The 72,089-nt window shown below is 42.0% G+C and overlaps 1 protein-coding gene across 1 annotated transcript; it reads right to left on the bottom strand.

Annotated features, from left to right (window-relative positions):
• Positions 1-30,391: 30,391 nt before the first annotated feature.
• On the bottom strand, positions 30,392-35,331 carry btbd3b (BTB (POZ) domain containing 3b). Its single transcript, XM_072436597.1, has 4 exons — positions 34,471-35,331; positions 33,563-33,653; positions 31,671-31,789; positions 30,392-31,597 (listed from the first exon to the last, which is right to left on the bottom strand). The coding sequence occupies exons 1-4, from the start codon at positions 34,776-34,778 to the stop codon at positions 30,565-30,567; spliced, it is 1,551 nt and encodes a 516-aa protein (XP_072292698.1). The 5' UTR covers positions 34,779-35,331; the 3' UTR covers positions 30,392-30,564.
• Between the last annotated feature and the right edge of the window lie 36,758 nt (positions 35,332-72,089).

Below are 72,089 nucleotides of genomic sequence, written 5' to 3'. Positions count from 1 at the left end.
AATGTATCTTTGAGCAATTATTAATAACACTCATGTAGTTTACCTGCCGCACTGTTCATGCGTATGTAGGTAAAATGATACGCAAATTAAAACAAGATCCTGATTCTCCGGCATTTAAATCAACTTAAGCATGACGTGTCAGGTCAACGAGTACATTCTCCACTTAGAGGGGATGACCACAACTGTGCACTAAAAAGACGCAACGCCTTCTGGAGTTCCACGTTACAAACTCTCAGCACGAGTGGCTTCAATAATGAACTGTTATTTAATAGAGTGTTGTGATTTCTGAAAAGTGTGGTAAAATAATTGTGAATATGATTCTCCTTCCTCTGAGGCAGGAGGAGGTTTAACACAAACCTTTATGCACCAAAAAGAGTTTTTATATGCTCCTAATAACCTAAACAATATTGTCATCATTATGCATGTATTTCTACACATATAATGATGATGTGACATAGTTTGTATAAATAATTGTGGTTAATTTGGAGGCTAATTGTGAATGTGTCTTGTCCATGTACATGATTTGTCTAATGACTCTCTGGGGCAGTTCCTTATCTAATATAAGGAGAGCAGAAGGGGCTGTCTTCATACCTGATGAAGGTCAAAGGGACTGAAATGTCGTCTGAATAAATTAATCAAGAGTGAGACAGTGTTTTTCTAACGTCTTCATCTAATCTAACTGGTGCAGAGGTTGCAATTTTAGGTAATCAAATCTCCACTACAACAAACAAATATTGAGTATACTTAGGTGTATACTTAGTCTCAGATATGAATGATCATGGGCATGTTTAAAATGTGCACTGTAAACTGAATACTTATTTTAAAACATTACAATCAAAAGTAGAAAAAGCTTCAGTTGTAGTCATCTGGACTCAGTTTGAAAAAATAGACGTTTTGACTCTCATCCAAGAGTCATTGTCAATAACAGAATTTAGGTCGAGAACTCCGATATTAATACTGTTCTGTGGTAAGACCCGCCCATTGGGCGGAGCCTTCCTGAAGTAGAAAGAGTTGTTTGTTTCAACAGAAACCCCCCCATGTCCGAAATGCCCTCTCAGCCTGTGGTTACCCCGCTTGGGCTCTCAACAGAGTGAAGAGAACCAAGAAGCAGGACAAAAGGGAAACTGAACAGAGAAGGAAGGGTGTTTCTATCCCTTATGTGTCTGGCCTGTCGGAAAAACTGCAGAGAATTTTTAGACAACACGAAGTCCCTGTTTATTTTAAACCAGGAAACACTTTAAGACAAAAACTGGTTCACCCAAAGGACAAGTTGCCGACTCAAAAACAGAGCAATGTAGTTTATTCGATCCAATGCAGTGAAGAAAGTTGTAAAGAACGGTACATAGGTGAGACGAAACAGCCTCTACACAAGAGGCTTTATCAGCACAGAAGAAATACTAGTTCAGGACCACAGAGCGCCGTGCATCTCCATCTTGAAGCCTCTAATCACTCGTTTGAAGACGGTGAGGTGAAGGTTTTAAGCAGGGAGAAAAGATGGTTTGAAAGAGGAGTCAAGGAAGCTATTTTTGTTAAAAAAGAAAGACCTTCTTTAAACAGAAATGGAGGGCTTAGGTTTCATCTTCCTGTTATTTATAATGGGATTCTGAACCCCTGGAAAGGTAAAGGACATTCAGATGCTAATCAGGTACTCAGGGTGGTTGAGCCAGGGTCTCACAAAGACAAAGAGGTTTCTAATAGCCCATTAAGATTCTGAATAGGCTAGCTCGGTAGATACAAGGGGGAGTTTCTGTTGAAACAAACAACTCTTTCTACTTCAGGAAGGCTCCTCCCAATGGGCGGGTCTTACCACAGAACAGTATTAATATCGGAGTTCTCGACCTAAATTCTGTTATTGACAATGACTCTTGGATGAGAGTCGAAACGTCTATTTTTTCAAACTGAGTCCAGATGACTACAACTGAAGCTTTTTCTACTATGGAACACGCCTGGACGAATGAGGGATTACACCGACATTACAATCAAAACACTTGCAAGAAAAATTACAATGGTATTTTTTTCCTCCAAAATCCTGCCCTATAGTGCATCATTAATACAATATAGGAAATAAGAACACAAACCTGGAAACTGAAGTGTATCAATCATGATCCTTACTGCACACTGCTCTATTTGTCCTTAAAGGTGCCATAACATGCTTTTTTTCACGTTTCGTAGTCTATCCTAAGTGTATAATTGATAATAATAAGGGTTGTGCACCCTTAACATAATAGTTAAGAAATATCACCCAGACCTTGGACCCCCTCACCAACCCGGAAATGCAGACAGATTGGTTTGATATTCGCCCCCACCCTTGCGAAGAGCGATCTGGCTCCCCCGCCCAACCCGTGACATAGTCTCAGAGCGCGTGTGTGCCCCGCCCACCCGTGACGTAGCCCCATATATATATATATATATATATATATATATATATATATATATATATATATAAATAAAAGTCTTATTTCCTGGTTTTTCGTATCGGATAGAACTTCTCTCCGTTTATTTTCCCGGTTGCCTTATCAATTGCCTCATAAACCTTCACCATTGTGATAATAGTAAAGAATGCGATATAATTAATGAAGTTTTGGGCCTCTTTGAGCCGTGTTTCGTCGTAAATCGAAGCAGAAAAACTCCGGGGCTTGTATTGGGAGACACAGCCTGCAGCAGCGTAGAGCCGGGGGGAAGGGGGCGGGAGGCGGGAGGGGGAGGCGGGTGGACAGGGGGGAGGGGGAGGGTGAGGGGGGATGATGACAGGTGCCTGTGGTTATGACGCGGTCTTGTAGCCACCGCCGGTCAGTTTGGAGATTCGAGGAAAGGAGATAGTCTGTAATATAGCTAAACACTGCGGGAATCAATCAAAAACAACACTCTGGGTACATATATGAAGCACAAATAGCAATGTAAAAATGTTAAAAGCTCTGAAAAGTCGATTTTGCATGTTATGGGACCTTTAAAGCACACAAGACATTAGTTGTAGAATAGGCACCAAATCTTCCCTTTATCAGAATTGTTTGTGATGTATAAATGAGAAAAAATGCAATCCAGAATTTTAAAATATATATATATATATATATATATATATATATATATATATATATATATATATATATATATATATATATATATATATATATATATATATATATATATTTTACTCCTCAATATGCTGAACTGTGAAAAAGGTGCCTCAAAACCCATTAGTCTGCCCTGCTGAAAATACCAGCCTTGATAGAAATGGTCCTTTGATGAGAAAATTAGCCTTACTCTGCTTAATGGAACATTACATCCATGGAGAAAAAAAAAATCACAGTTGGGACAATTTGTGGCAGCACCTACAAGCATTATCTTGCATTTTCACATGGAACGTTAAATAAAAGACCTTCTTTTCCCTGTTGGCTTCAGCACTCAATCTGGAGCCATTGTTTTTCACTTCAGTTGCCATCAGTGTCTCGGGGAAAAAGCAGAGCACAGCAGAAACAACGTGGTTAATCTTCTACGGCGGCACTGGTCAATGGAAAGTTCTCCCTCTCTGTCACTCATATGTTTCTACTCTGATCAAGCAAAATATTATGACCACACAACTATCAAGAAGAGTCAGACTTGGATTGAACGACACTGGCCAGCCTTCATTTCCTACTTGGATTCCTCCTGTCAGCTAAGCATTGATCCTTCCCTCGACTACTTTTGATAGATGCTTATTGAAGATCTGGAAAGCCTCACAAGAGCGCCAATAGCTTTTTGGAGACTCTCTGTCCATGTTATTTATAGCCATCACAAGTTGGCTGATCTGATGTAAAACTTTCAAAGCCATAGCATTTTTTACCTTCAACTCATCGAAATGTTAACCTACAAAAAAGTAATATGGTGTAGATGGAGCCAAGTATTTTCTTTTTATATTATTTTACTTTATTTTATTTTTCAGATTTATTAACAAACAGAGCAAAAAAAGAGCAATCAAGACATAAGGAGCCCAAAGAAAACGTCCCATTTTGTCCACGGTCTGTCGAATTTGTCTATTAGTCCAAAAGTGATCCTTTCCATTCTACGAAAGTCCAAAGGAATGTCTGTCCAGTCCCTGATTGTTGGCGTGATTTGTGTCATCCATTTTTTTGTGATGGCCTTTTTTGCCGCTGCCAAGAGTATGTTCCAGAGGTAACTGTTTATTGTCTCCATGGCAGGAGCCCTCAAGCCCAAGAGCATAGTTCCAAAATTAAGAGGAATGGGAATGCCAAAAATTGTTTGTAATGCAACCGTAATGTCAGTCCAAAACCTTTGAACAACAGGACAGTCCCAGAAGACATGATAGGGGATTGCCTCCTGGCTGCCACTTTTCTCCAACACTCTGCATTTCCCTGTGAGTAATGGACACTTTGACATGGGGTTATGACAAAACGTGACATATTCTTCCAACAAAACTCTCTCCAAACATGTGATTTGAAGTCCTCCACGGGGATGTACAAACATCATCCCATGCTTTGTCTGTCAAAACAAGACCACCCTCTCTCTCCCACTTTTTAAGAAATATATTTAGTAGAGAAACTGTCCAGATTAGAAATGCATTGATATCATTTATATATAATTCCCCTTGAACGTTCCGATTTATAAGCCTTGATAAACATCTCAGTCAGAGGGCTACAATGGTCATTAGCTTATTTCATTTCTGTTTTATAGTAACGCCTTTTAATTTGTAAAAAAAAATCCTGTTTCTCCAAGTCAATTTCTTTTTTCAACATTTCAAAGCTTTTAATTTGATTATCTTTTACAATCTGGTGAAAAAACATTATACCTTTTGTAATCCAGACCTTGAATTTTGAGTTGGTACAAAACGTTGGTCAAGTATTTTCATTATTTTCCTTCTTACAAATAAGAGGTATAAGCAAGGTACCGACATAAAGAGTGTTGTGGTATAATACTATGTCAGAAAATATTATGATATATATAAGAGCACTTGATTGTATGTATACGCCCTTCAGGGTTCAGGGACATATAAAACTAACAAATGTACATCTTGCTTCAAATAGTGCATTTATTCCTCTGTTTCTCTCGTACAGCCATGTATTATACGTGAAAATGGCTCTAAAATCCTCTGCACCGCTCAGTATTCATGCACCAAAGCCAATGAGGCTCGTGTCATATGGCTCCTTATGAATAGAAATGGATAACATTATGGACGGCTACATTTCAACCTTGTAATGTTGCTGTCATTGTTGAGCCCTGTATGCCACGCCAGAGAAATATCCCAGCATCCCACGAGAGAAATTTCATTCTCACACAGCAATAAGTCCGACGGCATCCCCAGAATATCAAATCGCGGTGGGGGAATGAGTGGAAACAAAATTGCTATAGGGTAAAGTGGAAAGACATATTAAAAACACACAGAGGCAATGGGAGGGGCCAGTATTGTTATCTAGGTGCAGGTCACGGGAGCATCCGAGCTAATTTAGTGGAGTAGCCCGAGTGGATGCTCAGAAATGACACTCGAGTCGACTGTATATCTCCTCTGACATTTTCTTGTTATTTGATGTGCTGAGAGATCCAGTTCATGAACAGTGAAATCCACAAAATCCACAAGTATATTGTAAAAACAACACTTAATCATTACAATATTAGTTTGCACTCTGTCTGCATCTAATTATATGAACGTTTTAATCAACCGCTAACCCAGGAATAAGCGTTGCGATTGACTGAGCATGTGCGGTCCACCCCTGCTCTCGCTTTGCCGTCTGAAAAAGCAGTTCTAAAGCTGTGCACGCGCCTGAATATCAATGGATCTGAATAAGATGAGTTGGACATTTAAATACTTAGGCCTTCCTTGCACGGTTTTAAATACTTCAGCTTGAATAACTTTGCCAATGTTTGTTTACTGGTTGGTTTGTCAAAGAAGAAGCTTGTTAAACGTCTGTGTTGGTTAAATATGTATTTCCCTGTGTCCCTGTGTTGGTTAAATATGTGACTGACCGTGGCCAATCCAGTTACATGTCTACCCGGAGACATTTTGAGTTATTCACAGATTCTGAAAGTGTGAATTCAAAGCTTTCCAATGATGTCTCACTCATGTAGAGCTGATAATATTTAAGTAAGTTGTGGTCATTTGAATGTATACAACTCTCAAACCCATTCACTGAGAAAACGGCTTCCAAAGTTTCTCACCGGAGTGAGCCCAGAGTCACAGGGGGGGCGGGGCTCATTTGCATCTCATTGAGATAAGCCCTCCCCCCTGTCACACTGACACCACCTTCCCCTACAGCTGTCACTGAAGACTCAAGAGGAGTGTTGTTATTGATGGTAACTGGACTTGAATCAGAATTAGAAGTTACTATATTAAAATGGAAATACTTGGATTACAAAAGGCCCTGAATAGAATCAAAGAATCAGAATGAGAATAGGGTTCATTGCATTTGTCAATAAACATAATTCACAGGTGATTCAGTGCACCAACAATGGTGCACTGAATGATTCAACACAAACAACAAAAGATAAGATAAGATAGCCTTTAATGTTACAACGCAGTAGATACAGGGGGAAAGGACAGTAACTTATAGGAAGTTTAAAAAACACTATTAATAGAACTCTTATAAACAGATGCCAGGGCCAGGTATACGAACTGCAACGGGTCCATGGCTTTGAATATATGAGATAATAGATATGATATGTACACCACCAGAGTCCAATTACATCAGAGATCACATCCTCATCCTCTTCTTCATCTGTGCACTCTTCAGTGCTGTGACTCTCGGCTCTTGGCATCAAAGCTGTAAACAAATAACAGGACATTTAAGAAATGGCTAACTATTTCACATAAAACACTCATTAACTATTTTTTTTTTTTTAACACAATGTGAGAGTTTCAATCTAAATACCTGAAGTGCTGATAGCTCTTGATCTTTGGAAGCCGTCTGAAGAAGGGACACAGATGCTTCTGCCAGTCCAAGTTCTTGACAAACACTTTGCCATCCGCCGTTCCAACAAGCTGTGGGATATTGAGGTGAGACTCAGGAGAGCTGTTTTCCACTACCTGATGACAAGGGCGACACTGTAAAAAAATGAGAACAGAAGAAACATATCTTAAGCAGAGAGCAGCACTGAAGTTTTGCCAGGCTAATGTTTACACATTACAGTAGTCAAATAATATAAACTAACCTCATCGATGTCTTCCAAAGTGTCAACCCTGGTCTTCATGTATGCTCGCTTGATAATCTGATGATCTGTGCGTGGCCTGCAGCTCCTGATGTGTGGGAGAAGCTGTTTCCACAGTGATCTGAAGCTTGATATACAAACTGCAGGCTCACCTGAAAAACAGATGTTGCTTATGGTTAATTATTCTCTAATCATTAAAACACGAAAATCACCAAAATAATGTTTTACACTTACCACGCTCCTTAGCAGACTTCACGTAGAGACAGGTCATGTCAGTCAGGGTGTCTTTGCCAATTCTGAAAAGGGGGATAAAAGGATTAGGGTTAACAGTAATATGGGAATAACACGCTTCACAGATAACAGTTCACATTGTGACGTTAACGGTGTATTTAAGATGCAAAACGCGGAGATATTGGGACATCTGCCATCGGCTAGCGATGCTAGCTAGCTCACTTGAGATAACACGGCTCGTAAAAGCAAAACACTTGCAGAACAGCACCCCAAAACATAAACATACACTCGAGTTTAAAACCGGCGCACATTAAAGTGATTAAAAGCGGGTGTTTTAGTCGCAAAGCTTACCTGGTTCAGCCGTCCTGTTGTCTCTTCCAACACCGTGCACAGAGAGACACACAGGAAGCTGATAATGGCCAGGCAAGCGCGTGATTGGTTCGAGTGACGCAGTGCGTAAGCCACGTGACCAGAAGTGGTATCGGGAGTTGTAGTTTTTTTCTCTTCCCTCGCCGAAAAATAACCCGATAACATAGCAAAGTTTAGCTTACAACTTAGCTCCGAATAGCTGCGTTTAGCTCCGGGCCTAACAGCCGGTTTAGCACCATAAAAGAGACACAAAGCACGACCCACGGGTCAAGAAATACTACATAAGTATATAATTTGTACAGACAAAACGCCGAAAAATAACCCGATAACGTAACAAAGTTTAGCTTACAACTTAGCTCCGAATAGCTGCGTTTAGCTCCGGGCCTAACAGCCGGTTTAGCACCATAAAACAGACACAAAGCACGACCCACGGGTCAAGAAATACTACATAAGTATATAATTTGTACAGACAAAACGCCGAAAAATAACCCGATAACGTAACAAAGTTTAGCTTACAACTTAGCTCCGAATAGCTGCGTTTAGCTCCGGGCTGTGGGGGTAACAGCCGGTTTAGCACCATAAAATAGACATAAAGCACGACCCACACAACCCACGGGCCAACCCACGCCGAAAAATAACCCGATAACATGGTGATAACAGCAAGTAGTCACATTAAGCCCGTATTGCAGAGTGCACTGAAGCAACATGTTAGCTTAGCATTAGCTCCACCGGAGCAGACAAGTAAGATTCTAAAGTGATCACGAGACTGCCTTAAAACACAGCGTTATTAAAGCAATAATTTAGTAGTAAAGTAAAAGTGTACCTGAGTAAACAGTTCCGTTGCAATGTAGTCCAGGAAATGTAAGCTCTGAAGACTGTGCTCTGCAGACGGTCTGGAGTAATGAGAGGAAAACACGGAGCACGCAGCTGTAGCCATGCGGATCACAGCTGATTGGTGGAAAATGTAAACAACACGTTGGCTAGAAAAAGGTGACGCCCCCCAGGAGAGCAGGAAAAAGACCCGAAAACTCCACATTTTTAACAGCTTAATGTATACGTTTAAGACAACCAATAGTGTTATCTGAAGCACACAGGGGCTTATTCATAACTTCAACTAGCACATTCTGCAAAAAAATGAAAATCACAAATTTGGGGAAAAAAAAGTAAAATGCTGTTTTTCTCAGTTTCACCGAGGCCGACATGGTCCGACAATTGCCGTGGCGAGTCACATATGTGCTTTTGGGCGTTTGCAGTGTTGTCTCCCCCTGTTGTTTTTGTATGTGATTATACTGCCTTATTTCAATAAAAGTGAGCTGTACTGTACTGCTTTAAAATACATTTCGAAAGTTTATTGGCCAAGCTCAAATTAAATTTGTTGGATTTGAAACACTGAAATCTCGTTTAAAATGTTGTGTGTGGGTGTGTCTAGTATGGATCTTTGTACTTAACTTCAGTCACACAGTTAATAATACAATAACAGAAAAAAGCAAAACAGTAATTATTTATTCTTGTAGGTTAATTTCAATTTCTGTACCACCGCAGGACAAATCGCCCATAAGATACTTTGCTGTTAATAACTAGAAAAAACAATGATAAGAAAAAGATTGTTCATGCACTTTACTGGTGAAAAGGGTTTTGGATCGAGCCTACTATTTCCTTATCTGTTGTGCTCCGTACAGTGTCAAGAAATAAATAGAATGTTGGTGAGAACGCCACAACAAACATCACCACATTAACCTGCAGCGCGGTCTTTAATTGTTGCGAAATTGAATGCAGCGCTCAGTGAGAAGGATCAATACACTGAGCTAGCCGGGCTTATAGTGTCTAATCCTGCAAATCTGGTTGAGGTCTCCAAATGCCGTGCTGAATATGTGAAAGAGAAGTATAGCATTGTTTAAGGATAATTAATGCAATATATCTCCCTGTGTCCACTTTTACTGCTGCTGCTCCTGCTGCCAAAAGACTCTTCACCTCAATGGACCCATATTGTGGTATAACATATTCATAACATAAATTTAAGAAGTTCTATTTTGAATCTCACTCTTGTGATAAAATGACCAGTCCTGAGGCCAGAGCTCAACCAGGACTGGAACAGTTTAGTCCCAGTTTGTTTGGTCCTGTTCCTGGTTTAGTCCTGGTTTATATTACGGTACTGGTTTAGTTCCTTGTTTAGTTCTGATTTAGATGTGGTGTGTGGAAGTGTCCCAAGACTAAATCAGGACCAACTATCAAGACTATAATCTCATAGTATAAGCTTTCTTCCATCTAGTGAGTGGGTTGTTTTTATCCCCTGTGCCTCCAAATGATACGCCTGATCAATGTATGTAAAGCTGCACATTCAAGACCAGACCCTGAACGTTGTTGTTGTTACAGTATCTCACACAGCGCTTCACAGCCATTTGAGACCTTAGATTTGCATTGAGCTTGATCTAAATAGTAATCACAATACAGACACAAATAAAGATACACTACAGATAGAGGAACATGCGAGCTATTGATTGCTGCAGGAGTCATTTGTTATGCCTTGAACAGATCTACAATGAAACACATGGTGGAAAAGCTTCTTTAAAAGCTCAGGATTGTGTTCCCTCTCTATTGCATATCTATTTTTCTATAACATCTTCATTTAAGTGTATTTACCACCAGGCTTTGCGGAAGATGAACTTGCAGCTATACAGCGCACATTAACAATAACACTGAATATTATTCAGTGTCACACATCAGTTCGTTTGTGTTTCTATTTGTGTTAGGATTGGTTCTAAGATCATGGTATTGATGATATTTGGATACGTGGAATGGCATGTTTTGATTTATATCCTATGAAAAATAGTTATTAAAAGATACTGTAATAATACATTAAAAGATTCAGTTCTCATTTATTAAGTTTGATTCTTTACTGAACATTATTACAGGCAGGCTTTAAATGAGGACTCTGAATGTGTTTATAGCAATAATGTAAGTCAGACCAGATCCATGGCAACATATGAAATACAGTACCGGTAATTTGTATATTCAAAGAGTAATATTATTTGTTATTTCTGGTACAAACGATCACATGCATGAATCATGATTTTATATTCTGTTCATAGTAAATCACAATATTGAGACAGGTTCTCTGCTGCTGGCCCTGCTTCTAGTGGAATTTCACACTAGCACATTTTAGTATGGCTTTATATTTGAAAAAGGGAATATTTTTAACTGTTAAGCTGTTTAACTGAGTCTGAAATTCTTAAGCATGTAAGTACAGAGTGCGGGATGTATCTTTAATATAGGAAATACAGGATTACTCAAACATGCACGAATCAATCTAATATATTATCTTTGAATTAATGAAAATCTTTATAACATGGATAAATGTATCTTCAGAATTAGAATTAGAATCAGAATAAGGTTTATTGCCATTTGTCAATGAACAAAATTCACAGGAACTTGTCCTGGTGATTTGATGCAACACAAAAAACAAAACATTGAACAATGAATACAAAACAATGCACAATGAATAGCTACCAGATACATAAAAATAGGTAAGTAAAGTTAAAATGAGGTTAGAAATAGACATGATATGTGCATAAATACAATATGTAGTGCAATAGGAAGTGTAGAATATGTCTCCTTTAACTGACCTTAAAGTGACACTGTCTATGCTCTTCTGAATACTTTAAGACAGAATTACAGTGTATTGTGAAGAAACTCTGGGCAAAACTTCTTCGAACAGAATTTTAAAGCTCTACTCTTTGATGACCTTATTTAAGAAGCTGTTCTTTTCGCCCCATCTTTGTTGTGTACCTCTTACCACAGCGCTCTACTGTATGTTAACGTCACTGCAATTAGCAACATTCAAAAGGGGCATTACGTAGAATATTTCAGCACCACGCATCAAGATGTGTGGTGAAAGATTCATTTTAACTTTGAAGCGGAGACGCTCTGTTCAATCAAAAGGGGATTGGGACTAATGCAGCAGGCTCTATACAAACATGCCCATAGCTGTATGATCCTGGCCTAATTGTGCAGCTCTGATGATGAATTCAGTGTTGGCAAAGCGCAAGATCTTTTTTCATGTTACCAATAACTCACATAATTAGCCGCAGCTGCCTACACTGTCAGCGCTAACGCTTTCTATCAAATGTCAGGCGCGATCTCTTTATGTTGAGGCAGATAAGGGAAAATATTGAGTTTGAAAACACATACATCAAACGAGTAATGGAAGAATTGTAAAGTAGTACGCAGAAGCAGCAAGCTTTTCTGAGGCATATGATTGAAAATAAAATGATTTCAGTTCTCACAAGGCGAGATTGTAGAGGCACTTTTATTTCATTACACTGTGCTCCTGATATAGCATAATATTCTTTCAGTCACAAATGCTTCAGTAATACTTTTGCTGTTAAGTGCAAACGAGTACCGGTAGGTGTTGTGAGTTTAGGTTAAAGGTGCGCAATGTAACTTTTCTGTCTTTGTGGAGCTCCCCAGTATGGTATTAACACCTGTCTATCCCCCTGGAGACAAGCAAATGACGCCAGGGCAAAGTGACAAGTCAGATCTGTGGTAAGAATTCATGTTTTCACAATATTTTCAAGCTACCGTATTTTCCACACTATAAGGCGCACTTAAAAGTCTTTAATTTTCTCTAAAAACTATATATGTGCCTTATATATGGATTACAATGTGCCTTATATATGGATTAATTCTGATTGTGCTCGAAGCAATTTTGTGTGGTACACGTTTTTGTTTTGCTTAATGCGCCTTATAGTCTGGTGCGCCTTTTATTTGAAAAATTGTCTTTTTTTTCATTGACAGTGCGCCTTATAGTACGGGAATTACGGTATACAGAATTTGAATACATGCAAAATAGACACGTTAAATGCCATATTGTGCTGCATGACAGGTAAAACAGTGACATCTCCATGGAGACAAGCAAGTGGCAGGCGCTCCCACCAGAAAAGCTGCATAGGTCACCTAGAAGCGTTTTGTTTTTATAAAGTTATGAAGGTCAAACCAGTGCATTTTGTTCTTGTATCTTTGGGCAAGACACTTCACCGACCTTGCCTACATAAATGTGCGGTTGTAGTCAGAGTGAGCGCTGGCACAGATTTTCCTCCGTCTGACTCCGGCACAGTTATGACTACAAAAAGATAAATAAATAAGAAGAAGGTCGACACTAACTAGTTTTGTGGAAAAATTACTTAACAGCATCTTTTTTTCTGCTCTTCCTGCACCCAGATTGACAAGCAAGAAGCGTCTCTCTCCATGCAGTACCTTTTATTCTCTTTAAAATATTTATATGCGCTCCATCAGCTGACCTAACTAAAACTGGTTTTGCCTATGCTTTTTACTGACAGGCCTGAAACGATTCCCTCACTGCCCTCGATAATGGCCTCAATTTAAGCTGCCTTACCTTCCCTCCTATTTTTACATCCTTTAAAGAGACGCCGCTCCTGCTCTGAGCTGCGCCAAGCAATCAAGACAAGAGGAACATATTTTAACAAGTTTACTTATGTAGCTTCCTGTAGATAGTCTCTAAAGCAATAAAGACACTTAAATAAAATGAAATAACAAACACAAGATAACGCCTCCTTATTTGAAGTCGGCTGTGTTGTTTTGACTGTGGTTAATGTGTGTTTATACTGGGAGTAATGGCATGTGCACACGCGTGGGATGAACATTATGTATGCATTCAAGGAGGTGGAATATGCTCCGTGTGCTGCGGTTGTAAAGACTTATGATGCCATTGTCAGTGTGTGGGCTGATGACATTTCAACCATGTTACGCACAACTTAGCATGTTTCACGTGCAGTCAATCTGTATGTAAAGAGAGTTGGACTTGGGTTACATACATTAGGCTGAGCAAAATAATATGTCTGTTTGCCGTAACCCGACCGACCCGGTGTGAAAGCAGCCGACTGGAAAAAAAAAATCAGCATTTTGTTGAAACAACGTCAAAATCTTGCGACTCACCTGCCGGTCTTTCGGAAGCGACCGTGCGGAATAATTTTATCACGTTGGTAAACCTGTCTTTCATCCCAAAGGACTGATAACGCATTGCGCAACACATGTGCGCTGTCATATTCAGTCCGCCACTTGCGTCTGTAACTAAATGCGCATAAGTGTCGTTGATTTGCTTTTTACAAGTTGGTGTGCCTTTGTCGGCGCCACTGAACTGTCCATAGTACACGTCACGCTCTATCACGGTGTGAAATTTGACTTACGCAATGCATTCTGGGATTGAAACACGCCCACCAGCGTCATCACAACAAACATGGCGGCGCCCGTGTTCCCCTTATGTTCCCCCCGCTCGCCTTAGCTACCGAAACAAAGGATAGCGGCGTACAAAAGGTTGATTGAAATATCTTAAAATCGTGAGATTGAGTCTCCCGATCGGGTTGATTGAGACGTTTTCCGTCATTGACTGTTGAAGCTTGACCCCTGGTGGTCACTCCGACTCAAAAAATTGCAAAATTAAAAAAAAATGCCTTCCGTCCGACCCACTTGAAAAATGTTGACTCGGGTTACAGCAAACAGACAATTTATTTGGGGTAGCCTTACCTACTTTATTTTTTGAATGAAATACGCTGGCTGATATTGCCGGCCTCATAACAAAACTGCAATTTCTATTTATTATTTTTAATATTTTCCTCATTCTATTGTCCATACCTTGCTGCCTCTGTGGGTGTCATTGGATCCATTCTACAACCAAAGAACACTTTCTGCCTTTAATTCATCTTTACGATAAGTGAATCATGTTTTTCCTCCATTTTCCCAAAAGCCTCATGATTCCCCGGGGATTGATGAGGCACAGCAGACTGACGTTGGCACGGATATTCCATTTGACTTTAAAACAACGTATCTCAGACGTGAAACTGCAGCAATGGAAAAGATTGATGGATACCTGTGGAATTAACTTTCGGCAGAAGCAAAAAAAAAGCAGAAGCAAAAAAAAAGCAATAAGATGACAGGGATGCAGCCAACTATCAAAGACTGGACTGAAATAATATTTGACATTTATAAAATGGAAATATTTACTATTTTGAACTTAAATTCAGACAAATGTACCAGACACTGGGGCAGGTGGGACAGATATTTGACAAATGCCTGACTGACATTTGTATTTTCTGGTTTATTCTTTGGGCTACTCTATTTCATTTTGAGTTTGTCTTTTTCACTCTCTGGTCTTGTTCTGTAAATAAATCAAGTGCGGATTGTGGATTGGCAATTGGTCTTTTAATTTGGCAAGAGATAAATGATCCCACATGCTTTTCGCAAAATATGTTTGCATATCTCACTGCTTTAAAATGTTTATTACAGGAAATATAAAATCACAAACTAAAGTGTAAGAAAAAACAATAAAAATGACTTATGCAGTGATGCTTACAATATATGAATTGTATTGTTAACAATCTACAGCTCAAATATTAACTTTAATTTTTTTTTTTAATTGGAAAATTCACACTATTAGTATTATGCCCAAAATTATAGCTAATCTTTCAATCAATCAATCAATCAATCAATCTATCTATCTATCTATCTATCTATCTCAATTATCATGAGAGTATTGAGGCTGCTTTGGTAACATAATCTTCAAAAATACACTTAAATAAAGTCCAAGGAAGGAAGAAGAGAGTGCATCAAACCTGCTTATTTTAAACTATTGTAAGTGTCAACATATGCATAACGCAAGTACAGTAAGTTTCTGCCACATTTTCATTGTTATCTCTACTCCCTGAACTGCACCTCAAGCCTCAAGAGTGAGAACAGCACATCCCCGCGCAGCCTCAACACAAACACATGCATCTGCACATTTTGCAGAATCTGCATTTTCTGAAAAAACAAAAAGCAAAGAAACAATAGGAATATATTTATAATTCTCCATTCTCTAAACAAGCCAGGTCAGACAATGTGCTGTGTTGCTGTATGAGCCAAGACCTTATGTGAATAATGAATATGTATTTTGAAAGTTACAACAGTTGGCTCACTAAACCACTAAACAAGAGCGGGTACTGAAGTCGTTTCTTTTACAGTATAGATCTACAAGAAGTGTGTTTACGAGAACACTAACCGCTGCTCTCATCTCCTCTCTCCATTGTGCTGCCCACTCCATATCGTGCAGAAGAGCCATATGAAATGCCAAAAGGGCAAGTGCGTCAGAGCTGGAGTAGATTGGAGAGGATTTTCCAGAGTACTGTAGTAGTACTAGTATTAGTAGCACAGCGCAGCCTCAGCAGCTCTCGTGACCAGAGGCAGCAGGAGGAGGAGCTGATGGAATTCTTTTCATCATGCCTCGTTTGCATAACAAAGGTGTACAAAATGCATTATATATGGCAAAGTTAACTATGGGGCAATGCAAAGCGCCTGGGCCTGTGTTTGCATGGCGCTTATGATAGAACATGGCAGTTTCTAAGATTAAAAAAATATTGTAAAAGAGCTGTGTTTTGTGATTGGAAACACATTTCTGTAGCTGTCAGGATTCTCGAGGCCTGTACGTCACAAAACAAGAAATATGTGTTCTGTATTTATCTATGTATTTGTCTAAGCCATTACTTACTCTGCCATTGGAAAACCTAAGCAACAGGCGAACATGTCACCAGACATTCAGAACACGATGAGCTTAGACATGAACTGAAGACATCACAACCACAGAGTGCGTCAGTGTGAGCAGTGCTGCTTATCAATTAGCCTGCACTGCTCAGAGATATTATGTTTTAAAGTACTTTATTGAACTAAAATATAAACCTTTTCACAGTGACATTTCACTGATTGTAATTTACCGGTATGTGGTTTTAACTTTGAAAAGTCTATGTGATCATTTTGAACCCTAAACTTGTATTACTTGAAGTCCTGATTTTCTAAATAGTTACATCCAAGAACAGGGATGTGGACGGGGGTAGGGTGTAGGTGAAAACAGACATTTTCCGAGCCTTAGTTGCAGGACAATACAGACATGCACGACTCACTCAAAATACAATTTTAAGTAAACTAATGATGAGGAAATGCCATAGTAACAAGGTCAAAAGCTCATTAAAGTTAATTTAGCATATTATGTTAATTTTGAAGAAAACATGAATTACCAAAAAGTAAAAAGGGCTAAGCGTTGTCTTCATGAGTTTGCATGTTTTTCATCATTTGTGTGATCTCCCCCATCGACATAAACATAAACATACAACACTGATCATGAACATACATCCCTATGAGTAATAACCGTAATAGATGTAAAAAATTATAAATCCAATCTTAATATTAGACTATAGCTACTATCACCTTTACCATACTGCAGTCACGACTCAGTAACTATGTACATTAACGAGATTGGAGTACTCAAGCCATTTTAACAGCTACAGTATGTGCCCCATTGATGTCAACTTGAATATGTCCATTTAATTAGTGAAGTCATTAAAGTCTCATGGCCCGATGATTAGTTTCTTTTGACGCAGTGAGTCACAAAGGAGCCAGCAGTGGGATGGGAGACGTCACGCTTGTATTGTGCTGATAGAAAAGGATGAGTTGAGCGATGGCTATTACAGTTGAGGGAGTGTGCCAGGTGTCCGTCTAATGTAATGGAGTCACTAAAGACAAAGAGAGACAGCCCTATACAGAGGAGGGAGCGAGGCCTGGGGATATGAGGACCGACAGGACGTTTGGGCTAAATTTGATTGGAAATTAGGTTACAACTCATAGAACTGTGAGGTGAGAATTTCACAGTACGGGCAGCAGCACTGTAATAATAAATAACAATAATGGAATCTTACTTTTCTTTTTTAATGTTGTCGCTGTGAAATTAAGATTCAGCTGCAGAAACGTTTTCACTGCTTGTCTCAGTTGCCTTTGTATCTTAATCCAAGGTCTCAGTGCAGGAGGATTTGTTAGGTAGAGTCAGCAGTTTGTGTGTAAGGGCAGTCAGAGGTGAGTAACAGCCCTCAGGACAAAAGCCTCCTCTGTGTCCAGCAGCCCGGGCATCACAGCGTCCCTCCTCTGTGTCCTGCATCACAGCCAGTATCAGGGAGAACTCTGGAGACTCTGGAAACTCTGGAGACTCTGGAACGCTCTGTTGTCTAAACTGCTGTAGTTTTTCTGTAATTCTCCGGTTGGTGGTGAAAATCTGTGGTGTTTTGTATTTAGGTCTATGCCAAAAGCTCTTCCTCACTACGGCTTTCAGACTCGATAATATAGTATACATACAGTTTGCCAATGCCACAATGCCACACTTCTGTCAACAAATTGTAAAACCTTTTGGCAAAAACATGTAACATCTGTTTAATATGTTTCTAGCCACAATAGATTCGCTGACTGCAGATATTTCAGATTAGCTTTACAAATCCTTCCATTATCTCTGTTGTGCTGCGTTGGGATCCAAAAGCAGATAAGGACAGAACATGACTAAATGGCACGGCACAATCCAAACTATTATTATTTCCAACCACGGCACACATTCAGTCATAACTGCAAGAACAGTGAAGGTAATCATCAAAATCTGCAGTTTGTCCATTCCTTTGTGCTCGCGTGGTAGAAGGTCCTATTGTGTGATGTTAGACACAAAACCCGAGCCGAATCTACAGTGGAACGCTACGGCTTTTTAAAATCAGCAATGTCCAATGCTATAGATTAAAACAAATAGTAATAAAAATAATAGTCTACAGTCCTGTTCCCTTACAAACTGACAGTGCACTCTTTATATTAACTATATATAACTAAGCCAAACCCTTACATGTACAATAAAGATACATTTACTTGCGGAGCAGGTCCACCGCTCCCACCTGTGCCTATTCGCTCCCTTCCTCTTCCTCTCCTGCTCTCCTGCTCTCCTGCTCTCCTGCTCTCCCGCCCTCCTGCTCTCCCGCTCTCCCGCCCTCCTGTTCTCCTGCTCTCCTGCTCTCCCGCCCTCCCGCTCTCCTGCCCTCCTGCTCTCCCGCCCTCCTGCTCTCCCGCCCTCCCGCTCTCCTGCCCTCCTGCTCTCCCGCTCTCCTGCCCTCCTGCTCTCCCGCTCTCCCGCCCTCCTGCTCTCCCGCCCTCCCGCTCTCCTGCCCTCCTGCTCTCCTGCTCTCCTGCTCTCCTGCTCTCCCGCTCTCCTGCTCTCCCGCTCTCCTGCCCTCCTGCTCTGCCGCTCTCCCGCCCTCCTGCTCTCCCGCCCTCCCGCTCTCCTGCTCTCCCGCTCTCCTGCCCTCCTGCTCTCCTGCTCTCCTGCTCTCCCGCCCTCCCGCTCTCCTGCCCTCCTGCTCTCCCGCCCTCCTGCTCTCCCGCCCTCCCGCTCTCCTGCCCTCCTGCTCTCCCGCTCTCCTGCCATCCTGCTCTCCCGCTCTCCCGCCCTCCTGCTCTCCCGCCCTCCCGCTCTCCCGCCCTCCTGCTCTCCTGCTCTCCTGCTCTCCTGCTCTCCCGCTCTCCTGCTCTCCCGCTCTCCCGCCCTCCTGCTCTCCCGCCCTCCCGCTCTCCTGCCCTCCTGCTCTCCCGCTCTCCTGCCCTCCTGCTCTCCCGCTCTCCCGCCCTCCTGCTCTCCCGCCCTCCCGCTCTCCTGCTCTCCTGCTCTCCTGCTCTCCCGCCCTCTTGCTCTCCTGCTCTCCTGCTCTCCCGCCCTCCCGCTCTCCCGCCCTCCCGCTCTCCCGCTCTCCCGCTCTCCCGCTCTCCCGCCCTCCCGCTCTCCCGCCCTCCCGCTCTCCCGCCCTCCTGCTCTCCCGCTCTCCCGCTCTCCCGCCCTCCTGCTCTCCCGCTCTCCCGCCCTCCAGCTCTCCCGCCCTCCTGCTCTCCTGCCCTCCCGCCCTCCCGCTCTCCCGCTCTACCGCCCTCCTGCTCTCCCGCCCTCCTGATCTCCCGCTCTCCCGCCCTCCTGCTCTCCCGCTCTCCCGCTCTCCTGCTCTCCCGCTCTCCTGCTCTCCCGCTCTCCCGCCCTCCCGCTCTCCCGCCCTCCCGCTCTCCCGCTCTCCCGCTCTCCTGCTCTCCTGCTCTCCCGCTCTCCCGCCCTCCAGCTCTCCCGCCCTCCTGCTCTCCTGCTCTCCTGCCCTCCCGCCCTCCCGCTCTCCCGCTCTCCCGCCCTCCTGCTCTCCCGCCCTCCCGCTCTCCCGCTCTCCCGCTCTCCCGCCCTCCCGCTCTCCCGCCCTCCCGCTCTCCCGCTCTCCCGCCCTCCTGCCCTCCCGCTCTCCCGCTCTCCCGCCCTCCAGCTCTCCTGCTCTCCTGCCCTCCCCCCCTCCCGCTCTCCCGCTCTCCCGCCCTCCTGCTCTCCCGCCCTCCTGATATCCCGCTCTCCCGCCCTCCTGCTCTCCCGCTCTCCCGCCCTCCCGCTCTCCCGCTCTCCCGCTCTCCCGCTCTCCCGCTCTCCCGCCCTCCTGCTCTCCCGCTCTCCCGCCCTCCCGCTCTCCCGCTCTCCCGCTCTCCCGCTCTCCTGCTCTCCTGCTCTCCTGCCCTCCCGCTCTCCCGCCCTCCCGCTCTCCCGCCCTCCTGCTCTCCCGCTCTCCTGCTCTCCTGCTCTCCTGCTCTCCCGCTCTCCCGCTCTCCCGCCCTCCTGCTCTCCTGCCCTCCTGCTCTCCCGCTCTCCCGCCCTCCAGCTCTCCCGCCCTCCTGCTCTCCCGCCCTCCAGCTCTCCCGCCCTCCTGCTCTCCTGCCCTCCCGCCCTCCCGCTCTCCCGCTCTCCCGCCCTCCTGCTCTCCCGCCCTCCTGCTCTCCCGCCCTCCTGCTCTCCCGCTCTCCCGCTCTCCCGCCCTCCTGCTCTCCTGCTCTCCCGCCCTCCTGCTCTCCCGCCCTCCCGCTCTCCCGCCCTCCTGCTCTCCCGCCCTCCTGCTCTCCCGCCCTCCCGCTCTCCCGCCCTCCCGCTCTCCCGCCCTCCTGCTCTCCTGCTCTCCTGCCCTCCCGCCCTCCCGCTCTCCCGCCCTCCTGCTCTCCCGCCCTCCTGCTCTCCCGCTCTCCCGCCCTCCCGCTCTCCCGCTCTCCCGCTCTCCCGCCCTCCTGCTCTCCTGCTCTCCTGCCCTCCTGCTCTCCTGCTCTCCCGCCCTCCTGCTCTCCCGCTCTCCCGCTCTCCCGCTCTCCCGCCCTCCCGCTCTTCCGCCCTCCTGCTCTCCCGCCCTCCCGCTCTTCCGCCCTCCTGCTCTCCCGCTCTCCCGCCCTCCTGCTCTCCTGCTCTCCTGCCCTCCCTCCCTCCTGCTCTCCTGCTCTCCCGCCCTCCAGCTCTCCCGCCCTCCTGCTCTCCCGCCCTCCAGCTCTCCCGCCCTCCTGCTCTCCCGCTCTCCCGCCCTCCGGCTCTCCCGCCCTCCTGCTCTCCCGCCCTCCCGCTCTCCCGCCCTCCCGCTCTCCCGCCCTCCTGCTCTCCCGCCCTCCCGCTCTCCCGCCCTCCCGCTCTCCCGCCCTCCTGCTCTCCTGCTCTCCTGCCCTCCCGCCCTCCCGCTCTCCCGCTCTCCCGCCCTCCTGCTCTCCCGCCCTCCTGCTCTCCCGCTCTCCCGCCCTCCCGCTCTCCCGCTCTCCCGCTCTCCCGCCCTCCTGCTCTCCTGCTCTCCTGCCCTCCTGCTCTCCTGCTCTCCCGCTCTCCCGCTCTCCCGCTCTCCCGCCCTCCCGCTCTTCCGCCCTCCTACTCTCCCGCCCTCCCGCTCTTCCGCCCTCCTGCTCTCCCGCTCTCCCGCTCTCCCGCTCTCCCGCTCTCCTGCTCTCCCTCCCTCCTGCTCTCCTGCTCTCCCGCTCTCCCGCTCTCCTGCTCTCCCTCCCTCCTGCTCTCCTGCTCTCCCGCTCTTACGCTCGCCTGCTCTTCCGCCCTCCTTCTCTCCCGCTCTTCCCTCTTTCTCATTCCTTCTGTCATTCAGGTGAGGCGATACCAGCTCAAAAATCGGCCTCCGAATTTCACTTTGTTGCATATCACTTTGTCCACCATGATCGTCATCTTCATACATATTAAATGAATATTCACACTGTATTCTGACGTTGTTTTCCTTGCTAGTGAAATGATAAAGCATGATTTGATTTATTTCACGTGATAAGGCATTGCAAGTAAACTAGCCCTATTTGCTTGCATCAGTATCTTCTCATCACTCATTAGCCAGCACAAGGATCGAACATATGAAGCGTTGAGTCAGTGCAGTTTGTTTTCGTCGGTGTTCCAGCCCTTCCGAGCCCTTTTTGCGAGGAGCTTATGGGAGAGCTGCTGCGTATCATGTTTAGTAAGCTCTCTCATTATATCAGACCCTGGGGAGAAAAAGAATAGCCCTCTCACTCCATACTATCAAAGCCACAGCCGCACTGCCTTTAGAGGACAGAGAGAGGCGCATACCCAAAGTAGCGTGCTCAGCCTTCATCACTTCATCTCAACAGGAAGCTGCCAACGCTCGCCGTTTTGATCAGACTTCGCTGCTACAGCAATGCTTGACAGGTATACGAGGCTATAGTTGAGGAAATAAACAGCTTGATTTACATAATGCATCCCCAACAAATTCCAATGCCTTTTGCCTGAGCCCACATCACTCTGCATGGACCAAACAGACAATTATATAAACACGGCATTTACCGCCATGCTGCTGGGAGCCACTGCTATTTGAGACTTCTCATATTTTTATGCACACTGAACAGCCAGTATTGTCCGCTCAAAGTGTATTTTCACTCTTTTCAGCACTCATAATTCAACAGTGACAAACCGTGCTTACCTCCCCGAGTCAGAGGAGCCATATTGATTCATTTAGAGGCAAACGACGTCGCTGTAAACAGGCCGTTGTAACATAAAAGCCAGATCTTCAATGCCCCGTTCGAGCGATTTAGCTTTCTGCCTCATCTGGCGATGAATAAGTAAATAGATAAATGGAACACAATGGCAAGAGCTGATCCTTTGGTGCAAGCAAATACAGCACATTGGAAAGAGGGTTCAGGATTAGAGACTTTGGCCTGAATTTTGGGAAACATGACTCAAGCTTAGACCTCAGTGACCTATAAATCAGACTCTTATGGATATATTTCAGACAATAAACATGTTTAATCCGCTCTCATGAAATACTTGCAAAACTGCCTCAAATACAAATGTTCTACCAAACCTTTTATTTAGACTTTGATTTATCATTAGACTTAAACTTTAACTGGGACACTCAAAGTCTATCAAATAACTATCAAAGGGGTTTTCAATACCACAATTAGAATAGAAAACACTCATCTATACAATACAATGCACATTTCAACACAACATATTAGTCTTTAGTATGTAGTTCTGTTATATATATATATATATATATATATATATATATATATATATATATATATATATATGTATATATATGAAAATAACTTTTCAGGAAAGGTTTAATTCTTTCCTATTTATGTGTTTGTTTGTTTTTCCAGAACAGATTGTCAAATGAGCTTGCATACTAGTTTCAATATTGATTAATTAGTGGGTATCCATGTTTTAAACAACCTTACAAGGCCGGCTTTCCTATGTTGAGTCTGCCACGTCTGTGTAAGTTTCCTTTAGTCTGGATGCACTAGTTTCCCCTACAGCTGCACTTTGAGTATTAATTGTATTTAGAGGCAAAATCTATTGATGTTTTTGTCCTCCCTTGGGTTGATCATTATTTAGATCTACCTAATCCATGTAAAGCTTCTTTCGTCTCATTTTAGACCTGGTTTTGTGTCATCTTACACCTACACATTTCGACCTAATTTAGGTGTTATGAAGAGCGGGTTTAAGATACTTGATGAGAACCACTGCCCTACAGCATTTCTGAAGTTTTGTTGTTCCTTGTATTGTATGGACAATTTAAAAATGATGCTGTAATACAGGTTGTACAGCATGTGATGTTGCTGGTCTTTAGCATGGCGGTGGCGTGCTGACACAAGAGTTTCACCTGGCTATCATCCGTCTTGTCCCTGCCTTCACCTGCTCCTTCACTCTGACCTCTGCGACCTTTTGTCATCCATCTGGTGATTAATTGCCACTTTGACTGTCCACTAATAACCTTTGGGACGATTACCATGGGAACGACCACTTTTCTTGAATGCTAGTCCGCCCTTTTTACCCCTTACCTGTTTCTCACCGTCTCCATCCCGCCTCGCCGCCCCCCCTGACCGGCTCCTGTGAATGCAACAAGACCATAGGGGAGCTCGGTTACCACTACATGTGTCTGGATTACTGCAATTCACTGCAACCTTGAGCAGACCTTGCAGAATGTTTCCCAGTGCGCTGTATGGCTTATGGGGGTAGCACTGCTGTTTCATCGATAGTACTTGAGAGCAAAACGTATGGTTCTAAGGAAAAGGGGGAAAAACGTGTTAAATTGCATAATTTTAAATCATTTTCTTTGATGAATGCTTGAAAACTACAGCTGTGTTTTCTTCCCCTTGTCGGACATTATTAATTCATTGACATTTTGCTAAGATGGAAATGATCAGGATGTTGAAGTGGGGATTTTTGATTGCCTGCAGTGTTCAGACCAACGGGTAATACAGTGAAATACACAGAGAAGAATACATTTATTTGAGTTAGTTATTTGTTTTCACGCCATTTTGTGAAGGGTTGTCAATAATTGACAACCCTTCACAAAACGGCGATACTATTGTGATCAATAGTAGCAACATGTTGTCCCCTTTACCCTAACAGGAAGTCGAGCCTTAACCTGCACTAAACCTAGACTAAACCTGGATTATTTCAAGCGGATTTCTGGGATTGAACCCAAGGTAAACCAAGTCTTGCCCTTAATGAGCCAGTGTGGAAGTGGCCTTAAAAGCATTTACCCACTGATAATTGTGTCCTTGAGCAAAACAGGTTAGTTTTACATGTGAGTGCATTGTGGGTAGTGTTGAGAGTGGCCATAGACACAGATTGACAGCCAGAAAGTATCCCTGTAGTGATGTGACATGCATTAGAGAATCAATCCTTTTGAGAATCTTAGCAAACGATTTGGCTCCTTTCAAAAAGAAGATTTGTTTGAACGCTTCAAGTTAATAAGATGCTCAAAAGAACTGGCTGAGCAGTTCTTATACACATAACTTATACAAAATATATTTGATATTTTACACAAATACACTCAATAAAGTTAGGAAACAGCACCAAAGCTTTAGGAAACAAGAGTGAGAGCTTTTTGCACATACATAAATATTTGGTAAAGACTTATTATTAAAGTCAAAATGATTACGTTTTATTTAGATAACTTATTATTTAAAAGGGTAGAGCTGGCCCATGGCTTAAGCAGAATAGTAAAATATAGGGACACATAATGATAGGAGAGGCGGCAGCCACGGCCCTGTGTGAAGAACACAATGACATTAACGTCATGAAGGCTGAGTCATTTAAAATATTTTACCTTTATTTATCTAGGAAAGTTCCACTGAGATTATTCATCTCTTTTTCAAGGGTGTCCTGGCCAAGACAACAGCACAGATCAGTCACAACATCAACACACGTTTAGACCACAATCATTTGTTCCAGTTTGGATAATCTGAATTAAATCCTTTCCTCACAATTCTGGATAATTGGATTGGCTTCTGAAAGATAAATAAATAATAAAAGAGCCAGTCTTTTGAACAACAACTCAATGCACTGATCCCTAAGATGTGGTTTGCACTAAAGTGCTGAAAGTTGAATCACCATGATAGAAGTATTTGCTCTATTGCGGTTGGAGAACCTCTTGTCCATTGAAAGAAAAGCACCCCCCACTGCGCTTCTCTCTGACAGCTCTGGCACAAACCGAGACATCATTAAGAATGTTGATCAGTGTAATCCACTGTCCTCCCTCCAGTCAGCCCCATCTTTTCACTCTTAATTCGTATTGAAGAATAATTAAAGCCTCAATGAAGCTTTCCTCAACATTACCCCAGCTGTGCCACTTAACCAACCGTGCTTCCGTGTCCTCCGTCTACCAAGAAATTTCAAGTTCATTTAGTTATATTTAGTTGTAAATATTGCATGAGCTCCTCATCTATAGTCTGAGGAGATCTGTAATTGTAAACATTTTCAATTATTAATAACCACATGTGATTAAGTTTGTCATAAATTTCTCCCATCATCAGTATTCTGTTTCTCCAATGTAGAGCTTTTTCTTTATAAATGCATTTTTGATTATAATTAGCTGCCTAACCATGCAATTTAATAGAGCGCTATGGAATTGCCGGCATCACATTCATAGTTAAAAGTCTCGTATTATTATTCATTGCTTATATAATGTGAATGGTTGTTTTTGCCAGTTATCAGCGTGCGCGAGACAATAGCGTAGTTATTACACAATATTCTATGTTTGATAAATAGTGTTTGCTTAGTATCAGATTCAGCAGTGACAGTGGCTCATGTGAAATAGTGGTTGAAGTATAACGAAAAGCTTAGCGGTTCAATTCCAGCTCCAGAAAGTGCATATTATTGCTGTGTTTGTTGTATTGTCTGATCTGATATAGGCTGATGGTGCAGATTGGCCACCACACCCCAGGCAGCTGTGGCTACAGTAGTAATACTTCTATAATATAAAGATAGTGCCATATAAATATAATGCATTATAATCACCATCAAAACAGTGAATAAAAGGTGCACTATGTAACGTATAGTATAGTAAAGTATAGTTTTATGATCCTTTTACTTTTTTTACTTCTGTATCTGTACTTTTACTTAAGTAACAAAGTTGAGTATTTCTTCCACCACTTCTTTCATTATAGGGTGTAATTAGATCATAGAGAGCAGGGCCGTGCAGAGAGCATTAGAGGGCCAGGGGCTTAAACCTTTAAAAAAAAAAACGATTGTGCACTAAACAAAAACATTAATAATTAGAAGCAAAGATTTAGTTTGATCAAAAGTGATATATTCCCTGTAATTTACTGCACTTTCTTAGTCATGGTCTCGCTTTTAGGTCAATTTGCCTATCATTACATTATTAAAATTAAATCCCACATTTTTATATCAAGGGTGGTTTATGCGGGCCCTACCTTTAAGTACCTTTAACAGAAGCAGCATAATCTGTCATTCTTCACATTTCCAGGTTCATCAATATTCTTCTCTTTTATTAGTTCCTCTGTGACTTGACTGAATAAATTGTCCATTTCTAGCTAAACATCCATTTCCAAATATCCTTGTATCTGCTTACTACAAACTCCACGTGCATCTTGGTCCCCTGGTGCCTTGGGATAATTAATGATCTTGCTTATAACATTAGCGCCACGCAATCATGAAAAATCACTCTGAAATATGCAGTCCCCCAACATATTCAACACTATTCATCTTGGGCTTTTTGCTCATTGGCTGTGTCAAACTCAATCTCTGCTTGGTCCCGAACCTCCTCACTTTTGGGGGCCATGCAAATCCAATACCTGTGTCTGGAGAGCAGGAGCAGTCTGTTTGAAGATAAATATGTCTAACTCTGAGGACACGGTGCATCCGGGGCTCTGTCGTGCATAAACAAGGTCTAATACCCCTAAAATGTGGGTCAAGTGGAAGTGTTTGTGTGTTACTTCGAGATAGAGATGATTTGCCGATGGGATGTGCTGCAATCATAAACTAGAGATGGACTTTTTCCTCCTTTCTACCATGTTTTACTGGGACATCGTGAGAATATGAAACCATGATACTGTTAGAGTATGTGTTTCAGTAGCTTTGGTGAACACTTAATAAAGTTTAGAATTTTGAAAGAGTTTTGAGAGACCTGATTTATTGAGTTTAATTTAGATTTTAGGCGCAGTCAGGGGTCGGGGGGTGTCCGGTTTGGGGACCACAGGATTCCATCTCTGCTGTTTGCAGACGATGTTGTCCTGATGGCTCCATCAAACCCGGACCTGCAATATGCACTGGGACGGTTTGCAGCCGAGTGTGAAGCGGCTGGGATGAGAATCAGCACCTCCAAATCCGAGGCCATGGTTCTCGACCGGAAAAAGGTGGCTTGCCCTCTCCAGGTGGGTGGGGTGTCCTTGCCCCAAGTGGAGGAGTTCAAGTATCTCGGGGTCTTGTTCACGAGTGAGGGAAGGATGGAGCGTGAGATCGACAGGCGGATCGGTGCAGCGGCTGCAGTGATGCAGTCGCTGCATCGGACCGTTGTGGTAAAGAGGGAGCTGAGCCGAAAGGCAAAGCTCTCTATTTACCGGTCGGTCTACGTTCCTACCCTTACCTATGGTCATGAGCTTTGGGTAGTGACCGAAAGAACAAGATCGCGAATACAAGCGGTCGAAATGAGTTTCCTCCGCCGTGTGGCTGGGCGCTCCCTTAGAGATAAGGTGAGGAGCTCGGCCACACGGGGGGAGCTCGGAGTAGAGCCGCTGCTCCTCCACGTCGAGAGGAGCCAGCTGAGGTGGCTCGGGCATCTGTTCCAGATGCCTCCTGGGCGCCTCCCTCGGGAGGTGTTTCAGGCATGTCCCACGAGAAGAGGCCCCGGGGAAGACCCAGGACACGCTGGAGAGACTGTCTCTCGGCTGGCCTGGGAACGCCTCGGGATCCCCCCGGAGGAGTTAGAGGAAGTGTCTGGGAGAAGGAAGTCTGGGAGTCCCTGCTCAGACTGCTGCCCCCGCGACCCGGCCCCGGATAAAGTGGCAGAAGATGGATGGATGGATGGAATTTAGATTTTCAATTAAAAAAAAAAAAAATGTTTGGCTAATTTGTCAACAACAATATAATAACAATTTGCTCTACCACACTTTTTGTTTGCAAAATAAGATGCAAATTGCACCTTAATTTTTTTTGTTTTTTAAGTTTTTGTCTAATGAGGCATATCTATCATTTGTAAGTATGTATGGAATCCAATTCCAACGGCAAACCAATTCTACGTGTGGGTATAAATAAAGTTACCTGAACCTGAACCTAATTGTTAATGGTTTCTCTGCAGGGACGTCAGACTATTGGGATGAAGGACACTTTACACATGGCTCAATGAAGGGATGGGGCCCTTACAAAGTCTTCAATGTGCATTTTTCAAAAAGATGGTTCGTACCCAAGGCCCAGAGTATTGGGGTATTTCTTTTAAAACCCAACACTCACTATATAATCCTAATTATACTTTTGCAGTTTCCGCAAATTGTTTTATTTTGTGCATTATTCATTGTAGCTACAGCTGTTCAGGGGATGCTCTGACAGAATTATACTTCACATAAATAAGGTGGATGAAGTAAGGCTACCATCGACTGAAGAAATACCTGATCAACTAAAGATTTACCCTGTGCATCAATTAAACTAAAAAAAAAAAAAAACTCAATGTGGCTCTCTCCATGATCCGACCGTTGATTTGACCCAAAAGCAGGACAAGAAAAGTACTTGGTCCATGTTTTTTTTTATTTTTAATACTGGTACAAATAAAATATGTTTTAGCTTTTCTTTGTTTTAGACAACATAGACTAAATCATGGACTGCTAAAGGCCAACCTCTTATCACTGAGCTCCCAAGCCCAACTTTGACTAATTCGTTCTAATAATTGTCGTCCTCAGTCGTACTAATAAATGGGTCAAGTAAACACGCTCGAGAAGAGAGAAAATGTAATACCAGTTCCTTTGGTCAACAGTCAACGCCACATGTTTTATGGCCACCAACTGTAAGAATCCACCACTGTTTACCATTGGGCCTGTCTCTTTCTCACCACTCGGCAGGAATGATTGCACATCAGAAAACCATTCTTCAAAGTTGTAGCACATAAAAAAATCATATTTCAGAATGTGAGCTATAATATTGCTGCATAGCTCAACGTGATGGGGAATTCAGTCAGAGATTACCAGCCACGAAAAGAGGGTTTTTAAGTGGCATAAAAGCAGAAATCATCAATCACCAGACTGCTCTTCTTGGCAATATGAATTACTACATTGCTGAGGGCCATCATCTGTTCCCATCTACAACTTTTAGACAGTTTAGAAGCATGGCTGTTGCATTCTAAAGGAAAGACATTTACAACCTTTTTTATTTATTTAATGGACAATCATACACATTCGTTGGTCTCCCAGTAAATCAAGTAAACACAAGACTATAGCATCAGCGGTGCATCCACCAATTAACCTGTGGAACCTAAAAATATTCAGAATGAGAGAAATTAAGAGATCATTCTTATTTTAAAGCATAAAGACAGAACATAATAAAAATAATCAATAAGTGGTTCACAACCCAAAATCAGTGCAATTCTCTATGATCGTTTCAATACCACTAACCCCAACGCTCAGTGGGTAAAAGTCCACGTATCTTTTAAACAGCATCTAAAGTGAACACATGACCTTCAGTGTAAACAACTGGTTTGCTGAAAAATCAATGATGCACATGAATGGTGACCTTGGGCGGCTCATGCTCTGAGTACAAAGCAAAAAAAGACTGTACATATGGTCACTTGAATGTATTGTATATGTAAACAATAAATACAAATATTGATCTAAGAACTTGTTGTGCATCAGTATTTGCAGTGCTTTTTTCTAAGACCCCACTCTGTTCAAGTCTAAAACAAGCTGCTGGTTTGACACATGTGTGTCACTTCTTAATTATTGTGCAGTAAATAATAAAGCATGTAATGGCTCTTGCATGAGTTCAGTGTATGCTGGCCGTGAAAACCTAAACCAAATTAAAATAAAATACCTATTAGAAGTATTGCTGCTATATGTGCCTTCTATGCAAGCATAGAAATCATAAACATACTGAAGCATCATTATATAGAGGAGATTTCGGAGTGGCCTGCTCTGACCACAACATAAGCTCATATACTATACATTTCATATTTACATAATTCCTATATACATGCACATTTTGTACAATTGTTTATGTTTTTCTTTTGTCATTTGATATGTTTCAATAAAATATTCTGTTGTCCCTCAAATGGACAATTTACAAAAGCACATACATGAAGCCCTTGGGGCAATTTTTAACTTCACTTCACAGCAGTGACACAAATCAAAAGAACAAAGTGACAATATGCAGTATCCATTTTGAGAGTGCATTGACACCTGTAGAGTTTACAGTAGTTGTCAGGCGTAGAATATGAGTTCTGGGATCTGTCCGCCTTGTACCCCCGTCCCGTTAGTGCTGTCAGAAGAACACTGAAACTGGAAGGTGACCTTCCCACACTGCACCTCTGTCATGCCCTCCTGCCCAAAGTAGCTCAGCTCGTTTCCGTCCAGCACCACACTGGCTGTATAAAAGGTGTCCGGCTCTATCTGAACAGGATACTCGAACCAGACAGGAAACGTGTTACTGGAGCCATCAGAGAAGTATTTACTTAGGTTTTGTCCCAGAAGCACTCCCTGGCGCTTGAGTTCAATCTTTGCGCTGTACTCGGCTGATCCACAGCTCGAGCCATACAGCCCAAATCCTGCGATGAAGACTCTCTTGTCAACAGCAAACTGTATGCTGTCACAGCGGCCGCGGTACCTCCACTGGTTGCTCCTGTAGGCACACGACTGAAACCTGTGGCAGCGTTGAGGCGCCAGGCCCTTCCTCGGCTCAGAAACAAACTGCAGCTCCGGCTTCTTGGCTGCAGTGTACCACAGAAAGATGTCATTGGTCTCATTAAGAGTCAACACACCTGACTGGGCCGCGCTGTTGGCAAAGTCGTCCAGCGCCATGGCTGGTACTCTGATCAGGTACATGGCTTTACCCAACACCTTACGCTTGTTGTCTGTGGAGGAGGTGATCTCCTGTCTTTGACACTCAGCTTCTGCCCAGCTGAGAGCAGCCTCAAATACCACAATCTCTTTGGTGTTAAGTGTCTCTCGCTGCAGAATGCTCTCCAAGGTCTGCGAGTCGATGTCACAGAAGCCTTCTGAGCGCAGCGCGAGCTCGGCCTGTGCGTCGATCACCTCCCAGCACCGCTGTGTAAGGTCCGGCTCTTCAAACAGGCAGCTCTGGGACAATAGCACACACGCATTCTTTGCACTTAGACTAGTCTCCAAGAAGTTCACACAGGAACGCGCCAGGTGAGGCACAATGTACTTCTTAGCAGCATACAGCGTGGCCAGCACTGTGTCTGCGCTAAGGTCGATCTCATCACAGTAAATGTACCTGTGGAACAGGGACAGACTGTGAGAACATGAACAATGAAGGAACTCAAAGTGTTTTAACAGAGAACTCTTACTTGAGCATGGCCAGGAATGCAGCTGGTTCCACATCTGGAATACGGATTTCATCGTTGTTTTCTGCCAGTTCTCCATAAAACATGGCATGAAACACTGAGCTGCCCACAGCCAAAACATACTGTTGGGGGAAGGACAAAGACATTGAGGAAATCCATGCTTTGAATAGGAACTGTAAAAGCACATTGCTGTAGTGCACATGTTCTGTATTGTGTTGCCAACAAAAGATCAGTCTTTTTTTTTTTCTTCTGTTCTAATCATAGAGTCCGACCTGTTGAGTTTGTTACACAATTCGAGTCGATCCATTTTCAAAATAAAGCTACGCTGCCAGTGATGAAGATTGCGATCACATTAATTAAAAGAGGAACTTCTAATAACAGAACAAAATAGATTGCTGCACAAGTTCAATTTGCTCACATAATGACTTATCAGATATGATGAAACCAAGTGCAAAACCGAGACTGAGGAGATTCAGAAGAATTGCCACTCGAAGGCTATTCCTGTGGTTGTCTTTTCTTGAGCAGGTTCGTCTGTGCACAAAGATGTGTAGGTGGGTTTGTGGGCGGTTTATATTTGCCCAAGAAGACACTTCTCCAGATAATGAATCTTGGTGAAATGCTAAATAAATCTAAAATACAAACGCGACAACAATCTTTTTTATGATTCTATAGAATATATATATTCACACATTTCCACCTTCTGACCCACTGCATTTTCCAATCGTCCTAATAAATTACTATTATTATCCACGGGCTGCATCCGCCATATTGAATAGGTATAACTTTCTGCATTAAATCTTAATGTGGGTCTGAACCACAGCCAAATGGCCATAATAAAGGCGGCTGCATTAAATGTCATTATGTGGCATAGAGTGAAGTAAAATTCTCTCCTGACTTCATTCATTACAATAACTTAAAACATTTATGAGGAAGTATGGCCACACTTTTGCTATTTCATAAGAACGTGTCTGGAAGCACTTGGTTTGAGTTTGAGGTGGAGGAGGCGGGATTAAAGAATATAGAGAAACCAATGTTCTGTTACTCTGTTAAAATGTACAAACTTGAAAAGGGAATGAATAAGATTGCAGTATTTACTCTCAAAAAGATGAAGCAGATTAACAGTTGCGATAGCTTAGTCCCAATGAAAAACACAAACCATCAATTACACAAGTACATTTGGGCTGTCATAAATCGAGATGGGAGATGACATTGCCAGGACCTTTCTGATAGTACAGACATGACAGACAAATCTATTGCCATTGCTGCCTAATGACTAAAACGTAATGGGAATGATAAAACCCCATTCAAACGCATGACAGATGATTAATGCTTTCTATAATGAACCCATTATAATTTATATGGGCGAAATACAGCCAGGACACATACAGGAAAGCAGTTAACCTTTTGGATGCACAAGCATATTCCTGCAATTACAGTAATAACAGCAGCCATTTACACAATCCATACAACGTGCCATTTCATTTCAAAAGCTATTCAAGTAACGGAAGTTTACAGCGATGTATGGCTTTTCACGGAGAGTTGCTGGTGATTTGGATTAAAAAGTTGAGTAATTGCGGAGCAGCTTTTGAATAGGCGAAACAGACAAAAGCGAGTTGTGACTGCATAGAGAAGGATATCCCTTCCTCCGTCTCTCCTTCAGCCTCATTTACATAAATAATTGAAGACTGTCTCAAAAAGAAAGACAGACACATGGTGCGGAAGTGTGTGCACAAAAAGGTCGACTCCCAATATGGCTGGCGACGGCGAGGGTTATTGTTATGCTGATATGAGACAAACTGCACAATGATTGCACTTGTGTGTTCATTTCCTCCCTGTTGTGGAAGTGATTTTTCATTTTATTTTTTTTTTGCTGCTGGAGGTGGAGGGATGCTTACTCTGTGTCCCGGGAGTCGCTGCGTTCTTCCAGTTTGACCCACGAGAAAGTGAACATCTGCCATCAGCTCATTGTTGAACATTACAGAGTTTCTATGAAGAGAGAAAAAACAAGGGATCTATTAAGTTATTCAAGTACACAAATGGCAGTTGATGAATGTAAAATGGTCTAAAGTTGATCTGCGACTGCTTAATTTCAGTCCAAACACTGGGCTTTGTCAGTAATTCAGTATTTCTAGTGCAATGCTTTGTTGTTAAATACACTTAATTTGATGACGTAAAACTCTAGTCTTTATGTATTATGAATTTATAAAAATAATTTGTTCCATTACTGCTTAACAAACATCTTTTACCTTCTTTGTATTTCATTTGTTTGAGGAAAGGTTGCTGGCGAGCTAGCTACACATTATTGATATAGATATTTTTAAAGTAGTAAATCTATATAATCACAGGCACCAGAGACAATGAGGAGGATGGAAAATCCCCATTGTGAAAGACTGGGATCAACAATAAAGCGTTGTTCATTTATTATTGAGTGGTGGGACATGTCACAGGGCTGGGTAAACAGTCCCATGATGTTCTGGAGAGACAACAAAGCCAAGGCAGATGCCGACGTTTAACCGGACAGCTGGGGTCTTTTATTGATAGGCCAAAGTAAATATTTAGCTTTTACAGAGAGCGTCAGCCTGTTGTGCATATGAAACGAGCCGGTGCCTGTCCCCTCTGTCTGTCAGACGCTGCAGGAGAGCGGCTGTAAACACATGAGCCCAGTGCAGAGAGGGAACACCCACCACACTCATGTCCAGCATCTACAAAGCACTGCACTACCCTTGGGTTACTTCAACTTTTCAAAGCACTCTGACCAAACGAAGGGTCTAATGGACTTTTACAGGAGTACATGCAGACGTACCTCTCCCGGATAGTGGAGTACAGCCCCTGCCAGTTGCAGTTCTGTATGGTGTTGTTGTTGTTGAGGTTCTGCTGCTGGTATTGCTGCACAGTGGTGGTGGAGGGGGACTTTTTAGTTGGAAAAATATCTGCTGCCATCTTCTTCTTCTTGCTCCTCAGAGTGATAATCTCATAACAAACAGGGGGCAGCTTGGAGCTGCCACTGGAGTTTCCTTTTTTGGAGCTTTTACTGGACTTACTCTTCACAGACTCAGGTAGCATTAAAAAAAAAGTCAGACATTTCATGTTCCTCGCCTTGGCATCCACCATGAGTGTGTTGAACTGCTGAGCAGTGGGTCATACAGAGATGGGCAGGTGAAGAAGCTCTCAGGGCTTTAAAGACTTCAGCTGCAGCTGCACCAAAGCCTGCTCCTGTTAGAGGTGACACATTTCTGTAGTGTGTCCTGTTTTCACTCCGATGAGCTCCTCTTCTCTTCCTTATCCAAAAGCACTTTTCCGGTCTGTAAAGTTTGACAAGCGGTTGTCGGGGCTCCTGGGGTTCCCATCCTGCTGTCCATGAGGGTCTTCACATCACTTCACATCCCTGCGCTCCTCTCTCTGTGCGTGCAGCTCAGTGTGACAGCTGCAGATTTAGAGGCGCTGCAGTGGTCCTGAGGCAGCCTTCCCCCTCTCTCATCCCCTCTCTGTGTCAGAGCTGCGCCCCGTCCTCTGTCCGTGTGTCTGTGTGACTCTGGACCTGTCTGTCCTGTCCGCTCTGGTCCATGGAGGGTCCGTACAGGCTGCGCTGATGCTGCCTGGTTCTGCTGACTCCAGCGGCTGAATGAGAGCGCGCGGAGAGATAGACAGACCCCCACCCTCTCACTCAGCTCAGCTCTCTCTGCTGCTGCCCAACCACAGCCCTGCTAGGCTCTGATTGGCCCACAGTACCAGTGCAGCATATACTTAAATATGTAATAGGCAACGACTCAATTAAAGTGACAGATCTGCCCCAAAAGGGTGATATATCCATCATCACCCCTGCAGCCATGACAAGCAGTTTGCTCTATTGTAAAACTTCATGTTATGATTCAAAATGACTAATACAAATACATTATACTAATAAGAGCAAGATTTGCTTAATTCAGACATCTTCCTTAATAACCATTGCTGGTTTAATAATCAGCTTGTCATTGTTGCTGTGGCTTTGATTGGCCCTATTATCTTAAACAGAACAAAAGCATAAATCATCAATGCCATTCGTTAATCAACAAAATTAACTGAAAAAAGTCAGTTTGTGGCGACCTTGATTTCTCCCTTCTCCATTTGCACCGTTGTGTCAATGTTTCAAACAATGACTAAACCAAGTAACACACAGGGCCACTCCAGGAAGAAAAAAAAACACAACAAAAAAACTAAACTCTTAAACAGGGGACGCACTATGCAAAACTGACATATAATTGTTCTTCCTTCTGATTGCGAATGTCCAAAGTATAACATAATGTTCCACGGATTATTATAACTATACTAAATCCATGATCACGTTGGACCAAGTACCACGTGAATATTAGTCCTCAGTTTGAGAACCACTGTCTAAACCTATTTGCTTCTTGTATGTATTTCCCCAATGCTTTTCATGTTAAATCATCTCTTCAGGAGCTTACACAGTGCTGCGAACGTATTACAGCCTTTGCACTATGTATAATGCATTGACTTGTGCTTCCCAGCTTTGGCACCACGCTATTTTAAGTGCTGACATGATTTAGCTCTTTGCTTGAGGTAGAAATATTATTAAATGCTTCCTTTTCTATAATCTGTTTGTTCATATTCCATTGACTGTTAAATGAATTATTTTTGGAATTATACCAGTTTGATAATGCTTTGAAAACTACACCAGTGCAGGATAATGTGCCGGTGTCATTGAAAAGGCCTTGCTTGAACTGCTGTCACTCTATTGATTTGGGCATAAAGCCTAATTAACCGTCTTGGGCTGAGAAACATTTGGCCACAAAGCCCCTTGATACACTGCACTGTCGAACAGGGGGAATTTGCTATGGTAACATTACCACCGAGCGCCATACACTCAAATTGCAGGCCGCTAGAGATGTTTCCAAGGTAACCACATCCACAAGGAGCAGGAGAATCAGAAATGGAGAACCAAAAAACAATCAGGTCTAAATCGGGGGTTTGTAGGTACAATGTTTTATTATTGAGAGGTTAAAAAAGAGGTTGTGGGTTGTGTTGATTGTACAAATACATAAATAATGAATGTAGAAATTAGATGAAAATTGTTGAGAAAACTGTTTGATGTATAAAACAGTATAGTAAGTGTTTGAAAAGAAAGAAGAGTCACATCACGTTTTTTTAAAAATTGGGACATGCACAGCAACAAAATCAGTTGCTGTTCCTTCTGTTTTTTAGATTTTCTCGTAAGCTTTGTCTCTCACTCAGGGAAGCAGATATGTTTAGTAGGCAATTTTGAAGTCCAAAATCCTCCAAAATGTTTGCTACAAAGAACATTTGAATGAATGTATTTAACATTTTTCAGTCAGAAACCATTCCAAGTACTCCCTGGTAAGTGCTGGCTGGGATTCAAAATTAAGTGTATCTAAGAAACATTACTAACTTGCCAGTTTTAAGTCAAGAATAAGAAGTAATCTGCTGCATCTTATATTCCTCTGTGTCCAGCATAGGCTACCATAGTTTATTTGTTATGTACAGAAACAGTCTATTGTTCGACTCCTCTTTGCCCTGGTCCTTTGAGCCCTCGGACTCGGCTCAGGTCCACGAACCCAGCAGCTTTTCTTAGCTATTGATCTTGTGTTGTGAGGTTTCAACTTGAACATCTTTTCTGCACTTGGCCTTAAGCATTTTATGTACCAGCAGAGCAATTTATGTAGCAAATCATTATGTCCCAGAAGCTAGCTGGAAAAAAGACAAAGAAATATTAATTTTAAAAGGCTGTCATGGACTTAGACAAACTTACTTTTTTACTGTTGTCACAAATTGCTGCAGACCCAAGCTCTTTAGAGGTCTCTGGTGCATGGACCAAGACACTTTATCCCCATTAATGGATTTAACTGATCCTTTTTTCTTTTTTTTTTTTCAATTCCCTTAAGCCGTTTTATTGTTTCTACTGCTGTTACTTTGAGTGCATCCTTAAGTACATTCCCTCTGCATATTGAATGACTTGTGGCTTTACTGAAGTGCTGTGAGGAGCTGAACTTTACTTAAGTCATATTTTAGATGACTCATTATTTTGACCCCAAAGTAAAGACAAATACTGTATAATACTGTAATACTTTATACGCTAAAAAGGCTCCAATTATCCTTTGCTGAAGATGTTTTTTATATCTTTTATCCCATTCAAGCATCATGACGTTCACCCCAGAAACTTCATTTATGAAGCTGTGCCCACTCACAACAGACAGTTTGTTGTAACTTGTCTTTAATCTATTTTATGGGTTGTAAACAAGATCTGAAGTTCTAAAAAGCATTGAGTTTATTCTTTATTTGTTCTGTAAATAGTAAATATACAAACTATAGGCTAGCTGATGTCGCCATTCTATCCAAATATGTCTTTCTAATCTAAACTTTTACATCATTAATACAAACTTTCCAGGGTGGACTGCACAAGATAGGATAGCGACTGTATTTTATTATTTTTTAAGCTATCATTCACAGCACAATGATGTGTAAAGGAGAAAAAAAAAGTACTTTCAATACTGTGATTTCTACAGCCAGGTGACCAGGTGTACTATTTTTCACACAACACTTTTTCTCCACCTTCCCCTTCCGTCCGCCATTCAATCCACTTTTGTCTCCCCCTTTGTTCCTTCTGCCCCTACACCCTCCTTTTGATCCCCCTTCCTCCCTCTTCCTCCGTTCGACCCTAGTCCTTCGTTTTCCGAGGCGTAGACATAAACCATGCCCTAAAGACGGTTCCTTGCTCTTCTTAGTCTTCTCTACTACATTATTGTATCATCCTACAGGGCATGCTTTTCGGATCTAATTATCTTATTGTTGTTTCCATGTTTGAGGAGGGTTTGAAAATGCACTTTCTAGAAAACTCCTCTGCAGTTGATAACATCAGCAAGTTCAGAAGAATAGGTCCAAACTCAAATATCCACCCGTCTCTGGTTCCACCATGTTGGCCCTTTCCATAGATCCATACTCCATAACCTCATGTTAACAGCAGAGCATCCTTGGTTTTTATTCCTCAGTATTTTTAATCTACCAGTCTAATCAAGCCAATCAAGCAATTTTGATTTGGCACTGATTTGAAAACAAATTGGCAATACCGAAAGAAATTGAAGCCTTAATAACCTAAAAACAGTATCTGTATCGCGAAACTCATCGGACCACACCTCTGCTTTCTTATACCAGCGTAACATCTCAGTCACCACACTCTTGACCCGCCTGTCCTCACCTCTCACCTTTTAATATGCTTTCTTTCAGCGTTGAGTCTTTTAAGAGGGGGGTTCGAACCTGGCCCCACCCTGCGTCTCTCCTCCCAACCATCGGCAGCTGCCATGGATCACCAGCATCCATCTCACGTCAATAAATATTTTACACATCTTCATGGTTGCATTGCTGTAGATTTAACATGCATAACATACACATTTGGTACATGTCCTTCATTGTCTTCTCTCTTTAAGATGGATCACTTCTCGCATTGAATCCACTCGTTTTCGGAGCCGTGAACAATTGAACGTTCTCCATGCTCCTTGATTGAATTTGTGTAGCTGCATCACTATCAAATCCCACATGTGAAAGTCCGTGTTGGAGGATCAGAGCTGACGTCCGGGCGGCCATGCCAAACCAGTGTCTGTGTAAATGATCTGATCCCAGCCGGGCGGGACACATGATAAATAGAGTGTCGTTCTGTATCAACCTGAATGTGGCTCTGCTCTGTGTAATCGCATTTCTCTCCATTCATCAGCACAAAATGTAATGTAATGTTTTCACACATCCACCAAGTGAGAGGAGGAAGTACGGATGCTGTTGTCACGGCGTCAATATCACCTCTGTCTCACAGTTCTCCTCAGATATCTAGCTTCCTAAAAAAACAGATCAAATTGCGTTAGTTGTGTTTTTGTCCGTTTTGCTGACAGTACAAGATTATACTTGATCCACAAATATCCTTACAAAAAAAAAAAAGGAGAAGAACAACACACTAGTTGTTTTTAGCTTTACCGGCGCAGCAGAACTCGAGTGAAAAGTGCTTAGAAACTCATCGCAGTGAATATTTAGGATGATCAGAGGGCATTAGGTAAGAGAGAAACACATGTGGAGATATAGCCCTAAAAATCAGGTACTTTCATGGAGACAAGCGGGTGCTCCCAGTAGGTTACAAGTTAGTGACAGATCTGTGCTGGGGTGACACAACATCGGACATTCTAAACAATAACATCTCCATGGAGAACAGAAAAGTTACAAACTGCACCTTCCTGTTTTGATGCCTGCCTTGTACCGTGTTGTTTTTTGATGCACATGACTAAACGCAGCGCTCATATTTGGTTTCAGTCCTTGGACAAACTTCAAATGCAGGAACTACAAGACAGAAGTCAAGCTGTGCTTTTGTGAGTTGTCCTTGATGACAGCTGAGCAAACGCCTTTATCTTCAAAAGACTTTTACTTCGACACACGTCCGTCCTTCTGAGAGCAAACTGCAGACGCCGAGACAGAGACAGGAAATACTGACTTGTGGAAGTGCATCTGACAACATGATACAATACTACACCAGAGAGAAGGGACGCCGTCTTTTTGCCCCCAATTTGACCAATCTCAGCCTCTATGACTAATCCCTCCCCACATCAAGACACACTGACCAATCAGACAGAGAAAAAAGGTTTTCTCTTTGAAAATATGCAGAAGAAATATTTTCTTTCAGAAGATTCTGAAGCATGGCCTTTAGTGACAAAGATTCAAACTAGTAATATTTATTGTGCAGCTGCAATCGAAAATAAGCATAACAATTCATACAGTGGCAACTGGTGAGACAAAGGCTGATAGCTTTCTGGAAAATGCTTCTAGTATCTCATATTGGGGGTGTGTGCTCTGCTTTGTACTGTGGACGGTCCAATAATCTGAAAACTGATGAGGCAGCATTTGTGTTCATTGTCTCATTGTCTCATCTGATTTGGTGGAATAGAACAACAATGTGTTTCCCCCAAACAATGATAAGACATTACATTCAGCCCGTTTCAAAGCTGTAGCTATCATCACCGTGGGAATGGCTGTATATTGGCACTGCTTTGGCAAAATTACAAAAAGGTGTGCCAAATGCATGAGATGGAACTATATTCTGTTAACTAATTAGATTGCTGGATTGTAACTCAAATCAGAACACTTTATTGGACATCTTTAACTGTTACAAAAATACCACCGCATTAAAAAGTGGAATATGCAAATGTTGGATTGTTCAACCAAAGTTTCAAATGTGTGAGAGCTGGCAAAGGCGGCGTGCGATTAGACAAACAGAAGTAGAGTTTGGAAAGACGTCAAAAGTTTGGCGGTTTCTCCACACAAACCCAAAAGACTCAAAGCCGTGAGTCTGGGCCCGTGCCACGTCCTCCCTGCACCTGACAGGTGCACTCCTGCTCCACCGGCAGGGACGCAGAGGACGCAGAGGACACAGGGGATGCAGAGGACAGAGGACGCAGAGGACACGGAAGACGCAGAGGACAGAGAGGATGCAGAGGACAAAGAGGACAGAGGATGCAGAGGGTGTAGAGGACACGGAAGACGCAGAGGACACAGGGGACGCACAGGACGCAGAGGACGCAGAGGACAGAGAGGACGCAGAGGGCACAGAGGACGCGGAGGACACAGAGGACGCAGAGGACAGAGATGACACAGAGGACGCAGAGGACGTAGAGGATGTAGAGGACACAGAGGACAGAGAGGATGCAGAGGACGTAGAGGATGTAGAGGACACAGAGGACAGAGAGGACGCAGAGGACAGAGGAAAGAGAGGACGCAGAGGACATAGAGGACACAGAGGACGCAGAGGACGGAGAGGATGTAGAGGACACAGAGGAGAGAGAGGACGCAGAGGACATAGAGGACACAGAGGACGCAGAGGACGGAGAGGATGTAGAGGACACAGAGGAGAGAGAGGACGCAGAGGACAGCGGAAAGAGAGGACGCAGAGGACAGAGAGGACACAGAGGACGCAGAGGAAGTAGAGGATGTAGAGGACACAGAGGACAGAGAGGACACAGAGGACAGCGGAAAGAGAGGTCGCAGAGGACAGAGAGGACACAGAGGACGCAGAGGAAGTAGAGGATGTAGAGGACACAGAGGACAGAGAGGACGCAGAGGACAGAGGGCGCAGAGGATGTAGAGGACACAGAGGACGCAGAGGACAGAGAGGACAGAGAGGACAGAGAGGACGCAGAGGACAGAGGGCGCAGAGGATGTAGAGGACACAGAGGACGCAGAGGACAGAGAGGACAGAGAGGACAGAGAGGACGCAGAGCCAACAGCCAGTGTGAAGATCCAATTCACTTCACACTCACAATCTGTCTCTCTCTCTCTCTCTCTCTCTCTCTCTCTCTGTCTCTGTCTCTCTCTCTCTCTCTCTCTCTCTGTCTCTGTCTCTGTCTCTGTCTCTGTCTCTGTCTCTGTCTCTGTCTCTGTCTCTGTCTCTGTCTCTCTCCCTCTCCCTCTCCCTCTCCCTCTCCCTCCCTCTCTGTCTCTCTCTCTCTCTCTCTCTCTCTCTCTGTCTCTCTCTCTCCCTCTCCCTCTCCCTCCCTCTCTGTCTCTCTCTCTCTCTCTCTCTCTCTCTCTCTCTGTCTCTCTCTCTCTCTCTCTCTCTCCCATTCTTTCTCTCTGTGTCTGCTTCCCATTCTCTTTCCATCTCTCTCTCTGTCTCTTTCTCTCTACCCCCTCATCTCTCTTTCTCCCTCCACCCTCTCATCTCTCCGTCTCTATCTCCCTCCTTTCCATCTGTCTCTCTCTCTCTTTCTCTCTCTCTGTACCCCTTCTCTCTCCGTTTCCCTCTCTCATCGGCACTCTCTCTCTCTTTCACTCCATCTGTCTCTCTATACACCCATCTCTCTCTTTCTCCCTCCACCCCCTTATCTCTCTGTCCCTATTTTTCTCTCTACCCCCTTCTATCTCCATCTATCTCTGTCTCTCTCTTTTTCTCCCTCTCCCTGTAGAGGGTACACAGAGGACAGAGAGTTTCCCTCTCTATCTCTGTCTCTCTCTCTTCTTCTTCTTCTTCTTCTTCTTCTTCTTCTTCTTCTCTGGTGTTATATGGCGGTTGGTATCCAAGAGTTACATTACCGCCACGACTTTATTCTTTAGACTTCATTCTTCAGACTCCCCCGCCCCTCCTTTAGACTTTAGTCCCCCCCTGCTCTCGGGACTCTGTTGGGGGAGTTGTTGTTGTTGTTGTTGTTGTTGTTTTATGGCGGTTGGCATCCAAGTGTTGCATTACCGCCAGACTTTATTCCTCAGACTTTGTCGTGTTGGGGGAGTTGGAGGACCTTGAGGGGGTGTGTGGGGTGGGAGGAGTCTTGTGCACCGAGAGATGGAAACCAGCTCCTGGACTTTTAAATGTAAAGCTTTTAGATCCGACCTCAGGGCTGAACTTGCCCACATTAATATTAAATAATTGTCTTGCTAAAGTCAAAGTTTCTTTCCCTACTTCTGTCTCTCTACCCCCTTTTCACCCCCATCCCCATCTCTCTCTTCACTGCCTCCCTATCTCCCTCTCCCTATCTCCCTCTCCCTATCTCCCTCTCCCTATCTCCCTCTCCCTATCTCCCTCTCCCTTGCCCTCTCGCCCTCTCTCTCTCTCGCCCTCTCTCTCTCTCTCTCTCTCTCTCTCTCTCTCTCTCTCCTCTCGCTGCTCAGCCGAGTCGCTCAAAAGGTGCCTCTTTGCAGAAGCAGCTCATCCATGGTGCACGGACACAATTCTATGCTTCAGTGCAGAATGGAAAGCGTTTGCCTTCAAAATGTTGCATCTGACCTCCACGCTGACTTTGGGCAGGGAATGCTGAAATTTGTCAAATCTATGAACCTAAATAGGACGACCTTGACAGCATTGGAAAAAATGGGCTCCTCCCACCTCGCAGCAATACGCAATCGGCAGCATTACACCAGGCTCAGCTCCACAATGACTCCTGCCCAGTTTGTTTGTTGCTTCTTGTGCCAGTTATCTGGTTATTTTCAACTCATATTTAACTTTTATCCAAGGCCAGCTTATTTATGTCCACCTATCTTCAGTAAATCCACTCGAATCTTGTGACTTTTTATTGTCAGCTTTTCTCTTTCGTTCTAAGGGACATTAATGATTGTATTATCAATTATCTCATCAACTCCTATATATAGCTTGTAGAATGGTATGTGTCTAGTTTTATGAGCCTGTATTTTGACTTTATAATACAGGCTTTATTTTTTTTAATACAATTTGAAAGTGTGAAAGTGAAAAACAGACAGAGGCAGTGAGAGCTTTTTTGTTATTTCTTTCTCTGTCCCTTCTCTTCACACATTCTATTATTCCCATAAACAGAAGGGGCTGTATCGAATGTGTCGATAAGAAGAATCTTAAAAATAGAACCTGTTTTCAACTGGCATCGGTTCTTGGTTCCTACAGCTAAACAGAAATGTATGAATTAAAAAAGATATCTATTCATAATGTGAGTACTTCTTCTATCACTGGTAAAATCCAATTGTAAAATGTCAGTACAATAGCTAAGAATTTCAATTAAACTCTTTTTATGATTCAAATGAGCCCAGGAGAGTAAGTTCCTGGAGCTGCAGCACATTTTAAATATACATATTGTTACTTCAGTGATTGTAAATGTTCTGCATTTGAGAATACGTCTCCAAATCCAGAGCTGCAGTCGCCTCTGGAGACAGGGCATCTCCTGTAACGACCTGCCGTCCATAAATAAGAGGCTGAGGACTTGCTATGACAATCAATCTATTAAGATAAAAAAGAGGTTATTGATGACCAAGTGAGCCTTTATGTGAGACAAAAATATCTCTCTACTTCCACCATTCAGAGCGCCTTCCCCCAAACCATCCCTTTATCGCTAATCTCTCCATCTCCCCATCTTTCTGTGTGTGCCACTCTAATGACAGCACAGAGATGACCTTTTGACCTCATCCCACAGTGCTGCTCCCTGACACCCACACACTTTGTACCAGAACTCACTCGTCTCCACCTCCACAGCACACCACCGCTCCGAACGGAACAGTCATAATTCAACATGTGATTAAAAGCTTTGTTTGTGCCATGGCCTGACCTCCGACCCCGACACTGTGTACAGTTAGCCTCATTGTTGATTTAATTTGACCCATTGGTACTTCCTCTTGTGCAAAATGACTTCTTCTGAATGGTTTCCTGCTCCTGTCATTCATGTGCAAAAATAATGTATGAACTCAAGTGGGAGGTTTTATGAGGGAGGATTTTTCGATATTCCTGGTATATTCGTTGCAATGGCGTCGGCGTCCTTTCTCCTGGAGAGAGGTTAAATGTTAAAGTAAAATTGATCCAGATTTATGAACAGAAGAATCACTGGTTGTCAGCTCTATGTGACGAATTGTCCACCATCCAGGCCCAATGCTGCAGGGACAAGATATCACACGATAAAGGGAGTTACGTTGGAGCTCAATAGTCTCACCCACTTTGAATCCTGCTGGTTTTTCAAATATTATGCGTTTAAAGGCACGACGGAGGCTAATAAGCTAGTGGTAAATAAGCCAAAGCAACCCACAGCAATTTATTTATATAGTATATTTAAAACATCGGAACTTATAACAATTTGCTTTACAAATCACAAGAAAAAAAGGCAATTTCCAAAGTTAAAACCCATAAACAAAATTGAATCCATGTCCATTAATGGAGAGAGTGTGGTATTTTTTTATTTTTTTTTAAATAATTTATTGTAAGTCAATTTTGTTTGTACCGGTACATGTAATAAAAAGGATACATAGATAAACAAAGTACATCTGGAAGAGGCAAAACCCCAAAGGGCCTATGAGTAAATAAAATTAAGATATTATAGAGCATGAAAAAAATATAAACAAACTGTAAAAGATTCAATACATTTAAAATACTTTGCCTGGAACGTTCCACAGTATGACATTAAACATCAGGCCAAGTTTCAGAACAGATCTGAGGGACAAGCTCGCTCACAGTAAGAATGTGGGTTTTAGAAGGTATTTTTGAGCAACAAAAACACTTTTAATAGTCTTTTCCATTTGTGGTGGATTTGTAATACATTTTGACATCCATATCTATTTAATTCAACATAAAATTGCACAGTAGTCGGAAAAAAGCACGCATTTTATATATTGTTTATTTTAGTTTATGTTGATGCTTTTCCAGTCTTAAATATCTACCAACTACTGTGCTCTGATGTTTTGGTAAATTACTATTGTTGTATTATGAGCTTATGTATTCTGAAAGAAAGTACATTTTAGTGTTCAAACAGGAGCAAATTGCCATGTTGTTTTTTATATGTGAAAACATGAAGCACCTGCTGCTCGAGAAGTGGCAGCTCGACTACTGTGACACAAACACAGAGAGGTATAAGAAATGGATTACTTTGTTCTTAGATCACATTAGTCCTGTTCTCAGGTCTCTGCACTGGCTCCTGTGGCTCAGAGAATAGACTTTAAAGCAGCTCTGCTTGTGTACAAGTCTCTCCATGGCCTAGCACCAAAGTACATCTCAGACTTGTGTGTGTCACATGGACCGTCTCGGACTCTAAGGTACCATCTGCGTTTCAGTTTTGTGCAGGTAAAATCTGTCTCTAAAATCTTCCTGAGAGACAGACCTCTCCTGTGTATGACTGAAATGATTTAATTTGCACTCTTGTCTTTTATGCCTTAAACTGTTTTGTGATTTCTGTATTTTAGTGCATTTTTTCCTGTGGTGTGAAGCACTTTGAATTGCCTTGTGAACGAATTGTACTCTGCAAGTAAACCTGCCTTGCCTCGCCTTAGAGTATTTAAAGTGCATATGGCAGGTGCTCATGTTTTTTTCTAATTATGACTTTGTTTGTCGGGAATTCTAAAACTGAAGGTCTCTGTCTATGTCGTCAATAAGTGATAGTTTAAACAATAACTTAACAAAATTAAGGTGTGCTCAGGTGTTGTTGTTTGTCAAATCGAAACTATTGTGTAATTTGAATGGATTTTGATCCTTGTTTACAGTGTGGTTGCTAGGTAACAGTTGTGGAATTACCTCTACATATGTGACATCTGCTGATGTTCAACCAGGATGTATAATTATACACTTGGGGCGAAGGTGTTTTAGTAAAATGTTTAATATGATCATGTTCACTATAGTCGAACCTGTCAAGTTTGGGCCATAGAATGTTGTTATTTTATAAGCAAATTAATGTGAAATATGTAAAACCATTATCAACCAAATGTACTTTTTGAGTAAAAAATGAATAAATAAATAAAGACAGAACAGACTAAAAGAGCATTTAAATGGCAAAGATTTTTTTTTTTTAAATCCACTCAATTTAGCACATGTAATCAGCATTTAGCATAGGCATTAGTATTTTAATTCAATTTAATTAGTGTAAAATATGTTAAGATGTGACTGATTAAAAGCTCAGAAGACCAAAGAGGGCAACCATATTATCGTTAATTATGAATAAGCAAGATGGTGTTGACAATCAACCATCAAGAGACCACACAATGTTAAGGTCAAGGATCTTTTCTATGTAGAGTTAGCATGTTCGCTCATGTTTCCTCAGGGTAGCAGAGGTTGTAACATGTTCAGATCAGGATTAACTCTTGTTTTACATGCTGAAGAACAGAATTTGATCTTTTAAATTGCTTTTACATTTTCTACAAGGTTATTTTTCCTGACTCAGCTTGTTATAAAACCAATTAAAGGTTGAAATTCTACCTAGAAGCTTGACCAAAAATGTATCGTATTGATCCATTTTAACATCACAGCAGAAGCAGTCTAGGAGTCCACAGTCTTCCTCCAATTATCCGTTAATTGTAGTGACACCTTGCTTTCTCGCCTTTCAGATCCGTAATGCAGTCGGCGTGATTTCCTTTGTGTGTGGGTAGCCTTGCATAATTTACCAATTAGCACCGTGTTTCACAGGCGTCTGGCACGTAAATCCAGGACGAGCCACTGACAGGCAAGAAATGAGTTTGTAAAGTTTTCATTCACACCGCATCAATGAGAACGCTGATAGTGTCACTCACAGGACGTCCCAGACAGACGGAGAATCTGCTGAAAGTCGGAAAACAAATGTGGGTTCACTCAAGGTCTTCTATGGTTCAAATGCGTGAATCTCGGGATCTGACTAGGCCCAGGCGAAGGACTATTTGTCAGGACATTATCTGTAAGCGAATACAAATCACCCTCAACATGACCATAAAGTCAACATCAGAATAAAACAATTACCTCTTGATTAAAGCCAATCAGTAGTAGATGTGTCAAAATCAGAGCTTGTGCATATGTAACGACTTAAAATGATCATGGCTCTTTCAAACTGCTGCTCTTGTGGGCTGCTCCGAGTCTGTAGTGTCAAATAAAGAACCAGCAATGATCATTATTATTATTGTTGGTTTTATTTGACTAGACAGTGCATGTTAATGAACACACCGGATTGTTGCCAGGGGCTAATTTGCTTATATTGTCCTGAATTCACTCTCACAAACACACTCTATTTTCGTTTTGACCAGCATTGAATATCAATAATGGCCAAAAAATGTTTTTAAGACCACTCGATTTAGCATAATGTAATCAGCATTTAGCATAGGCATCAGTATTTTGATTCAATTCAATTAGTGTAAAATATGTTAAGATGTAACTGATTAAAAGCTCAGAAGACCAAAGAGGGCAACCATATTATTGTTAATTATGAATAAACAAGATGGTGATGACCACACAATGTTAACGTCGCCGCCACGAGTGCTGGTCAAAACGTCCACTTTGTCAAAATGTCCTCCTCATAGTAAACTATTTATCTTTACTGACACCAACTCACCGCTCCTAAACCTGGTTTAAATAATTACATTCAGCGATTATAAAAAAAAGTACACATTAAAAACAAGAAATCACACTTTGTAGAAAGAAGAATGTTCATTTTGTTTTGTCTTATTTTCAAATTGTGTTTTAGTTTTTTCTATATCAGATGATGTGTTTCTGTCTGATATAGAAGAAACAACAAGGTAGAACGCTAAAGAAATAATGAATTAATAGTTAAATCATATTTTTTCAAAAGCACGCATCACAGCAGGTGTGGCTGTACTCAAAAAGAGAGTTTATGACAACATAAAAGAGTGCACTTAAATAAACATGTTGTGGGGCAGAAGGAGCGTGTGACTGACGTGGAGCTGGACGCTCCGCGGGCTCCTGGGCTCTTTGGCCTCAGGTTAACTTGGACAGAGCTTCTATCTTCCACTGCCTTGCGTTTTCCTCTCTTCCCTTTATTCTAAATTATCAATGTAATATTATGTAATTATTTTCTCTATCTGTACCCATACTTAGTAGTATACATAGTAGATTGTTTTCTGCATATATAAGAGTAACATGAGAAAAAATGAACATAAAGCATGTGGCTACAACTCGTTTGATCAGCGCATTTTAAACCTGCACCTGGACTTTTGCACAGACCAAAAAAAAAAGTAGGTATCTAGACCTGTCATAGCTTCATATGAGAATGTTTATCTGATTATTTACAACAAACAAACAGGATGTTCTTTATTGATGAATATTATTATAGTCTGTACGATGGCCAAGACCCTCGCGATACGATGCGTATCCCGATGCAGGGGTCACGATACGATGCATATCCCGATACAGGGGTCACGATACGATACGTATCCCGATACAGGTGTCACGATACGATGCGTATCCCGATACAGGGGTCACAATAAGATGCGTATCCCGATACAGGGGTCACGATACGATGTGTATCCCGATGCAGGGGTCACGATACGATGCGTATCCCGATACAGGGGTCACGATACGATGCGTATCCCGATACAGGGGTCACAATAAGATGCGTATCCCGATACAGGGGTCACGATACGATGTGTATCCCGATGCAGGGGTCACGATACGATGCGTATCCCGATACAGGGGTCACGATACGATGCGTATCCCGATACAGGGGTCACGATACGATACGTATCCCGATACAGGGGTCACGATACGATGCGTATCCCGATGCAGGGGTCACGATACGATGCGTATCCCGATACAGGGGTCACGATACGATGCGTATCCCGATACAGGGGTCACGATACGATACGTATCCCGATACAGGGGTCACAATACGATGCGTATCCCGATACAGGGGTCACGATACGATGCGTATCCCGATACAGGGGTCACGATGCAATGCGTATCCCAATACAGGGGTCACGATACGATGCGTATCCCGATACAGGGGTCACGATACAATGCGTATCCCGATACAGGGGTCACGATACGATGCGTATCCTGATACAGGGGTCACGATACGATGCGTATCCCGATACAGGGGTCACGATACGATGCGTATCCTGATACAGGGGTCACGATACGATGCGTATCCTGATACAGGGGTCACGATACGATGCGTATCCCGATACAGGGGTCATGATACGATGCATATCCCGATGCAGGGGTCACGATACGATGCGTATCCCGATACAGGGGTCGCGATACGATGCATATCCCGATGCAGGGGTCACGATACGATATGTATCCTGATACAGGGGTCACGATACGATGCGTATCCCGATGCAGGGGTCACGATACGATATGTATCCTGATACAGGGGTCACGATACGATGCGTATCCCGATACAGGGGTCTAATAACTTCATACATCCAACCAACTGATCCAAATAGAAATATAAGGAACACATTCTAGTAAAGTATTGCATGTTTCATGGTCTGAACCTGCTGCAACAGCATCTTCTGCACAGATCAGCTTCTGATCAGGTCCACAGCTCCTTCTCACCTCGGCCCAGAGGAGCACAGCACAAACAGCAGATCAAAAGTACTGTTCCACCTCGTTTAAAGCCTACGGGCCACAAAAATCAAAAAAAATATTGATACTGAGTACGCGTATTGATACGGAGTTCATGGCAATATGTCGCCGTATCGATAGTTTAGTAGTACAGTGTAATTTGTAAGTTAAATGTGGATAACCCAAAATAGTTAAGTGTGTCGATAACCAAATACGTGTATATATTTTAAGACTTTTTTAAATTTGCAATTCTCCAAGTCTTTTCTATGGTTTTTCTATTTCAATTTGTCTGTTACAGTGTTTTTCCATTTATAAATATGACCGTGTATTTTGCAGATAGTACACTAATGTGACAGCCCCATCGTGTCACACATGGTTTATTCTCTGTTCAAGTGCAGTATTATTCAGGCTATAGTTCAAGCTGGAATCGTAGAATACGTGTCAAAACTGCACCCTGCTGTGCCCCTAATTTGTCTGTTTAAACTGTGTCTTCTGCATCTCAAATTTGCTGGAGAGAGAGAGAGAGAGAGAGAGAGGGGTGACAATCAAGTCCTGGTTTTTAAAGATTTAAATTGATAAAGAACTAAAGACGGAATAGGTCTACTGTAGGCTCACTATTTAATTGAAAAAAGCCTGTTATATCATTCAATCCAACTGCCTGGTCAGGTTGGGTCCCCTCAGAGCACTTGATGACCTACGTATTGCGCGTTATGTGTGTACTGGGTGCTGCTGCTCCTGCTGCTCCTGCTGCTCGCTGTCCTCTGGTTTCTCTATGAAAGAAAATCTCAAATTAGACAGGATAGAAAGAAAGTATTTTCTCAAATACATTATTAATGAATGTTCTTCCCTTGTGTAATGTGTGTTTCAGTGACTCTTTCGGCTGACAACTTTCTTGAAGTTTAAGATGAGGGGACCTATGATGATGTGTGTGATATGTGGATGATGTGAACTATCTTACTCAGAATGAATTATATTTTAATCTTCCTTCACCAAAATATGTGTTCTGCTCATGTATATATTCTGCTCATTTAAATCAATAATGTTGTAATTTAGTTTGATTTAGATTTCTGCACTTATTTTTCCATAATTTGATTACAGGGGTCCACCAACATCTTGTTATTTTTGTTTATGAGAATAAACCCCCAAAGAATATACTGTAAAAGCAGGACTTTGAGACAAGATTAGACTGCTGCTCATTGTCTGCTGAAACGATAAAGTATCGTAAACAGGAAGCCTCTGTGCCACATTTGGCCCCTGGGCCATAGTTTGGACACCCCTGATCAATAGGCATGTTTATGATGGCGCACAAGCTCTCAGAACTTGAAGGAAGGTCCCTGGGATATGGACAAACAAGTTTATGCAGCTAAAATCGCATTATTGATGGTGACCCCCATTACCATTTGCGACCTCTGACATGAAAAGTAGGCAACCCCCAAAATAGGGGGTTGTTTGATTTACATTTAATAGGGGGGAAATTTGATTCGATAGACCTAAATATATGATTTTTGATAATAGTCACATTACATTTACCAGTGCATTTGAAGATTATCGAGCCTTGTTTAAGACTGCTGTATCAATTTGAAATGTTTCTTTCATATCATCTGGGGACCCCCCTGAAATCATTTTGCGCTCCCCTTGGGTGTCCCAAGCCCCAGGTTGAGAACCACTGCTTTTAAAACTCAAATCCAGAGGTTAGAAAAACATTTCTGTATTTCTTGTGTATAACACTCACAGGCAGACTCAATGATGGAAAGTATTTTTATGATTCTGAAGAGGAAATTGGTGATGTGTGATCCTGCTCTCAGTGTTAAGAGAACTGATGCATCTATATTCATAAAGAATATGTAACGGGACTCTCTCTCAAAACAATGGCGAAGTCAGATTTCAAGTGCTCAGGTGGATTTATTGTGCCAAAACCGAAGTGCAAAAATAGTGCAACAGTGCAAAAATATATACAGTGAGCAAAAAGGTCCAAAAATCCAAAAACATATTTACAGAGTTCCAACTATGAGTTCAACTTTAACTCGCTCTCTTTAACTCTTTCTCTCTCTCTTTGACTCTCTCTCTCACACTGTTTCCTTCTCTGTTGTTGGAGACAGATTCCTCCCACAGCCAAGAGCGGCTCACCTTTATTCCCCACTTGCCCCTCCCACTGAGCAAAATAACTAGATAATTCAAATCCCAAATAAACTAACAATAAACTGTTGTGGCCTCTTCCTACAACATAATACATCATTAATTATATATTACACATGTTCAAAATAAAGCGATATAAACACATAGAATACCCGGTGTCACATGGTCAGCACCACGGTGCGAACAACGCCCATTTAAACTTCCAGGAAGTCCTGGCTCAGTTTCGACCCAACGCGACGCATCGGCGGAGCGCGGCTTTCGTGACAAAACAGGTAACAATTGGCGTGTGTGTGCTTAGACTTAACCTAACGCGCGCAAGTGTGCACCCTTGGCGGATTAGTGACGGAGGAGTGCGGGGAAAGATGCGTGTGTAGCGTCTGATGCGAATGAATGAAACAGAGGGAAACGCGGGGAGCGGGGAATGTATGAGTGTGTGTTGGAAAGTGCGCGCGGGCATGAAGGGCCCCGCGGGCATGAAGGGCCCCGCGGGCATGAAGGGCCCCGCGGGCATGAAGGGCCCCGCGGGCATGAAGGGCCGCGCGGCTGCTCAGCAAATAAGCGCCGACACCAGCTAAAGACGGACTGGCTCCGTCACAGAATGTAAATGCAGGTAACAATTAGTGACATTTTGTTATAATAGATCAATGTATATACTTTACAACAATTTTCCAGATAACATCACATTTTATAACTATAACAAATGGCTTCAAATGTATAAGGCAGCCCAACCGTGTTGAAGAATGCATGAAATATGAACACACAAACTGCTCGGTGCTCTGTCCTCTGTCCTGTCTCACGCTGGGGCCACGCTAAAATATGGAAAGCGAGTTGTTGATGCAGCTCTTTTGGTGTTGGCTGGACTCCCGGAGGGGCTGGACAGGCTGACCATATGCCCGGTGGTGTGATGTGATTTAACATGTCTGCATCCTGCGCAGATGCTGCAACTGCTGCGTTCATCGAAGACGCCAAGACAAAATGCCCGACATATCCTCCTGGCTTAAACACTTTCAACTCCCTTTTCAGACTCTTGGATTGTGATAAATATGTATATGGGTATTTAGAGGCTCCTTATGTGTCCAAGCTGCGCCAGAGACGCCCCAGAGGACACGAGTGCTGACCACGCACATATGGGCAACAAAACAAAGAGGGCAGAGTGGGCAGATGGAGAGGAGACGAAGAGGAGATGTCGAGAATGCTCTTGATAGAGGTTCAATGGCCATGGGACACAGGGACGTCTCATAACTGACTAATAAATGGCACAGCAATAACACCGGGTAATTATAATAATGGTAGCTGTAAAGACTGTACTCAAGACATTGTGCAAATTGAGCATTAGTGAATTATAAATGTCCAATAAAAGCGTGATTAGCTTTTGTGATAAAATGTGAATATATGAGTATATTTCTGTGATGTATTTTATCTGCATAATAGTGATATTTTATCTGCATCATTAGTCTAAGAGAAGAACGGGTGTGTGACAAACTGCATTTGTTTGTGAAGGGGTCGTAAAGATGGGCCAAAGGATGTTTACCCTAGGGGGGGTGATAACCCAGAGGAGTCTGGGTAATGTTTACCCAAGGCTTGATCTCTACGGAAAAATACCAAGTGCCTTGATGTGAGGCTGACCAATGAGAAATGTGACCCGCCTATTCCAGAATATCTAATAAAACCAACCAGCATGGGAAAAAAGGGGGTGAGACGCGGGGGTGAGACGCAGGAGGGTCAGCCAGGCTCCTTACAACGGCCTGGCTGACACAGTCCCCGCGTTTTCTCCCATGCATGCCACACAAATGTCTGATGTTTCTGTGTCGTTTCATATTCTAAGTTGAATTGTGTTCTCAATGTGTTAAGGAATAGCATCGGGTGTATGTCTCCATCCCAGGACATTTTCTGGTCCTATCGAGCCGGACGACAAGCAGCCCCTTCGCGGAGATTGACGGGTGAATCGGTGAAGTCTGTGCACAGCTGAAAGAAGTCCACTTTTCCCGTGGCCGCCCATCGCACCTCAGTCTCCGCGAGGAGAGCGCGTCGTTTCGAAGCAGCAGGAGAACACAGGCGACAAAGAAGGTCAGACAAAATTTTGTGTGTGAAAGACTTAGCCATGAAACGTTTTATGCATAGGCTTTGTGCAGGAGTTTAGTTACTCGCATAAAGAGGAGTTTAATATTTCTCAGTCAAAAATACAGGAGTTTAATATTTCTCAGTCAAAAAATACAGGAGTTTAATATTTCTCATTGACAAAAAATACAGGAGTTTAATATTTCTCAGACAAAAAATACAGGAGTTTAATATTTCTCATTGACAAAAAATACAGGAGTTTAATATTTCTCAGACAAAAAATACAGGAGTTTAATATTTCTCAGTCAAAAATACAGGAGTTTAATATTTCTCATTGACAAAAAATACAGGAGTTTAATATTTCTCATTTGACAGAAAATACAGGAGTTTAATATTTACTCATTAAATAAAATACAGGAGTTTAATATTTACTTATTAAAAAGAAAAATATTGGTTAGCTTTGTGAAGATAAGTTTCACACATAAAGGAGTTAAATTGCTCACCACGAGTTAAGTTTCTCACCGAAAGAAAGTTATGAAGCCTTATGCCGAGTTGTTACTGACATAAAGATGAGTGAATGTAAGCGCTGTGCACGAGCGAAGTAAGTAAGAGAGAAGTGTGAATGTGTGAATGAGGATTAATAAGTGATTAACTAACGAGTGTGAGAATCACAATTAATCATACAAGGGTCACAAGGCGTTATTCTGAGAGATCTAAAATTTGCAGTCACGGGTGAATCTTAAACACCACGTTTATGTCCGGAGGAATCTAATAAGAAATTCTACTAGAAGCTTGAGATATGACGTGACTGTAAAGCAAGTAGCATTTCTCTCAGACGACCGAGACCAAATAATGCCAGAATTATCACCCCAAACTGTAAAAAGACAAAGGAAAAGTCATAAGAGGATTTTGGAGGGAGACTTCCAGTATGCTCAGATGACGTGGCAGAGAGGGGGAGATAAGGGGGGTCAACAAGGCAGGAGAGGAGAAAGCAGTTCAGAGGACGCTCTGAACTGATGAAATTAGGAATTAAACCCAGCTGGTTTTAAATTTTAGTATTTGAGTGCTCTGTATTTCAACAAATTTTAGGGTTTTGTTTGATTGACAACAATCAATTATAAAGATTGTATTAAACTTGATAAGAGATGAAGATTAATTCAGATTTTCATAGATGGCCAATTTTTTGGGGAATGTGATCACAGACAGGACACTTCCTGTCCCCGACATAGAAGACAAAAGTTGTGTTTTTACGGTATTGTGTTTTTTGTGTGCACCAAACAAAGCCACGTTTTGTTTTGTTTTATTTTTGGACTTGACAAAATTATCTTTTGGACTTATTATGTAACCATAATGCATGACTAGATGAAAGTACAGGACGAAAAGACAGAAGTGTTTTTAAATTTAGGATCAAATACAGGCACAGGCCTGGGAAGTGATAATATGGGTAAATGGGTGACTACTGATGTTTTTGGACATAGGAGTAGAATGAGTAGTAAGTAAAGTGATAGTAAAAGTTATATCAGTAACTTATTTATTTGTATTATCATGAGGAAACCTTGTATTGCATGTAGACGTAAGCGAGGGAATAAGTTAAATAGTGACGTCCGATGTCCTCCTTGGAAAGACATGAATGGGTCATTAACTAAAGACAACAGGACACCAAGTCATAAAAGATAGCCAGAGATAACAGGGGCTATTGACTGGCAAATAATCTGGAGAGGACTCAGGATGGAGCAGATGTCGTTATCTTTACGTATCACAGTGACAATTAACAGCAACACCACCTCAGGGGGAGGGTTAACGTGATGGGTAATAAGGAGAAGAGTTAAAATTAACAGCGAAAGAATTTGACATTCTAAAGTAAATGCCTGAAGGATTGTGGAGATTCAATCAAGAATTGAATAGATTTAAATAAGACAATATCAAAGATGCTATAGAACCATATCATCCAAACAGAGCTCTTCGCTCTCAGAATGCCGGCCTTCTGGTGGTGCCAAGAGTCTCTAAAAGTACTGTAGGAGGTAGAGCGTTTAGCTACCAAGCCCGTGTTATGGAATCAGCTCCCGACCCATGTTAAATATGCTGACACAGTCTCTTCATTTAAGTCCAGGCTTAAAACGTTCCTCTTCGAAATCGCTTATGGTCAGACTAGTTAGGAACAGAAAGATAAACCCACAGCTTCAGCTACGCTGCCCTAGGAGTAACTGTGCTGGGGGAAGTATGACAGCTTGAGCACTATCCTCTTCTTCTTCTGACTACTTATGCTATCAAACAATATTTATTTTTTGATTCCACTTGCAAACTGTTCACCGCCTTCTTTTTCTTTCTCTCACTCCTGAGGACCTGTGGACCCAGATGTCCCTCTCCTGGTGAAGTGGTCCCTGCCCCATGTGGACGGTCCCTCATCTGCCTGAAGAGTGGCTCCAGTTCGCCTCAGTCGGTCCCTCATCTACCTGAAGAGTGGGTCCAGCTCGCCTCCCACGGTCCCTCATCTGCCTGAGGAGTGGGTCCAGTTCGCCTCCGACGGTCCCTCATCTGCCTGAAGAGTGGGTCCTGCTCGACTCCGACGGTCCCTCATCTGCCTGAAGAGTGGGTCCAGCTCGACTCAGACGGTCCCTCATCTGCCTGAAGAGTGGGTCCAGTTCGCCTCAGTCGGTCCCTCATCTGCCTGAAGAGTGGGTCCAGCTCCAGTCTCCTCGTGTCCGTCTGTCCGTCTGTGAGAGTCGGATCTCTCCTTCACTGGAACTCCTCCAGGTTTCTACGCTTTTTTCCCAAAGAGGTTTTTTTTTTGTAGTTTTTCCTGGCCGAGAAGGAGAGTCTAAGGACAGAGGACCCTGGGACATCGTCCCTCGCCACCACAGACATTGTCTGACTCCATCGCCACCACAGACATTGTCTGACTTCATCGCCACCACAGACATTGTTGATTCATTTCTCCCTGTGGCCCTCAGAGGCAACTGTTGTTGTGATTTTGGGCCTTACAAAAATAAATTGATTTGATTTGATTTGATCTAAATTTAGACGTTATAGAAGTTATGAAAACCAGTGATAACAGGACTTAAACATTATAGGACTCAGGTCGGAGCCAAGAGGGGTTAGACTACAGGAAGGGCCTGGGGGGAGTAGAATAAATTTTACGAGACCCGCAGATTACCTGAAGATAGTGAAAACTATAACCAGGGGAAGGTTTAGAATCATTTTGATTTTTAATACACATATAGACTTGCTAGAACAAACTAATACACAATGTTGTAAAGCACCACATGAGCAGGTGTGAGAGATTGAGTTTGAAACTCACCTGAAGCACATATAGAAGATTAGCACATATTACATTAGATGTGTGATTTTATTCAGGCCACACCCACAGAGGAGATGTGAAATTATTAATTATGTGAAGAATTCTAAGTTGTGAACTGACCCTTATGGCCAGCTCAACGGGGGAATTATTGAGATAATTATTATTGTTTGATGTATTTGAATACATACATACATACATACATACATACATACGCGCGCAAACGTGGAGACCAAACTTTTAGAGTTTGAAACTTTTAGAGTTTGAAACATTTAGAGTTTGAAACATTTGGAGTTTGAAACAAATGGTGGTAAAACAGATTTACAAGTTACAGATCGCAGAGGCAGTGTCGGATTACAGACACACAGGGTGGGAGCCCAGCGCCGTGTAAGGGGGGGCTCAGCCAGGGATGTGACCACTGAACTGTGAAAGGTCAAGAGGTGACATTGCGGAGTTGGAGAGACAGACGCAATTCCATCTCTTCCTGGATTAGTGAACGTTGTAAACTATCTGGATTATTGAATTTTGGTTAAATGTAGAATTGTATAGAAGTTTGAGAAATGGGCAAAGCCATATCTCAAAAAGGAGGGATGTATGTGTAAACAAACATTCCGAATCAATAATTACAAAAAATAAAATTGTAAACAAGAAAACTGTTTGAAATACACTGAATTGTCGAAAAGACTTTGTTTATCACCACAGCAGAACGTGTTGGAGATGTGGTGTTTACAGAGACGGAGCCAAGTGGACAGCCAGTGGACGGAGCCACATCGTGTCGTCCTCACACCGACCATTGGAGGGACGAGAACATGGGTGCTCTCATGGGAAAGTGAGAGAAATGTCTGGACAACACAGCGGCAGATCCATAACATCGCAGACGCAGGACTTCGTTTGTATGAGTTTTGTCCAGAGTCTACGATAGAGTACGATACTCTGCTACGATAAACGAGAGACAGAGGCTACGGTGCGCAGAGTACCATACTCTGTGGAAAAAGAATCAACAGTTATCATCATCACAAGCGATGACGATAATATGGGTGCTGAACACCTGTATTATGCACGGGACAATCGGGACAATCGGGACAAGAGGGACAATCGATCAACATACACAACTGTGTATACCGGGAAATGAAACATACACAGACCTGGAATAGAGGGAAGCAAATAAGTGATCAACTTGAAAGGTTATGAAATGCATGATGTGTAATAATGTACAATGTATAATTGACATGACAGAAGCTGAAGAAACACAATGGCATATTATACAGCCACAGTTGTTTACACTAACTAAGAGAGTTTTTTTATCTGCTACAACATAACTACATGTAATGTTAATGAGATTATGAATTGAGATGGGAAATGTACCAGTTCATATGTGTCATAGGTGTGACCGAAGCAAGCAGCGGGAGGAGGTCTCTTAAGAAACCAAGAGAGGACTTATGGTGGTGTGGGGACACTTGTGGGACGTTGTGCCTATGTATCCCTTTTGTGGCCAGCCATGGTCATAACAAAGACCAGCATCACCCAGAACCATACCGCAGGGTCAAGGTCGAGAGGTTAGTGGACAATCTGGTCCCAGTAGCACCTGATACTACGTATTTGATTCTATTGGGGTGTCCAGAGTGGTCCCTGACGAGTCAAACTGACTGACCAGAGAGCAGCGGGTTTAAGGGCTTTCCGCTTGTACTTCTATATTTCCCATCACACCGCACCAAATTATAGACAAGATAAATTGTCTGTTCGTCAAATTACAGAGATTGACCAATCTGACTCAAAATTTAGGACAGTAATGCTGTAGAAATGTTGTGGGACGAGAGAAAAGGAGTGTGTTCAATGTTGAGAAATGTGCATAAACTTTTTGTGTGTAAAAGTGTCATTTTAACACCAATATGAAAGACATGTTGAAAACTGAAAAGAATAATGTGTTTGGCATATGATACAGTAGACTAATGCTTTGATAAACAGGAGGGAAATGTGATAAAATGTGAATATATGAGTATATTTCTGTGATGTATTTTATCTGCATAATAGTGATATTTTATCTGCATCATTAGTCTAAGAGAAGAACGGGTGTGTGACAAACTGCATTTGTTTGTGAAGGGGTCGTAAAGATGGGCCAAAGGATGTTTACCCTAGGGGGGGTGATAACCCAGAGGAGTCTGGGTAATGTTTACCCAAGGCTTGATCTCTACGGAAAAATACCAAGTGCCTTGATGTGAGGCTGACCAATGAGAAATGTGACCCGCCTATTCCAGAATATCTAATAAAACCAACCAGCATGGGAAAAAAGGGGGTGAGACGCGGGGGTGAGACGCAGGAGGGTCAGCCAGGCTCCTTACAACGGCCTGGCTGACACAGTCCCCGCGTTTTCTCCCATGCATGCCACACAAATGTCTGATGTTTCTGTGTCGTTTCATATTCTAGGTTGAATTGTGTTCTCTATGTGTTAAGGAATAGCATCGGTGTATGTCTAATTCCATGACAGCTTTTGATCGTTCCTTTTGGGTAATTGTCTCTTTATGTTCCTATGCATCCTCTGCAACAACTTGTCTATTTAATTTCATCTATTTGGCCTTCTGTCTGACACTCCTAACCTCAGCATCGTTATATGGAAACATTGAATAAAAGCCCTTTCTTTTGATGTGTTTCTAAAGGTATCCATTTTCATCACTTAAAAAGAAAACCTCAGCATTTTTAACTCGGCTTCCTCTGACTTTTCCTCCTTTTTGTCCCAAAATCAGTCATGTTTCTTTCATAATCGTCAGTATCCAATGTTGAGTGAATGGTGGTCTTCAGTATATGTCTCTGCAACCGACCCTGCTACTGTTTGTCCACTGTATCCCATCTAAGACCAGATACGCACCTTCCAAAATGTGAAATCAGTAAGTTTCTCATTCGGGTAATAGTGTACATGTTTTGGCAAAAATACCTGTATAATCAAAGTGAGACTGCAAATGATTTCCTTTTGATTAGGAGACTGACTAAGGTCTTTATATGAGTATATGGCAGTTATATTATGCATTTATTCAAATCTAGAGGCTTTCAATTACTTAAAAATACAGTGAAAGTACCTAAAACATACATTTGTCACAAATCTGGGATGTAACTTGGCCTGGTGGCATCACCTGCTTGTCTCTAGAGATAGATGATTAATACTACAGAGGATTCTAGACAAAACAATAACATCTGCTATCTGTTGTGTGTAAAATTGTGGAGTATAGCTTAAGTATTGACATTAAACTAAGTCAAGACATAATACATTTTAAAAGAAATTATAAGGAAAGAATTGCCATGTTGAAGACGTCACCGCATGCAGTTACCGATGCCGCTGTTAGATGAGTGTTGATACTTTAAGAAGACCGATATTATGGGCTTTGATCCCTATCTACAGTGGCGAGTTGCTCACACTTATAAACAGCGCCCTCAAAGCTTTCAAAAGCACAGACTTTGTGTGCGGGTGAGTGACTGTCGGATCCTAAAATATAACTTGGGCTCGTTAAAACTGTCTGCAAGTAACGTGTATTCGCACAGCCACGCAAAACAGCATGTAAACTAGCATCAACCACCCACTAACAACATGAAAAAAACAGCTCAGAGCTCAGTCTGGTGTGATTTCTGTAAGTCCAGGTGTCCCTCCTGACATCAGTGATCAATTTCTGGCCACAAATGGGATGTGGGGATGTTACAGAAGAGTTGTTTTGAGACATTTTGTTGAAACAGCCCACGGTGCAACATGCAAGTTTCATCCTCAAGATGGCAGTAGCAACGAATGTGTCACGTAACCTTGGATCCATGAATAGCAAACATTCCATTGTTGGGTAGTTGCAAGTTTGTCTGTTTTTTTAAATAATTTCTTTATTAATTACCCTATTGTTTTGTATATATGCTGTTGACATTGATGTTATATAAATTCACCATACCATACAATAAGTTTTAAAACGTCTTCCTACTCCTTTTGAGCATCATGACCTTCATTGTGTGTTACAAATGGTGTATTGTTTGAATGCTTCAATATATATTTTTCATATTTCTGATGCTCAAATAAATAAATAAATATCTGTCATGGAGACAAGCAGGTGGCACACCCTCCACCACTGCACCTTTTCACATGTAACTTCCATTTCACCACCACCATCACCACCATTTTATAGTTTCTAAACATAGCTTGCATTAGGTGGATTGTCTGGGGGTGGCCGCAATGCTCCATTCAAACATAAAATTGTACATGTGGGTGTGCGCCTGTTGTGTGTAACTAGAAAAAGCCGGGCATCAGAAGGTCGCAGGGGAGATTGGCTTTTTTTGAACAAGTGAAAAACAGTCCCCACAGAGAAGCATGGAAGGGGGAAAAGGCGATATGGTTGTGATGCATGGGAAAAGCCCTTCAAAGCTGACTCTTAATCCTTCCCCTGCCTGACCTCCTCCCCTTCTCACAACACAGTTTAATCTCTGACACTGCATTAACATGTAGACATTTTTTCCACACCAATTTGAATCTATGCATGCCATGACCACCTAAATTTATGCATTTAAGCTCTAATTACCGACTGCTGGGAGCGGACTGGGCGGGTTAACCTTCTCGCAGCTAATTTTTCATGATTTGTCTGACGCTGCCGCTCCTCCCCACGGGGACAAAACAAGACCTTTTCCACTTTTATTATCAGTAACGTGCACGGAATGACAGTAATCATGATAATGTGGCTGTGCTGTTCATTGTGTTACCAAATAACAGGTAATTATACAAATTAATATATCAATTACAATACAATGCCTGCTAATGTATTCTGTAAAGTATACTCTTTATGTGTATTTTCTATTTAAAACAACAACAAAAACAGCAACAGATATACATTACTACTATTACTTTACTATTATTATTCTCTTTTTAGTACATTTTAGATTATTTTTATTTATTTGTTTAAAGGAGTGGGCGATATTGACAAAAATAATATAATCTTTCTATTTTTGGTCAGTACGGATGTGTGTGTGAGAAAATGTGTGAATTACAATGCAAAGGTGCAGAAACATCATATAACCTTATTTGAAATGCAATAGAACTTTGATTTTCACGTTTTCTTTTGAATAAGCTCTTTTTGTATCATTTTTTACAATGAACGATATACTATTTAATTTGGCAATGCGTCTAAACAACATTCACAATATTGTTTGTACTGTGAGTTGAATGCATCTTTTAAAGCACTTTGAATTACTTTGTGTACAAACTGTGCGCTTCAGATAAACTAAACTCAATTCTTACTAGTTATAACTGTCTCTGTAACTGACACGGCTTTATTAAATTGACATGAATATCTAAAGTAGCACAACAGCGCATCATTTATCCCATATTTGTATCCATCTGAACACACCCCAGGGAGTATGCAGACAACAGCGTGGATTTTTAGTGGAGTTTTCTCTTTGGCATCTGTCCAGCATGTGCCCAATTTACTGTGTTTGAACGGCTCTGGCTGAACCTGTTGCAGAGCTTGCTGTGACAGAACTGCTGATGTTTCTCCAGCCACACACGGCGCGTTATCTTAAAGATGCCTTATGAGCTGTAGCTGCCAACAATTATTAAATAAATAACATTTTTCTGGCTACCTTTAATGTCCCACCTGCCTACGTGACTTTACAACTTTACATGTTGGCCCACGGCTCTGCAATTAATTGTGCTTTTTAAACGAAAGAGCAGCAGGGATGAGTGCTATGGGCCAAATAGCCAGATGGAGACTCAACGTTTTAAAAATGTCCACTTGTAATTTGCCTTTATAATGGTCCATAAGTGTCTTTTTAGTTGGTGCCGTTAATCGTAACATGAAGTATTTTATCACTTCTGTCTATTTAGCACATTGGCCCTGTCTCACAATCATTAAAACTGCCTCCAAGCGTAAATGCATATATTAACAATGTCTAGGCTTTTTCATCTTATTCTTTTTTATGAAACACAACAGGAAGAAAGAACGGAAGAAAAACACACCGAGGAAAAAAAATAGTAAAACAAATGCAACAAAAAGTATCTAGTATCATGTTGTCTGACATGATAGAGCAGTTTATTCCAATGCTGACAAAAGTTTCCATCTTCAAATTAACTAGAACAATTTTTGATTCCATTGTTAAAATGCTCATGGCTGTGCTCTATCCTTGATAGCTGGTCCGGTGTGTATAATCCATTTCTTTGCAGTTTTTTTTTCTCCTCCTGCCAAAAGCCCATTCCAATTAAGTTGAATGTCCCAGGTGCAGGTTTTTGTTATGCATGATTTTTAGTCTCTATTTATGTTTTCTCTTTAAAAACATTTTGTTTTCTTTAGTTTTATTTGAATTTGGTTTCAAAGGTTATTTCCCCCCGTAGAGTCAAAAACACCCATGCATTTGTGTTGGTTGAGTTCAGAGATTGTCTGTTCTGGTTTTCCATAAATCATCGCTAGATCAGTGGTTCTCAAACTTTTTCAGTCGCTACCCTCGTAAAAACCCTCGCCTTCGCAACACCCAAACACACAAAATAGGCCACCGACAAAGTGATAAAGTAGCTTTATTTCTATTGATTTTATTTTGAGGGTATATAGATAAAAGAATTTGGTATGCCAGCAAATAGGAATATACATTTACCACTGCATTTGAAGGGTGTCACGCCTTATTTTAAGACTGTTGCATACATTTTCAATATTGCCCATATCATCTGGGGACCCCCCAGGTTGAGAACCCCTGCCTTGTAGGTAATCTGAGCATTTGCACTGTCAAAACCTTGTTATAAAAACAGTGCGGCTGCATTAGCATGTTTATCTCACCTATGCAGTTCCTTCTGCCGGCAGTAGATGGCACCTCAAGTAAATTCCTGGCGTGGAAAAAGCCAGAGTGACATTAAAGTCATTTTGTTTTTGTAAACAATACATGAGAAAATAAAAGGTACTCTAGGGCATGTTTATAGGCTAATAACAATAGACATAATGTATAATATCTTTTAAAAATATTTCCCAACGACACAACGTCAGCAAGCACATGTTGAAGCTTGAACCTAACCTTTCACCTCAAAGGCTTTTAGCCATGTGTGCCTGGATTAAACAAATAACAAAACCAACAATGGTAGCAACATAATCTCTAACCCTTGGTAGAGCTAATAAAACAACTAAATGCTTCTTTCCCAAGCCATCATTTGGAGAAAACAGTGAATCGTTGCCACCTGTGACAACAAAAGGCGAAGACCAATCAGGGCAAACTGAGGTGTTCATACACAACACATAAAACCGGTGCCAATTAAAGTGTTAACTCACAGACCCAATGTTTCTGTGCTTTGTTGTGCCTTTGGGCATCTTGCAATTTCTCAGCCCAATTAATTTAAATACACTTTGTTCAAAAGGTCAGCAGTGAATGATGGATTATGGGTGGTTTTAATTAAAGAGATTTCTTTTGCAATGTGATTGGAAATTAGAGTCTATGCAAATTTGTCCTTCGCTGTTTGGAAAGAAAATTGCTTATTTCTCTCATGCTGTTTTATTACCGCAACCGTTTTGTGAGTGCTGTAAGTGATGTACAGGCATTACAGGCCCCGAAGCAAAGTCATATATTTTTACGGCTTCAAATGTGTCGAAAAAGTGCTCATTTTAAAATTCAAAACAAACCGTTGAGAGACTCTCTTCGTAATTTTGTGCAGATGATGAGCTGGAGATGAGTGATTAGAATGGGTTCGTTTTGGGAGCAGTGTGCTTCAGTTTGTGCTTGCTAATTTCTGACATGTCTGACAGGGGGATCGGCCCATGTGGGTGGTGTAGATGGCTGGCAGTTTCTATTCATTTCAATGTGCAACAAGAGAAGACAGCAGCCTTGTTATAGCAGAGCAGAGGTGGATTCTACACTGTAATGTAGAAGGGTGTATTTCAACATTTCAATACCAACTATGCTGTGCAGAAGTTATGGACAAGTGTTAAACCAGAATAAAAACGGTTTAAGGATGCGTTCACACCGGTCCTAAATTGAGTGCATTTTAGTCATCCTGATGCGTCTGGGATTGGCTGTGTTCTATCCTGGTTTAATCCAGGTTTAATCCAGGTTTAATCCAGGTTTAATCCAGGTTTAATCCAGGTTTAATCCAGGTTTAATCCAGGTTTAATCCAGGTTTAATCCTGGTTTAATCCTGGTTTAATCCAGGTTTAATCCAGGTTTAATCCAGGTTTAATCCTGGTTTAATCCTGGTTTGATCCTGGTTTGATCCTGGTTTGATCCTGGTTTGATCCTGGTTTGATCCTGGTTTAATCCTGGTTTGATCCTGGTTTAATCCAGGTTTAATCCAGGTTTAATCCAGGTTTAATCCAGGTTTAATCCAGGTTTAATTCCAGGTTTGATTTCTGGTTTGATTTCTGGTTTTGTTCTGGTTTTGTTCTGGTTTTGTTCTGGTTTAGTTCTGGTTTAGTCCCAGTTTTGATGTGGTGAATGTGCAAGTGTGAATTCACCCTGAATTTGAAAAATACAATAACCAAAATCACAAAGGCCTTGAATAGAATAGACATTATTTGTCATTGTCAGGTAAAAAAAAAAGTAAAACTATTACAGTTTCATTTTTGGAACACTATTTATTTGTATTTTCCACACCTGCCTTCTCACTCTGTGTGAATTAAATGACAAAACCGTGTGCCATGTCTTGTCCATATAGTGCAATATGTTTCTGATTGAGTACAGCGGGTTGCAGCGTGTCCCTGCTCCATCCCACCCGAGTGCTGTGAAGCTGATTTATGGAAGGAGGGGCCCAGAGCCGCAATCAGGCCGTTTCCATCAGCATTATGGCTGCCTGACAACACACAGCTGTCCCTGATGTGCCAGCAGAGGCCCAGGGTACGCTTGTCAGCTCTACTCTTTCACTGCGGCACCACTGAGTCGAGACTTACACTCCACACGTGTACAGGGACCACAGTCACACATGAAGGCGCACACAAATATGTACCTGTAAAATGTGTGCAAGGCATCGCAATTACTGCTGGCTCATTTGCATGTATGTAAATAGGCTATTTGGCAATTAGGGATTATGCAATTACTGTGGTATACATAATGGTCTGAAACGTGCAACCAACGCAGGACCATTACTACAAAATACAAATGACACCAGTAATAGCTTTTAAGAGGTAAAACGTGTCAAATTGGGTTGAATTGTGTTTATTTGAGGAGTTAATTGTTTTCTTTCACCTTATAAGACTAAAATATATTACTTTTTCTTCTTGTTACCTCTCATAGCGCCCAAAAATCCATACACTTTTATTGTGTTGTAAATTATACATTCACTTTATCTGGGTAAAACTGACCATATCTTGTACTGCAGTTTTAATAATTCTTATAAAACTTGAGATAGAAAAATAAGCAATTTTCTGTCCTGTCTGCATGAGAGGGACTAAGCTCTGAGGCACAATGTCACTGTGACTGTTCAGCTTGGGAAGATTTTTTAAACTGGAATGAATAGTATTTTATTTGGAGAACTGAAATAACCAGAACAGAGCAGTTTGTTCACAGTTGCTTTTTTTTTTTTTTTTACTTTTTTGCTTTAATGCTAAATTCTGAAAAATCTGTGACATGAATTTGAACTTGAACGATGGATAAACATGTTCTAAGGTGCAATGTCTTACAATGGTAAGTGAACCACAAATGTAAATACATTGTATGTTGTATTTTTTATGAAAGAAAAACACAAAGTTGCACACAATTGTTGAGTGAAATGAAAATTACACATGATTTCCAGAATAATGCACAAATATTTTTAAAACTGAAATGTGCAACATGCAAAAGTATTCAGCCTCCCTGAGTCAATTATTTTATGGAACCACCTTTCTTGCAATCACAACTGAAAGTCTTTTGGGGTATGTTTCTATCAGCTTTACATCTACAGACTGACCTTTTTGTCCATTCTTCTTTGCTCCGTCAGATTTGATGGAGAGCGTTTTGAACAGCAGTTTTCAAATCTTGCCACAGACTCAATTGGATTTGGGTCTGGACTTTGACTGGGCCATTCTGAAACATATTCATGTTTTAGAATTTTGTGGAGCAAACAGCATCATGAAACCCCACGGAACACACCAGACAGGTCAGATATAAAGCTGTGGAGAAGTTTAATGCAGGGGTGGGTCATGAAAGTATGTCAAGGAGAGCAGTGATCAGAGGTGAAGCCAAGAGGCCCATGGTCACTCTGGAGGAGCTGCAGAGATCCACAGCTCAGGTGAAAAGGGAATCTGTCGACAGGACAACTATTAGTCGTGCACTACACAAATCTGGCCTTTATGAAAGAGTGACAAGAAGAAGCCATTGTTGAAAAACAGGGCACATTTAAAGTACTGCGTATTTTGTCAAGAAGTACCCACCAGCTCAGAGAGGGAATGCTCTCTTACCCTGCCTGGGCTCTTAACAAAGTAAAAGCAGAACAAAAATGACAAAAGGAAAACAAAACCAAGAAGAAATGCCGTTTCTATCCCTCAATTATGTCTCTGGACTATCTGAAAAACTACAAGGGATTTTCAGACAGCATCAAATTCCTGTTTATTTTAAACCAGGCAACAAAAACTGGTTCATCCGAAGGACAAGACGCCGACACAAAAACTCTACAAGAGGCTCTTTTGAAAACAGTGAGGTGAAAATTCTAACGGAAAAAGAGATGGTTTGAAAGAGAAGTTAAGGCATTTTTGTTTAAAATGATAAAAATAATGATAATAACAATCCCTCTTTAAAGGGGTGGAGGTTTAAGTTTACACTTATCTGGATATTTTAACAATACTTTGCACGACATGATCATGAGAAAACCCTTTGCACAGATTTCACTCATTTTGATAAATGTGGCAAAAATGTTACAATGTATTTATTATTTTTTCTAATATTTTCATCTAATATGTTAATTTGCACGTTACCACCAGACCCTGCTCCCACCTGGTCAGCTGAACCCTCTCCGGTGAAGAGCTGGTCTGAGTGACTTTGGACCACGTCTCTTTTCTTGTCTCCGACCAGTGTCCTAATCAGACAGTGACTCACCAAAGCTCCAGCGATGAGCCGTGTCTCTCCTCTGCAGCTGCTCCCTCCAACTTCTCATATAATAACATCATACACTAACCTGATGAACTGCGCGCCCAGCTGGCTAACAGGATGGTGCTCACAACAGCTGGGAGGCAGCGGCATATTGGGCTCAATTTATCTGTGGCAACGCTTCAGAACCAAACACGCCTACGCCACTCACACGGGGGGATAAAGATAATAATCAAATGTGTTTTTGTCTCAGGAGAACATTGGCCAGGAACAGTCTGGACTTGTCCGACTGTCGTTTCTTCAGGAAACTCGAGGTCCTTTGTCCAAGCTTTTGGTGCAGTTCAAATCCAGGAGTGGCACTTGTAATCATTTATGTTTTGTGCCCTTCAGGGTACATCAGCCAACTGTGCTTTTTATTCTAATCCATAACTTAAGTGAATGTGATGTAGAAAAAGAACACTCCAGGGTATTTTACTTATCACAGGTTGCTTGTAGCAGCTGATTGCAGAACCTGTTGCCCTCTTACGAAAGGCCATGGTAAGACAAGTGTCAGATTTGTATTGCTGTTGTATTACACTGGAATGATCATAGAAATAGATATATGTATCGCTCCAAAACAATGATCGTATATCTTAATATCATACTTAATTTAGTTTAATATATGTTTACTCTAGAAACAAAAAACTTCATTTGCTACTGAACAATTGAGGGACAGACAGACTCACTTATGTTTAAGATATTACTTTGTGAAGTGATTGATGAACATAAAAATGCTTTTACAAAGGTTATTCTGCTATAAAAACTGAAACTGTTGATGGCCACTCCTGCTACTGATCAAACGGCATCTCATCATATAATCATCTATTTTCATGCGATAGACTTATTGATGTGGCCTTGGCATAACCTCGTTCTTAAATTCTACATGGTTGAATTAAGATACCATATCCAGTTTTATATAATAGTTGTGTTGGATATACGTGGCACTGTGAGCTCATTTGATTCACAAATAGGTTAAGTACGTGGCCTGTGTTTGGTCATGCATACAGTGACGTCAATGCAAAACAGTGTGTTGTCATGCTAGGACAATCTGGCATGCAACACTGAATGCAACACCAAGAAATGTTACTGCAACTCATCGCATGTTTTTTGAAATAGCAATACAGTTGTTGTTGTTGTAATAATGTAGTTTCAAGTTCCATGTAGCAGCAGTGGACCCGTTTAGCAGTATAATTGTAGACTCTTTCAGGCGCAGTGTTGGGAAGAATACTGTGAAAACGTGTTTAGTTACAGAATACTGAATAACTACATGAATCTATTGTGTAATGTATTCCATTACATGATCTTGTATTCTGAATATTTCACAGTGAGTTGAATCAAATTTCAAACAGCTTTATGTTCTACTTTTATTCGTCACTAGAGAAGGAAAGAGAATTGCACTCGACACAGGGCATGAGCTGCGTTTTCTTTTTCCTCATAATGATGTGCAGTTTCAAGCCTAAACTGCACGATTAAGTAAAGCAATGTATTTCTTTGATTTTAGAAAGTAACTGTATTCTGAAGTATTACTATTCTAAATATACATTTTCTGATTTTTTTTTTTTTAGAATAGCTGCGCACACTGCCAGGTACTGATTTGAATGTTTTATCTCATTTCAATTTAATGAGGCAGAAAATAAAACTGTAATTTCCCTTGTGGATCAATAGAGTTTGGATGAGTCTAAGTTTAAGTCTAATTTTTATGTTCTAACAGTGCAGACAAAAAAGTTCCACCAAGTATTAAGGGTGAGACCTCAAAAAAGTCAATTTCAATTTGTCAAGAAAATTCAGTTAATTAGTTAAAACAAGATAACTACGTAGTTTAAGAGGGCTCCGTCAAAGGTTTTATTGTCGAACAGTTTTCTATGATGGGTGCGACTTGTCCAGCCCATTGTTAGATTTAAGAAATGCTAATTAGGTGGTCGTTAAAAAAGAAAATGTTGGGCCAAATAAACTAAGCTAAACTCTGCGACACATCATTATGTTTCCTAAGGAGGCTCTGCGTGGTTATGAGTTGTGAAAACAGCCCTGGTTTTTCATGTTTGGAGGCTAATTCTCATTGAAATTGCATTAGAGCCAACATATGGACCGCTACCAGCTTTTAAAATGCAGGCGTTTACAAGTACTGAAAGGGTCTATAATTATGGTAGTAGCAGATGTTAATGAATTGAAAACTATACAACACTTTACTTTCTTCCTATTTGCAGGCTGGAGATGGATGGTGAGGATTTAATGGCAGATCATGACCACCTCTCACTATGTCTCAACTTAACAGCAGTTAAATCCTATTCTCTTTGCAATTTCATTTTTAAACAGAGCGTGAAATAAAATGTGTTTTCCGCTCCGAGTGGCTGACACAGTATTGATTTGGACCACTTAATGTATTCCAGATATAATACCGCGGCTCTGCTCGGCTGAGGAAGCTGTCCGTCTCTCTTTGATCAAGCACAACTAATGGCTACATTTTAATTACCAGCTTTTATTTCAACACTGTGGGAGATATGGATGAGGATGTTGCAAAAACAAGCACAAGATATACTTAATAATATAGGTCCGGCTTTAATCAGCTGCATTTCATTTCCCAGTATTTAAATATCAAACAGCAGAGAATGTGCATGTGTGGCCATATCGCATTTTGGGCCGCCCTCAGATCTGAGCCCGCGTTCTCATTGGCCATTCATGCCGGTCGCCATTCATAAAAATGCCCCCCCTGATTTTTACGCTCCCTCTGGCCTCTCGCATTGTGCCCGCCCACCGGCGTCACACTTCCGCGTTCCTCCAGCGCCTCACGGCAGGTAAGCGGAGCGCTGTCTCCCTCCTAAATTTTGTGGACTGTCTTCTAATCTTAGACTCCTTTTTGTTAGCACGGACAGTCACCTGTAACCACAGATGCGGGTCACTCACTACCGCAAGCTTAGGTAAGCGCCCCTCATTTTAAGATCCGAGATCGTCTGACGCGCTTAGGCTCTCCTGTTTTATAGGCTTTGACGTAGCTGTTCGCTCTCGCCTCTCCCTCATCGGAGCTCTAAGTCGCGCTCCAAAGAGTAAGTATGCCTGGGTCAGTGGCAAACTAGTGTTAACAACCAACTTTAGTGTTTGATTCCTCCGCTGTATGTAGGAGCTGCCGCTCCGCTCTGCTGCCGCTCCGCTTGGCCGCTTTGCCGCTGCCGCTGTGCTC

The sequence above is a fragment of the Eucyclogobius newberryi genome, unplaced genomic scaffold, assembly GCF_026437365.1.
Source record: "Eucyclogobius newberryi isolate DKJ021-1_F unplaced genomic scaffold, fEucNew1.0.hap1 SCAF_8, whole genome shotgun sequence".
In the NCBI taxonomy this organism is placed as follows: domain Eukaryota; kingdom Metazoa; phylum Chordata; class Actinopteri; order Gobiiformes; family Gobiidae; genus Eucyclogobius; species Eucyclogobius newberryi.
Note: the sequence above shows the minus strand (reverse complement) of the source record. Positions and strands in the feature narration are given on the sequence as shown.

What these genes read in the sequence shown, in the direction of transcription:
- btbd3b (XM_072436597.1), bottom strand. Translation starts at nt 34,778, where the DNA reads ATGGTGGATGCCAAGGCGAGGAACATGAAATGTCTGACTTTTTTTTTA. An exon ending in TACTCCACTATCCGGGAGAG is followed by an intron (nt 33,654 to 34,470) that starts GTACGTCTGCAT and finishes CTCTCTTCATAG; the next exon opens with AAACTCTGTAATGTTCAACA. An exon ending in AGCGACTCCCGGGACACAGA is followed by an intron (nt 31,790 to 33,562) that starts GTAAGCATCCCT and finishes TTCCCCCAACAG; the next exon opens with TATGTTTTGGCTGTGGGCAG.